At 33.5% G+C, this 55,696-nt stretch overlaps 4 protein-coding genes, 1 non-coding gene and 1 pseudogene across 12 annotated transcripts in view; 4 read left to right on the top strand and 2 right to left on the bottom strand.

The window, feature by feature from the left end:
- Window positions 1-2,064: 2,064 nt before the first annotated feature.
- On the bottom strand, window positions 2,065-7,543 carry LOC118046309 (uncharacterized). The gene is made up of 7 exons (XM_035055147.2): window positions 7,535-7,543; window positions 7,044-7,376; window positions 6,820-6,868; window positions 6,588-6,681; window positions 4,406-4,500; window positions 2,871-3,038; window positions 2,065-2,604 (listed from the first exon to the last, which is right to left on the bottom strand). Exons 1-7 carry the CDS (start codon window positions 7,541-7,543, stop codon window positions 2,444-2,446), a joined length of 909 nt encoding a protein of 302 aa, XP_034911038.1. The 3' UTR covers window positions 2,065-2,443.
- Window positions 7,544-9,263: 1,720 nt separating this feature from the next.
- LOC118046304 (uncharacterized) lies at window positions 9,264-14,609 on the top strand (annotated as a pseudogene).
- Window positions 14,610-21,268: 6,659 nt separating this feature from the next.
- Window positions 21,269-27,881, top strand: LOC118046259 (protection of telomeres protein 1b). 6 transcript variants are annotated; one of them, XM_035055084.2, is made up of 12 exons: window positions 21,271-21,510; window positions 21,611-21,679; window positions 21,795-21,931; window positions 22,679-22,757; window positions 22,827-22,865; window positions 23,513-23,577; window positions 23,703-23,791; window positions 24,239-24,523; window positions 24,645-24,721; window positions 24,843-24,901; window positions 25,752-25,901; window positions 27,472-27,881. In XM_035055084.2, exons 1-12 carry the CDS (start codon window positions 21,387-21,389, stop codon window positions 27,685-27,687), a joined length of 1,389 nt encoding a protein of 462 aa, XP_034910975.1. In that variant the 5' UTR covers window positions 21,271-21,386; the 3' UTR covers window positions 27,688-27,881. The 6 variants fall into 6 exon arrangements, with proteins under 6 accessions (XP_073269006.1, XP_034910975.1, XP_034910976.1 ...); XM_073412905.1 differs by having other exon boundaries at window positions 21,269-21,510; window positions 22,679-22,865; window positions 25,752-25,978; window positions 27,472-27,589; XM_035055085.2 differs by lacking the exon at window positions 22,827-22,865.
- LOC118046315 (small nucleolar RNA snoR113) lies at window positions 21,591-21,703 on the top strand. Its single transcript, XR_004687147.1, has one exon. It is a non-coding gene; the product is annotated as a small nucleolar RNA snoR113 (small nucleolar RNA).
- Window positions 27,882-28,113: 232 nt separating the features above from the next.
- Window positions 28,114-33,203, bottom strand: LOC118046258 (ERAD-associated E3 ubiquitin-protein ligase component HRD3A). Its single transcript, XM_035055080.2, has 6 exons — window positions 32,593-33,203; window positions 32,007-32,498; window positions 31,037-31,252; window positions 29,729-30,052; window positions 29,375-29,617; window positions 28,114-28,646 (listed from the first exon to the last, which is right to left on the bottom strand). Exons 1-6 carry the CDS (start codon window positions 33,151-33,153, stop codon window positions 28,434-28,436), a joined length of 2,049 nt encoding a protein of 682 aa, XP_034910971.1. The 5' UTR covers window positions 33,154-33,203; the 3' UTR covers window positions 28,114-28,433.
- A 20,161-nt stretch (window positions 33,204-53,364) lies between these two features.
- LOC118046308 (uncharacterized) overlaps window positions 53,365-55,696 on the top strand; it is a 4,815-nt gene continuing 2,483 nt past the window's right edge. Inside the window, exons 1-3 of one of the 3 annotated variants that reach the window (XM_035055145.2) lie at window positions 53,365-53,634; window positions 53,979-54,204; window positions 55,080-55,439. In XM_035055145.2, the coding sequence (XP_034911036.1) occupies window positions 53,403-53,634; window positions 53,979-54,202 (456 nt within the window). In that variant the 5' untranslated portion in view covers window positions 53,365-53,402 and the 3' untranslated portion in view covers window positions 54,203-54,204; window positions 55,080-55,439. Of the gene's footprint in view, window positions 53,635-53,978; window positions 54,205-55,047; window positions 55,440-55,696 lie in introns of those variants that run through there. The other 2 variants (XM_035055146.2, XM_073403547.1) reach the window with 2 other exon arrangements.

The raw sequence follows: 55,696 nt of genomic DNA, 5'->3' as shown, positions 1-55,696 counted from the left end.
CAATTCTAATTGTTGATGCAAAATGGGACGGAGATTGATATGAATTTAATTCTTCAATGGCCTGTCATGATTGGAAGTTGCACTTATAAAAGTTGAAGAGCAGAGGTGGAGCACACATTGAAAAGTAGAGGTGGAGAGCAAAGCTATTTTTTGATATTTCCTTATTTTTTCAAATTCAACTGTTTCACAATACAAACAATTTTAATTGCAATTGAAATAGTTAATGAATAATTACCTGTATTTAGAGGAGTTGTTGAAAGCTTTCCTAGTATATTTAATTCCACTAGTTGAGTTCGTATTATTATGGGAGATATTGTAACCATTGTGGCCTGTTTAGGCTCATTTATTTTATTAAATGAGGCATTGCAAATAATACAAACACTCTTCCAAGCCTTTGTTATGTTAAACTGCTTGTTGAAGGATTGCCAACATCACAAGGCCACAATGTGATCGTGGTTGTTGTTAATCGCCTTTCAAAGTATATGTATTTTATGCCATTAAAGCACCCTTGCACAACAACATCAGTAGCTAACAATTTTGTCAATAATATTTGTGTGTTTGCATGGTGTGTCTTTTTCCATTATCAACGATCACGACATAATATTTCTTAGTACTTTATGGAAATCTTTGTTCAAATTGTCACGGACATCATTGTGTTTTAGTTTCAATTCCAATTATCACCTACAATCTGAAGGCCAAACCGAGGTGGTGAATTGCACCCTTGAGCAATATTTATGTTGCTTTCACTTTTGACCAACCCAAAAGATGGATGGAATGGCTCTCGTGGGTGGAATATGGATACAATACTACCAACCATTCATCCACTAAATTGTCTACTTTTAAAGCTGTTTACGGTGTTCCTCTTCCCTCTCTGATATCTTACATTTCGAGAACAACAAAAGTCCAAGCATTGGACAGCTTGTTGCCCACAAGGGAGGTCATTCTTTATGAACTATAACATAATTTGTTAGAAGCACAAGTTCACATGAAGGCACATGCATACTTACATTGCCGCGAGGTCACTTTTGAGGTAGGTAACTACATATTCTTACAGTTGCAACCTTACTGCCAAAAATTAGTGGCTTTTCTGAAGATCTTTGAAATTGTCATCTAGTTTTTTTAGACCTTTCAAATTTCTTGCATGAATAGGAATGGTGGCGTGTAAACTAGCCCTTCCAACAGAGGCGCAAATACATGATGTTTTTTCACATCAGTTTGCTCAAGAAAAAATAAGGACTAATCTCTGATACCACTACAGTAACCCTTTCTCATGTCTCAACAAATGCATCCTTGCTATCAGAACCTGAATTCATTTTGGACTATCATGTTATTCAGAAGGAAAAATACCGTTTGAAAACAAAAATTTTGGTTCAATAAAAAGAAGCTTCCCTAGAAGATGCTACATGGAAAAACTTATCCAAAGTTCAGCCTTGAGGACAAGGCCCTTTTTAGAGGGATGAATTGATATGATTCTTCAATAGCATGTCATAATTGGAAGTCGCACACATTGAAGAGCAAAGATTGAGAGTAGAGCTTAGATATTTCTTTTTTGTTTTATTTAAATGCAATTAAAATAATCAATGAATAATTAGCTGTAATCAAGAAAGTTGTTAAACGCTCTTCTAGTATTCAATTTCACTAATTGAGTTTCTATTATCACGAGAGATATTGTAACATTGTAGCTTATTTAGGCTCTTATTCTATTGAACGACGCATTGCAGAATAATACAAACACAATCTTCCAAACCTCTGTTCTTCTTCTGATTCCTTTCCAAAAATTCTGTTCTTATCAGAGATGCATAGGGAATTATGCATGTAAAGGCAATCAAAAGGGACAAATCAGGACAAGGTATCCGATGCAGATTATACAGACGTAATTAAGCATCTCCCAAACAAGGGCAATGGAATTGAGCTTCAATTTGCTATTCAGTCTTCTTCTTTCTTTTTCCCAGTGCTGAACAGATAACAGATTAACCTTTATCAGGGACAAGCTCCAGCAGCAACTGAAATTAGCAGATTGTACACTCAATAATCCAGGCTAAAATATTAACTTGCATAACAAACGGAGGAATCAAAATAGCATTTTCACCAGGCAAGAAAAAATGGCCAATTCCAATAACATCCCATCCTCACACAGGAATTACAGTCCAGAGAAGTTTCTGTCGACCAATAGTCAAATTGAAATAATGGTAGCTGTGTAATGTACCAGTGGAACAAATATCACCATCCATGGGTAGTTTTACAATCCACACGTAAACTTTCTTTATTTTTTCACCATTTATACGTACAATAATCATTATTTTACCTCCTAAAAATGAGCTTCAATTTTGAATTCTTAAATCACAAAATTGTTCATATGATCAAATCGTTGTAAAATCTTTTGGTTCCTGTATTTCACAATACAGTGGTTGTGGAAGCTGGAAGCTAAATGAGTAAATCCACTCTAAGCCTTTATCCTTGCGGATTTCCCCACAGCGTTCTCCATTCTTGTATACCAATCTCCTATTCGAGTTTGCTCCACCATATCTCTACCAGACCTCAGATAGCGGATGGGTCTCAACACCCCAAAAACAGCAAGGTCAGCTAAATTAGGCTTTGACCCCCCTGTGGCATAAAAGAACACCCCATAAATATCTGTCACATGGCAACTTTGAAAGGTTGTGCAAAGCTAAAATCGGAATCTCAAGCTGAGTCATTTGTCACAACCATGTAATAAAATTTTATGCTTGAAATGGGTTTATGCATGGGTCATAAAGTGAACACATGCCACATTTATTAATCGAGTAGATCACAATACGAACAATCATATATATATATATATATATATATATATATATATATATAATATATATATAAAGAGAGATGCATACCAAGAAACTCTCGGCCATTCAGAGCATCCACCCATGTTTCCGCAGCTTCATACAGGGCAGCACGTTCATCAGTAATGTTATATTTCTTCTTCAATTTCTTTGACACAAAATACATTGCAGCAGCTCCAGCATACTTGACGGTGATTTTCTCTGTAAAGCTAAAATTACCTGCGTTTACAGGAGAAGTTTACAAGGAAATCAAGATAATTGGACAAAATATATGCCATCTCACAAACAACTTTGGACAGAATAATTATAACAGTGTGGTCCTTAAAAGCATAATTCTATGAACATTAACAACTTGGAATAAGTAACCTAGAACCTATATGAGATGAGTTCAGGATGATGAAGTAATCATGAAAGAAACGATAGCTGTGACTTAGAAACAAATGAAAGGGATGGCTATAAGAAATTATTGTGTAAATGTGATCCCTGGATGAAACAATTATATACAATTATGAATTTCCTGATCTTAAAAGGATCCTCGAAACAGCATACTCACGCTATTACATGAGAAGAGAGATGGTATATAGATAGTGAAACCAGAATAGCACAATTAAAGCTTGATGGAGTCATAGACCATTCCTAGAACATTAAAGGCAGGCCAATGGGATCAATTATCTGATGACCAGAAGTATAACAATGTAGAAATTCCCAATGAAACAGGGGTGTCAAGTCATTTTGTTTCTAATATCCTGACACAGTATTCTATACCAGCAACATCAATGTTGCCCTCAAAATAAGATTGCTCTCAAGAACCAAAAAAGTTCTCTCACTTTGCTCTTACTGGGAAAATGTCCTGAGAAACAAGTTTGACATTATCAATTGTTCTAAGACACAAATGAAGGCCAACTCTAACATCCTAAGGAATAGAAAATGAGGTGAAACTGCCCACGAGCTTGGTCACCTTATCATTAACATGATGAATGTCAACTCAGAAAAATTTGGTCACTATTAAAAGAACCAAAAACCTTAAATTATACACTTCCTATGAAATAAGGTGCATTTAGTACATGCAGGTGACGAGCTGTAACTCTTAACTGTCAAACTTTGCACGTCAGTCTTTTTGCAGGAGCAAATAACTTATATGATCATTGGTTTGCAATGTTTTATGGAAAATGTTAAGTTATCTTGTCCATCAATTTACATAGTGTCATATTCTCAAGCATATCATGCTTTTCACCATAATCATCAACGGAACAAAGTTAGAGTAATCTACAAACAATAGTTTTGCAAATGCACAAGAATAGGGACTAGGTACGTAATTAAGTACTATGTTTCCCAAAAATTGTCGAATATTTTTCCAAGGCATCACAAGTATATGAAGAGAATGCTATAAGAAGAAACATGCCAGACTTTCCTGGTTTAATGATTGAGACAAAACAGAATCATATACTAAGAGGTACATATTAATCATGGCACAGAGTCATAAATGGAAAAAAGCAGAAAGTGAACCAAAGAGATCGTTCCAATAAGAGTTAGCCATAGGAAAACTACAGTTTCATTCAGGTATTCTTATCCATGGATCATCTTACCATTGCTTGTGATATAGTCGAAGGATTCAAGAGCCTCAGAAGTATTGCGATATATGTTTGGAGACAAGACATGTACCAAGTGATTGTCAACCCACCTAAATAAGCAAAAAATAGTATGTTAAGATCAAGCATTGGCATGCCAGAATCAACTAGAAGTTAATTAGTATTGTGCTTACAAAGAAAGAAAAGAAACAAAAACATGACAAGTTGATAGCTGTTTTATGAGCATCAACAAAAAAATGGCATAAAAATGTCAGACCAAATTATCTAAGCATTGCAAGTGCAAGAGTATGAGAGTGTTGATTTTCTGATCACAAGCATGCATGTCGCCAAACACAATTCTACAAATGATACATAACTTTATCTATATGCATAAGCAAAATTAAAGGAAATAACTGAAATAGTTAGGCAGCTTTTTTAGAATTTTTCAGTGCTCTTTTTTTTTTTTTTTTTTTTTTTTTGTCAATCCAGCAAGTTTATTTGCACATTTAAAATCTTCAATTTAGGTCCAGAATGAGAAGTTTGTTAGGAAAAAAAACCTGATTTAGCTAGTAAACGGTGGCATAGATGTCAAGGTGTACAGAGTTACAGCAGGTGAGATGCACCAGTTAAGTAGGACAAACCATGAATTAGGGAGAATAAGAAAAGTATTGCTTTTCTATTTGAATTTAAAAACACATAAAATGACTAAAAAGATTTTGAAAGGAAAAGGAACAAAAAGAAAGAAACAATGTGGATCTCTGACCCAATGAATTGATGCCATAATCAGTGAGAGAATCTCTCCCTAGTCTTAGGAATTCAATGCTTGCAATTGGCTTATGGTCTGCATATGGGATGAGAATGTTTGAGCTACACAAATTTCTAACACCTATTTTAAGATGTCACAACTCAACAGATATTAATGAACTCATGGTTAAGTGAAAGAGTGTTGGTGGTTCAAACCAAACACAGAGAATTCAGTGAACAACCTACCCAATTGCAATCAATTTAACACATGGCTAAGTTTTCATCCAACAAGGCAGTCATAACTAAATCATCAAGATTGAGCAAGTTCTCACTCCATATCTTCTGCATGATTAGATTTCACAATAAGATACAATAATGAAGAACCATTGGAAAACTGATAGATTGCTGATTATGAAACTTTGAAAGGGAGATCCAAGGCTGAAATGTAAATGTGTAGGTTTTGACTCAAGGACAGAGGAACTGATACAGGGCACCCATATAAATCTAAGAGATAAATTGGATTCAAAAAGAAATTTGAGAAAGATATATAGACTCACATCGAAAAAGAGAAGATTTCCTAAGCTGGGTTCATGAAAATCATGGAAAACTAATCTTCATTACTAATTGGTCAGAAAACCATACGCATATAGATCTTTTCTTGCGACCATGTATGCATTTACAAATTGGCTGCCATGAAATGACCACAATATCATTCCCCTAACAAATACATGTTAAAGTTTTCAATTGTTCAGATACTTGATTGAAAAAAAAAAACAAAAGAAATAGGATTCCAAGGGAATTTTAAGAGTTAAGGCACCACTCCCTGCATCATATATCCTTTTTTGTTTATTTTATACAGCATAAAGTTTCTTATTTTCACATCCATGGATAAGTAGGTTACCGCTCATGTAGCTACATGTACAGTTAAATTCCATGGATTGTGACAAGAATAAGAAACTTTTTTTGACACTTTAGTATTACTAGACACTTAGATTATTAACTTTCCCATGGTAGATAGGTAACCTAATTAAGTACAAAGCCAACCAAAACTCATATTAGCAATCCATTTCTTCTCATGTGACAAGAGCTTAAGTCTAAGCATTACCAATTCATTCAAAACTCTTAAGAATATCCATCTGAGCACATTGAGCTCCTTAAAAGCTAAGGTTCAAAACTACTTTTTACGTGCTATTCCAAGAACACCAATCCAAAACATAAAGAATTTTATTTTATTTTTCCACCAAAAGAAAAGAAAAGGCTTACTGAGGTTAAGACATTGTCCAGGAAAATTAATTTGCACTCAATTTAAAACATTCCCATTTTTATATGATAATAATGAACAAAAATAATATTCCCTATTTATGACACCACTAATGCAACTGTCTCCATTGAAACCCCAGAAACCAAAATGAGCGAAAAAAGAAAACTAAGCCACAGAGCAAAAGAGAGGCCATACCTCCGCCACTTTATCTCTTCATCATCATCCTTATCAGAAGCAGATTCTACAATTTCCTTACCATGTATCTTGTTTGTCAACTTATCAATGATGGCTGCTCACATTCAATTCAAAAAAATCAATAATTAACATTTACACCACCAAAATAGAATCTGTCAACACAATTCAAAACCCAAACAATATAACTAACAAACCCTTTTAAAATAAAATCACAACAAAAAAAAAAAAAAACCTGAAGAGTCGACAAGCTGTTCTCCATCCACCACCAATATAGGAACCTTCTATAATCAGACCATTTGATCTCTTTCTTACTAATTGGATTCACTTCCACTACTTTGTATGGTATATCATAGTAATCCAAATACGCTGAAAATTTACCCCCCAAAAAAATCAGCAAAATTTAAATATAACACTAAAAAAGCTCTAAATTCATAAAATTATTTCATAATTGCATACAAAGACGAGACCTTTAACTTTATTGCAAAAAGGACAGGCCTCGTACTGATAAAGAACAACTTCCTTAGGCACGAGCTCGGCCAGTGGTGGCTCCTTGGCGAGGACGTCTTGAGAGAGAGATGCAGCGGCAGCGGCGGAGACTAAGGCCCGGCGACACCGAGAGACGAGGAGAATGGGTTGAAGATCCGGCGACTGTGGGAACTGCCGGTATTGCTGGTGGTGCTGTAGAGTGCAACAAGAAGGAAGCGGTGGTTGATGGTGGAGAGGGCACCGCCTTCGTGGAGGGTGGGGGTGAGGGTCCGAGAGAGGACGGAAGAGGCGAGAGTGGACGCTCTTCTCATGACCGTGAACAGAAAGGAGAGATCTGTGAAGAAGAGAGGAGGTTTATGTGGGGTTTTTTATTTTTTGAGATTTTTGTTTTAAGAAATGCGGGTTTCCCCGTTTGTGGGGATGATGGCGTTACTGGCTGGTGACCCAGAGCTGTATCGTACCTTCTTCATTGTTCCATTTTTTACTTTTCAAGTTTTGACTCCAAAAATACAAAAATAAAAAAAAAAAAAAAAAACAAATATATATATATATATATATATATATATATATATATATATATTGTTTTCTCTTCTTCTTCTTTTTGGTCATTTTGATCCCTTGATTTTTATTTTATTTTATTTGATCCTTTGAAGTTGCATTTATTTGAATTAAACTTGGTCATTAAAAAAAGACTTGTTGAAAAAAATTAAATTAAAGTTTTAATTTTTAATTTTTAAGTTAATACCTGGAGTTCTTAAATTTTATTTTAAGGTTCCATTTGCTTCAAACATAGAAAATAAACAATAAACTTTTTAAAAAACAAAACAGAGTAGATGTTTTGAGTTTATTAAGCATATCAGCTCAATGAGTTTTTTTATTTTGATCTAGTAAAGAGTTTAATAAATTTATTATAAAATTCAAATATGCAACATTTATTATTTAAAATAAAATTATGCCAACATAAAAATGGTTTTTTTTTATTGGATGCTAACAATTATTAAAAAAAAAAATTTAGTATGGGTGTCCACACAACTTAAATAAATAAGTATTTTTTTCAACTTAATGAGTAATAAATATGGTATAAAATATTATTAGACTCGACTGAAAATCTACATGGTCATAACCTAATATATATTTATATTATAAAAATATATTTTTAGAATATTTAAATTTTTTTAATACAATAATATATATATATATATATATATATAACACATACAATATTAGACAATAAATACACATTGAATACCTAAAACTTTATAAATAATTTTTAAAAAAAATTAATTGATAGGTAATAAATAGGACATGAATAACATGTGATATAATCTCTATCCATTATTATTATTATAGTTTTCAGATCCAACCCGGTCTGAAGCCCGGGTTCCTGATTTTGATTGGGTTACAGGTCGTTCGAGTCATTTTTTTAAATCAAAACGACGTTGTTTTAGTAAAAAAAAAAAAAAAAAGTTAATGGGTCATAACCAGGTTTTTGACCAGATCTTACTGGGTTATGCTAGATTTTTTTTTCTTCTATTTTTTTTCAATTTGACCAGATTTTAGTCTCAGTTCAATACGTTGGTCGGACTGAATTTTAAAACTATTGTTATATAGTGGATTCAAGGGTTTAAATCGTGAGATATAAATCGTGATTCTTTACATCATAATTACAATTGGCATGTTGGAGCACATGTTTCTTGTGTTTTTTACGCGTCAATAGGATTAATTAGAATTGAAAATTAAGCTTGGAGATCAAACGAGAGAACTGTTTATGCTCTTGTTTTAATGTCTAGAAAATCTGTAAATTTAAGGAGCAAAATGACGATGTTTGCTTTGAATATTCAAAAACATGTTCTTCCCTTTTCCATGTGAAACAATGTCGGTTTTTTCCTCGATTAGAATTAGATTTTCTCATTGATTTGGTTTATCTTCAAGACAGTACGCCTATTTTAGTGTATTTTGCAGTAAAATAAATTGCAGAGTTCCTCCCCATATTACCAGTGTTCTTCACCTAATTTCTTTTCTTTCAATTTAACTCTTAAATAAATAAAAAATTCACTTCTATTTGACTTAATGGTATAAAAAAAGTTTAAAAACAAAATTAAAATTTAAAGTGAAATATACTACAACAATAATAATAAAAAAAAAAGTCACAAAAAAGAGTCACACGCCTTGTAGGTTATCCCTATTACACAAGTATCAGCCGCGTGTGTACCGCAGGTCATCTTCATTCTTCAGTGCTTGCTTGCTACCATTTTGCCTATCCGAAAACTCTGCGAAACACCATTCTCCTTTTTCTATCTTCCACCAATGTCATCAGCGTCTAAATTCGTAAACTTCGGCACTTCGCTCTTCCTTCGTACAACTAATAATGCCATCCCCACAAAACCATTTCCTTGAAACCCCTCCCTTCCCTCCAATTCCACCTCTACTGTTCTTCCTCCGCTGCAGCCACAGCCACATCCACCACAGATGATGATATCATGGAAACCCTGAACTCCCTTCAACAAGAAAATAAACAAAAACAACATCCATGGCCTGAGTGGGTAACTTTTGTTGATAAATTGAAGACCAGGGGTTACTTCATGGAAACTTCAGAGGATGAAAATATTATTGCTTACACTGATATGAATCAGTTAAGGGATGGTTGTCTTAGCTTTGCTCGTGACAGATATGATGTTCTCAAGTAAGCTACCTTTTTTCTCCAGTTGGATTTGAAATTTGATTAGTGGTATGAAATGAAGGGAAGATTAAAGGATTGAGAATCTAGGTTCTCAGATATTTGAGAATCAAGAAATGCTTATTGGGTCTTGAATTTTTTTTTACTTATGCAGATCATTGTCTATACCTGATATTCAAACAGTTGTGGAGAGTGGATGTCCTAATATTCTTCGAAAAGTTGTAAATTCAGCTAAAAGAATGAGAGCTTACGTGCAAAAGGATGAAGAGGATGTATGTTTCTTTTGCTTGTCATTTTCATACTGTGTTCCTGAATTGTTTGTTATTGAAAAAAAATGCGTTCTTTAGAAATTTTCAAGTGTCAGAAGACCGTGTTTTGTATGCTGTTAAAAACTCTTGCTTGCTTGCAGGCTTGCAGTGCTTGTATTCATCGGGGTTGTTGTGATAGAGCTTTTGTGATACTAAAAAGTAAGGAAGCAGAGGGTCGTACCATAGACATAGTGCGGGTCTTAATGTTCCATGCACTGGATCCCCTTGTTATTTCAGAAGGAGAGAAATCTCCTGGCAGTGAGCTTATTGAAGCGTCTGCAAGGAAGCTGCTTTCTGAGTTGGTTGAATTGAGTGAGACACCCCATGATCCTGCACTACCAAAGCATACTCCCAAAACCCCCGATAAGAAGGAGCGAGTTGTGAATTTCACAGGTGGCAAACTGCGTGAAAATGTTGAAATGAAGAAAGGAGATTGGATATGTACCAAGTAAGTTACAATAGGAAAATATTTAAATTTAGCTCTTCAAGTTTTTTCCCATATAACTTGATAACTATGCATATTCTTGAATAATGTAATCAGAGGAGAATCTTTCCTTCATGCAAAAGTGGTCAAAGTTCGGATGACCAATCCAACTTGATGCTCCTTAATAGCTTATGTAGATGCATGACCTCATTAGGAATTGGATTTTTTTGGTGTGCACATTAGAATTCCATTATCTTTTCTTTTTCTTTTTCTTTTTTAATTTTCGTGGGATTTTTCATTAATACCATCAAAGAATTATGGAGACTGTTTTGGAATTCAGGTAAAGGTTCCTTTGTTCTCAGATCTTTTTTTTAACCCCAACCTTGACCAATTAGTTTGGTTTATAACAGTTTTTGGATGATATACTCATGCTGCATCCATTTTGGATAGCACTGCAGTTAAAACATGTAGATTATAGGGGTGGTGCATTCGTGCTCAAATGCGTGTGTGCTAGAGCTTTCTCCATTTGCACAAGGAAATACTTGCATGTGGATGGCAATATGTTTCTGAAGCCAGAACTTATTATATAAGTGTTGAAATGCAAAGAACATCACCAAAACATTAGTAACATGAATCAGAAGTTATGGCAAACTATTCCGTGTTTTCTTTTCTTGGTAAGGTGATTGGTGCTGGGAGAATAGATGTTGCACTTTATCAATGCCACGTTTTCTCTTGCTTGTAATTGAGTGTTTATATGCATCTATAGACACCAGACATGGTGTGACAATCCACTTTAAAAAAAATGCATTTTTTTATTGACATCCTTAATATGTTTTTGCAGATGCAACTTTATGAACTTCACTAAAAATAAAAGATGCCGAAAATGTGGTGAACAAACTGCAAAGAAGGATGGTGATGACTCTATTGAAGTTAAGAAAGGAGATTGGATATGCTCCGAGTAAGCTACCTGTAATCTTATTTTCTTTACCATGTGATAGATTGTTGCACTTCATCAATGCCACATTTTCTCTTGCTTTTAATTGAGTGTTTATATGCATCTACATACACCAGACATAGTGTGACAATCCACTTTTAAAAAATTGCATATTTTTATTTACATCCTTGATATGTTTTTGCAGATGCAACTTTATGAACTTCGCTAAAAATAAAAGGTGCCGAAAATGCAGTGAAAAAAAGTGCAAAGAAGGATGGTGATGACTCTATTGAAGTTAAGAAAGGAGATTGGATATGCTCCGAGTAAGCTACCTGTAATCTTATTTTCTTTACCATGTGATAGATTGTTGCACTTTCATCAATGCCACATTTTCTCTTGCTTTTAATTGAGTGTTTATATGCATCTACATACACCAGACATGGTGTGACAATCCACTTTAAAAAATTGCATATTTTTATTGACATCCTTGATATGTTTTTGCAGATGCAACTTTATGAACTTCGCTAAAAATACAAGATGCCGAAAATGTGGTGAACAAAGTGCAAAGAAGGATGGTGATGACTCTATTGAAGTTAAGAAAGGAGATTGGATATGCTCCGAGTAAGCTACCTTTAATCTCATTTTCTTTACCTTGTGATAGATATTTTTCAGTTTTTTTTTTTTTGCATTCTTGATAGTATCAGAGGAAATGAACTAATGTCTGAACCATGATTGATTTTACTATCATAGCCATTAAACGATTTGTGTTGTTCTTTGTTAGTCCAGTTTCATTATGCCTTTGGAGTTCCTTTACCATATTTAGGAACCCATTTATTCATCTAGAAGTTTTTTTGGTATGATTTTTGTCTCCATTAAAGCCATTTTCGGTTTAAATAATTTCAAGGGCATTTGGTTTTCTTGTAAATCTTCATGCGACTTTAATGATCTTTTGATTTTTTATGACTTTTCTGTTCTTTTTTTAATTATTTTGAGTAAAAAAATTGATTTGTTAATTCAGGAAGCTATAATGTTGTTCAATATGGATGAGTGTAAATCTCACAGTATCATGAGATCTAGGGGCCTCCTCTTAGTTCAACAATCTCAATGGCTATCCCATGTTTGAGTTGTAAAGATATAAGACTAAGAAGAGGCATGGTGTGGACCAAATGAAGCAATTTGTAAACCTACTTGTCAGGTTATAGAAACTAGAGGAGGGTATTTGTAATTATATTACACTGCAGGGAGGTCAATGGTAAACCAAATTTAAGGGGAAAAATTGCTAGGAGGCCAATGAAGTTAACCCTCTAGTTATTACATGTTTAGCATTTCTTACCTGTTGGTTGCATTTATGCGAATCACCCTCTTCGTTATATCCAATCCCCCAAGGAATTCCAATTGATGCTTTTATTTTGAATTGTAGCGTAATAATATATAAACTCCATTTTATGTAGTGGAGTCAATGTTACTATTGTCACAGATGATGGTCTAACATACTCTTCTCTACAGTGTCGTAAACCTATTGCGTCTCTTATCACATCCCTTGTCTAATTCAATCCATTAACTGGTATGTTCCACTTTGTTGCAGGTGTGAATTCTTGAATTTTTCTAGAAATATAAAATGCCTAAAGTGCAAAGCAGATGGCCCAGAGAGGGTTGCCGTAGATAATGTGGAAATGAAGAGGGGGGATTGGAATTGTACCAAGTAAGTTAGCCTTGTTCGTTGTCCTACTGATAAGTGCGATGCACATATATACAATTGACATTGTGATTCTAGCATATGAGGAGAAATTATTGTGTTCTTCACCCTAATGAGATTTTTTTAATACTTTTGAAAGCATGAAAAGCCTGGTACTTTTAAAGAGGTGGTTGTGAATGTTGTGGCAGGGCAGTTCTTTCTACCTTTTATCTTAAACACAAGATGTGTCTGTCTTTTATATTTGGTAGCATATTACTGCCCCAATGAAATTGTTTTTGTCTCCCGGTTGCGAGGCTTCTTGATTTATGACATACCAGCATAATTTCATAGATAGTTTTGTCATTAGTAATGCCAACTAAGTTTTTTTTTGTTTTTTTTTTAGTGGATGGTTAAAGAAAATTTATCTTATGAAAGAATGCACAAATACATTTAAAAAAAATTTAATAAATGGTATATTCTCCCTACAAACCACTACCATTTAAATCCCTTGTCTACAGTAACTGTTACGTAAATAAAAAAGATGCATGGAAAAATAAAAGAAAAACCTTTGAAAGATGTGTTCCAGCTTTAATATCATGAAAGTTATCAACTTTTCCTGGGATTTTAATTCGTTACTTTTTTTTTCCATTTTATTGTTTGTACTTCTGAAAATTCTTCTGTTCATGTCACTCGGTTTCTGTTTGCAGGTGTGGGTTCATGAATTTTGCTAGCAATAAGACATGCTTGCGTTGTCTAGATCCACGTCCTGAAAGAGACACTGGAGAGTGGAACTGCCCATCGTGAGTCTTGCTCTTTCATGATTGAGTTTGTTTTCCAGGATAAGATCTAACTCTCTGGTTTCTGTTTATGCAGATGTGACTTCTTAAATTTCACTAAGAATAAAGTCTGCCTAAAGTGCAATTGTGACCGCCCCAAAAGAATGGGTGGAGAGTGGCACTGCCCATCGTGAGTCTTCCCCGCTCTCATCATCGGGTGTCTTTCTGGAAAAGATCTTTTGAACTATTTTGCTTTCTGTTTCTGCAGGTGTGACTTCATGAATTTCAGTAGGAATGCAGTCTGCCTAAAGTGCGATTGTAAGCGCCCCAGAGAAGCGATAACCGAGTATGAAGAACAGATTTGGAAGAGCCCTTATTAAGTTATTAGTAGATAAGAGTCATTGCATGGTACAATAATTACTCAATCCCTGACATTCAGGGTGTCATGTTTTTTGCAAAATTCAATGTCTTTTGGAAGAGGAAGCAGCAGCAAGAGGAAGGATTTGGCAGTTGCCGCTGCTTTAGATTGTTTAACTTGGGAGGTTTTTATCATGTTAGCGTATTTAATGCATTTCATTTTGGTACCTTGGGTCCTTTTTCTTTTTCTCCCCTTCATAGAACATTCTGATATAACTTCACCTTTTGAGGATCATCTTCAAGTGTAGCTCAGTGTGTCGAAGTTGGAGTTTACTTGGAAGGAATTTAATGAGATGGTGGAAAAAGGATGACATGATGTTGAGTTTGATTCTGATTGTTTGGAACTTGATAAAGCAGATTAACCATGTCGGTCCTGTGGGATGGGGTATATTGGCTGCAGCGTGGCATCTTGCAACTCAGGCAGAGGAAACGCCCATAAAATCATCTAGGAATGGAATTTAATCTCGATTGATGTTCAAGTTGACTCAAGAATATATATCATTTGCTAAATTGTGAGATGTTATCATTGTTATTTCAAAATCTAAATCCTAATTTCTTTTCTAAAGTAGTTCAGAATCTTTACAATGCAACTTGAAATCCATACAATGAAATGTAGCAGTTTTGAGTTATTTTATTTTAGTGAAACTAATTGATGCCTTTATACAGTAATTAGCTGGTAGTAATAATAATAATAAGAAGAGGAAGAGGAAGAGGAAGAAGATGAAGAAAATATTGCAGCAATGAAAGGACTCTTGGCTTTTCATGGACTCTTTTCCTTCATTCATTTTTAGTGTTAAGCTCAAAATAATGTGAAGAAGAAGAGGAAGAGGAAGAGGAGGAGGAAGAAGAAGAAGAAGTGAATATTGCAGCACTTTCACGGGGAAAGGTCTCTTGGCTTTTCATGGACTCTTTTCCTTCATTCATTTTTACTGAATATGGGTGTATTCAGTGATAAAAAGAAGAAGAAGAAGAAGCTATTTTCCTTCATTTATTTTATTTTATTTTCTTATAATGGGACTTCACCGCTTGTTCAATCATCAACCACATTTGTCCTAGTGGGTATTAAAGGAGAATTTTCTCTCCTCTCAAACAATTTATAGTTTTACGTACGTCTTTTGTCTTCTATCCTTAATTTGAAATGACATATTTAACTCATATTTTTTTTTACTTATATTTAAAATAGTTTTTCACGCAATAATTTCTTAATAATAATAATCATATGAAAAGATTCATTTGACGCAAATATTATTAAGATAAGTTGAAACTCTTAAATTTAAATCCAATCATCTTGAAATTAAAAAAATTATAGACTAGGAATTGTTTTCACGTCACCATCTTCAACCTTATATTTTTATCCAAAGTTTTTTATAATGCTTTTATGTTAAAGATTAAACTATATATATTATAAACCATTTCACAGGTGATCCAATAATAAAAAATTAGGACTAAAAAATTTGATTTCTTTGTGATCTCAAGTTCAAGCTTTATGGTTGCTAATGTGATAGTCATTGAAGTTTTACATAATCATTAACTTTAGGATCCGCGAAATTAGTCAAAGTATAAACAAATTAGCCTGAACAACCACATTAATAATAATAATAATAATAATAAACTATATATATTATAGTTCAGTTTTGCACTTAAAATTAATATGCTTTTATACATTGATTAATTTTTTTAATAACAATAAAAAATACTTTAATTACTTTTAGTTTAATACGTGTAAACAAATATATTAATTCAATAAAAAATATATATTGCATGCAACAAAGCAATTAATATGGATATTAGCTTGAGATTGTTGTTCAAATTAATTGTTTGGTGTAATACAATATTTGCATAATAACAAAATCACTACACACCTGTGGAGTTTTTGTTTTTTTTTTTTTAATGGGAGTTGCGAATTTAAAGTATTATTGCAATTATTGTCAATATCGCAACCTTAACTCATTAATAGCCACGACTGTGATTCTTCATTGCATATGTGAAAAAGATTGTGTTTTTTTAGCCACACCTTTTTAATTAATATTGTTTGTAACTCTTAAATTTTTATTTTTAAAAGAAAACTCATGTTTTGTTATATTAAATAAAATAAATTATACATAAATTCAATCTTTAGATCTAGTGATTAAGATAATAATATATCCTTACAAGGATGAAAATACAAATTCGATCTTCAAAAAAATGTATTTATTGAGAAAAGCAACCACAAACCCCGTATAAAATTAATTTTATCCTTGGAGAATACCCAAATTAAAAAAAAAAAAATACAATTTAACGTTTTTATGTTGTATTGTGAACAATCATGCTTCTTGCATCAAAATGCAACTTACTTTTTCATTAGAATTACAAGTATAAACTGCTTCAACAATTCTCAAATATTACAACTCTACTCCACTAATAATCACCACTTTCACCCTTACTGCGCAATTACAAAGATTTCATCTTCAAATCTCATCTTTTAAATTAATTAATTATAAATTATTTCCTTTTCATTTTTTTATTATAAACATTTGCTTTTTATTATATTAATACTTAATGAATATTTTCATCATTTTTCATGGTAAGTTTGATTTGATTTAATATTATAAAGCCCTAGTTATATAATTATTTTGAGGCTTATAAAAGTTTTTTCAATTAGTATATTACTAGCTTACATGTGTTTTGCTATGGGCTGGATAATTTTTTTCGGCAGAAAAAAAAAATAGGCCTTTTCAATGTATTTTTTTTACAAAAAAACATTCATAATCATAAATAAAAAAAACCTATGTGTATATTTAATTCAATAAATCAAGAACTATTATGCCAATAAATGTAAAAAATAGTTTTAAAGAGTTATTCAACTCGTCTAGCTATGGGCAAAAAAAATTCTTTTCTAACACAAAAAAATAAAAAGTGTAAATGTTATTAATATATTTTTTGATATCGAGTAAAATTTATAATTATAAATAAAAAAATCCGATGCTTATATATAATAAAATAAAATGAAGATAATACACATTAATAAAGATATGTAAGATCTTAAGTTAATTTCGAATCTAGTAAAAACATTAGATAATGTTGTAATTGCTTTAGTGAAACACCATTCTCTTTAGTTTTTTTTTACAATAATTGTTAAAAAAAGTATAAGGAAAAAAAAAGAAAAAATTACAAAATAATAAAAATAAAAATAAAAATAAAAATAAAATGATATAAATAGACAAAGTGTAAAGTGATAAATATTTTAAGTATAAATAATAATAAAAAAAATTCTCTAAAAAAATGTAAGGAAAAAAAAACTATTTTTCTTTACAAAAAAATGAAGATAAAAAAAAAGTGATGCACCCGTTACAATAAAAAAATAAATAGGCAAAATATAAAGTAATAAATACAGTGTGTGTGTGTGTCTATATATATAAGCAATTGTTTTTCCGAAAAAAAAACCCAAAACATTATAGATTTATCACTATTTGTGTACTTGCAATAAAAAGATTGAAAAGAATTACAATTATATCATTTGTTCTAAAAAAACACAACTGTTTAGTTTATGTACATTAATAATATAGAAAATAAATAGATGGATCTGATAACAATGAACAATTGATTGGAAAACAATTGAAATTCTATTATAAAAAAAAAATTAAATTAATAATTTTAAACATTTTTAATGATTTTTTATTTTGAAAACAACTTAAACCAAAATGTCAGAACAATGAATATAAGTTGACTAGACACTTGACCCGCGCGATGCCGCGGGTCATTTTTTTTGCATAAAAAATATTAAAACAAATAAAAATTTAAAAATTTTAGGTTTTTCTGCAAAGTTATATCCAAGAAACTTGGGTTTGGCTGCAACGTTTGACCTAAAAGTAATATTTATAATACTAATAATAAAATAAACTTGCATGACCCAAGTTTAAGTGAGTCTGGCTGCAACACTGGACCCAAGAATACTGGATATGAGTCTAAATATAAGGTCGTGTCATAAAAGTGTGATAATTAAATAGATTGATTAAAAAAAAACAAAGAAAAAAAATCATTAGAAAGGAAAAAACTAATGAAGAAAAAGAAAAAAAAATGAATTAATTGGGTTGACCCTTTAAACCAGGTTATCCCATAAAACCTGAGATTCACATCATGAAAGTTTGATAACTAAATAGAAAAACAAATGACGGGTTTACCTAAAATTAACTGGGTTAACCTATCAAACCAAGTTAACCCGTTAAGCCCAGGACACGTGTCATGAAAGTATGAAAGTCTGATAATTAAATAGAAAGAAAATTAACTTTAACAAACTAAACTAAATGAAAAAAATAATTTGTCAAATCAGGCTAACCCATCAAACCCGAGATCCGTATCATGAAAATCTGATAACTAAATAAATAAATAAAATTAACATTAACAAACTAAATCAAACAAAAAAAATTCATTAAAAAAAAAATTAAAAAGGAAAAAAAATAGTTATATAATATAATATAATACAATACAATACAATATAATAATATTTATATTTATAATTATAATATAATTATTAATAAGTAAATATATTAGTAAAAGGCGTGACATGCCCGCGCGATGCCGCGGGCTCGTGGCATGCTTGTGCATTATTGTGGATTTGTGAAAAAAATCATATAAAAAAAATGTTACCATCCACAATATTTTAAAGGAAAAAACTACAAAGCTATATTCTTAACCAGCTCAATATTAAAAAAAAAATCGACAAAAAAAATTATAAAAAAAACACAAAAAATGAAAAAAAAGAAGATGACAATTTTGGAAGAAAAAAAAGCAAAAAACAAATAATAAAAAAATGAAAAAAAAAACATGTGGGGAAAGTTAAAGCTAAATTTTCAACCAGCTAAATATTAAAATCATTTAAGAAAACACTGTAGCAATCTATAGTGTTTTGTGAGGAAATATACAACTATAATTCTCAACCAGCTCAATATTAAAAAAAAAAATCAATAAAGATAATTTTGACAAATATAAAAAAAAAACGAAAGGAAAAAAAAAAATCCATGGAAACACTATAACAATCTAAAGTGTTTCATGAGAAAATCTACAGTTTTAATTTTTAACCAGCTCAATATCAAAAAAAATAAAAACGACAAAGACCATTTAAAAAAAAACATAACAAAAAAAAAGCATATGGGAAAACACTGTAGCAATCAATGATGTTTTGAGGGAAAAAAAGCTAAATTGTTAGCCTGTTCAGTATGAAAAAAATAAATTTGACAAAAACATATTTGGAAAAAAAACATTGACAAAAAAAATATGTGGGGAAACACCATAGCAAGACAAAAATCATGTGGGAAAACACTATAGTAATCTACAAGTGTTTTAAATAACTACAAAGCTAAATTTTCAATCAGCTTAATATAAAAAAAATAAAATCGACAAAGATAATTCTGAAAAAAAAAATTATTTAATAAAAAACCATGTAGAGAAACACTGCAGCAATCTAGTGTTTTAAAGAAAAAAAATTAAAAAACTAAATTATCAATCAGCTCAATAGTAAAAAAATAAAATCAACAAAAATAATTATGAAAAAAAAAATATAAAGAAGAAAGACAATTTTGGGAAAAATTTAAAAAAACAAAAAAAAACGTGGGGAAAACTAAAGCTAAAGCTAAATTCTCAACCAACTCAATATTGAAAAAATAAATTCGACAAAGATAATTTTAAAAAAAAAAACATGTGGGGGAACACTGCAGACAAACAAAAACCATGTAAGGAAAACACTGTAGCAATCCATAGTGTTTTTTTTTTTTTTTTTTGAAAAAAGCTACAAAGCTAAGTTCTCAACCAGCTCAATATAAAAAAAAAACTGAACAAAGACTATTTTTTTTTAAAAAATTCAATTTGGGTAAAAAAATGAAAAAAAAAACATGTAAAAAAAAAGAAACAAAAGCAAGAAAAAAAAACACGCAGGGAAAGCTACAGTGTTTTAAAGAAAAAACCAAAAAAACTAAAATTTCAACCAGCTCAATAGCAAAAAAAAATAAAATCAACAAAAATAATTCTAAAAAAACAAAACAAAAAAAGAAAAATATGTAAAAAATGAAAATTTTTGAAAAAAAGAAAAATAAATAAAAAAATAAAAAAAAACATGTGGGGAAAGCTAAAGCTATATTATCAGCCAACTCAATATTGAAAAAATAAATTCGATAAAGATAATTTTTTTAAAAAAATATGTGGGAAACACTGCAGCAAAACAAAAAACAATGCAGGGGAAACACTGTAGCAATCCATATTGTTTTTTTTTTTAAAAAAAAAAACCTACAAAGCTAAATTCTCAACCAACTTAATATATAAAAAAAATAAAATCTACAAAGATCATTTTGAAAAAGAAAAGAATAAATAAATCATAAAAATGAAAAAAAAAACAATGTATGAAAATATTATAGCAATCCACAATGTTTTAAAGAAAAAAGCTACATAGTTAAATTTTCAACCAGCTCAATATTTAAAAAAATTAGTAAAGATAATTTTGAAAAAAAATTAAAAAAAAAAAAAGAAGTCAATTTTGGGTAAAAAAAAAAACATGTAAAAAAAATGAAGAAGAAACAAAAGTGGGAAAAAACAAAAGCTCCAGAAAAAAAAAAACGAATGAAAAAAAAAGAGAAAAAAAAGGCTACAGAAAAAAAAAAAAAGAAAAAAAAACAGAAAAAAAAAATGCTATAGAAGAGAAAAAAAAAATATAATAATATAATTATAATAATAATTATTATTATATATAATAATAATAATAATTATATTAAGTATAATTAAAAGGCGTGGAGAAGCTTTTCCCACGCCTTTTAGAGTTCTTTAATAAGTTAGTGTTATACGAGAAAACAAAACACCCTTCGTTAGAATAATAATAAAAAATAATTTTATAAATAATTTATAAAATAAATTTTAATCATTTTATAACAAACGAATGACATGTATCCTCCTCTATCTCCAATTTTTTTTTTTTTTTTTTTTTTGTTCAAACGGACTCTTAAAGAGGATAAAAATGTAAAACACCCTTCAAATTGAATCCTCATAAAAAAATTGCGTCTCCCTCCATCCACAAAACCCTAAAAATATAGAGGGAGCACATAACAAGCACGATAGGGAGTGTTAGAGAGAGGAAGAAATGGGAGAGAGAGACGACTACAAGTTTCTGAAAATAAAAGACGCCATTTCTGCAATCAACCAGAAAGTCAATCTAATCGGCGTCGTTATCGAGCTCGGTTTCCCCAAAACCACCAGAGGAACCGGTACGGCTACCTTTTTTTTTTCTTTACAAAATCTCCTAATTCAGTTTTTCTTCATTCAATAAAAAAAAACTGATTTTGAGTGGCGATGATGATAACAAAGGCCGGACTTACGGCCGCTACCAGAAAATTAATTTTTTCATGGTTGGCGGGAGATTGATGAACTTCTCAAGTTAAGGTGTCTGTTCCGAGCCACTTTTTTTTTCTTACAATTTCACAAATTCTTGTTCATATTATGGACTTTTTATTTCCAGCACACATGTTTACAAATTGGTCACTGCTTGCAGATTATTTTTGTTCAGTGAAAATAGTTGATGAATCATACCCGAAGCCTGGAATTCCGGTCAACTTTTTCATGGCACATATGGAAAATCTGCCTACTGTTGGGTCACCTGGAGATATAATTCAACTTTCTCGTGTCGTGGTAGACATATATGATCTTATGTAGTATAAAAATACTCCAATGTTATTTTTTTTTATTTGCACTAGGATTACGGATATGCCTAAGTCTTTCCGCAGCCGATCTACGACCACGGAAAGCTTAGAGGAAAAACCTTTACCATCTCGTTTCCCACCCTAATGCTTTCTTCTCTTCTTCGCCTGTTTCCAGTAGTTGTTTTTCTTTGTTGCGTGCACTAGAACATTTGTGAAATTCGATGGAATAGGGAATGTGGGAAGGAGAGTGTGACTTTTATTTGCTTCTTTGTAGATCTCTTGTTTCTTGGTGAATTGTGATATTCAGTAGTTCAACAATTGCATTAAGATGGTTATAATTCGGGTTATTCTTGGGATTTAGTTTGTGCCAAGGTTGACATTGTTGATTAAATTGTCAACTCTAATAGCTAAGTGAACCTGCAGATCTGGCATGGAATTTCTTGTGAAGTGTTACATTATAGATTTGGTTTGGTCAAGAATATTTAGTTGAATTTGTTTTTAGGGAATTGAAGCTGCTTTTGTTTTATTTTTTGATAGATGCTCCATGTTGGAATAGGGTGAACGCCTATCATTTGGCTTTGGTTTCTGATAATTTAAATGAAAATTTTCTCTTGTTCTAAATATTTGTTGTCTTTTAGGTTAAAACTGGTGTTATTCATACTAGTAGGACCTCTTATGAACTTAATGGTGTTTAACTTCTAGCATGCTGAAATCTATGGCATTTTTTTTTTGGCAGATGAAAACTCACAACGATGGTGTCTATGCTCTTTTCAATAAAAAATTTTCTTCTTTTGCGTTATATGAAGGAAAAAATGGTGAAGACTTCCTACCTTATCAATGTTCATTATTTCGTCCAAGAGACCATGACTCAAAGTTTATAGCAGGCATGAGAAAATGGTTGGTTGACTTTCATGTTGATGAAGGTACACTCGAGAGTACACTTAACTGATGAGGAAAAAAATCATTTTTGGAATATCCATATTCGCATCAATAAATTGCAGTTAACTGGTATCTTGTGTTTTGTTGAGAACCAAAATTAAGCCTGCTGATTCTGATTAAGATTAAATGTTTGTAATCATGAGATTATTGGAAAAGATGTGGTTTTGGATTTTGAGGATTTCTAAACAAGTAAAAGTGCATGTTCTATGATTCATGAAAGAAATGAGGTCAAGGAGTAAATCATTGAGGGTTGATGTTCATGTGCATGCCAGCCCTCTAATTCCAATGAGTAAGGTGATGTATAAGGTCACAATCATTCACCAAAATTTTGTGGACTGGGCATGAGTCTAACCTTAATTTGATATGACAAACTCTTGGGTCACTGTTTTATTTGCATTCTGATGTCAGCATTGTCTTTCTACATATCCCAGCATCTTTTTAATTGGAATCATAACTGAGATGCTTGACTTGGAAGCACCGATGTCTTTAGTGTGTGTGTGTGTGTGGGGGGGGGTGTTGAATATGTTGAGTATTCATGCATATGGAAGCCATCCATCCTTCTGCCAGAATGCTTTGCTTCAAATCATGCCTGTTATCATTGTAAAAAGCTGTTTTAATGTTTTTTTTATAGGAGTAAATACTTTCTCCTTCCTGAGAGAGATGCGGGAAGGACAGCATGCTAATTTGGTTTGCAAGGTGAGCCTAGGATTTTTTGTATTGTATCCTTTTAGTACGTATGAGTAACTAGAGTGGGCCTTAATTTTTCTCCGCAATCCTTTTCATTATTCCTACTGCTGATAAATGGTTCTCACCTTGTTAAGATACTCCATGTTTGTGAGATTGCCAAGAATGAGTGGATGGCGCTTGTTTGGGATGGAACAGATTCTCCACCAATCAGCATTAATACAAAGTGAGTTGATATGAACCAACATGTTAGAGCTGTGGATATTTACTTTATTTATTAGTTATTTCAGAGCACAGCTATTGCCATTGGATTCTTTATTCCATCTGGGTTTTGTTAAATTATGATTATAATAAAAAAAACATGGGTTTGTTCACTGTTTGTTCTCCAACTCTATTTACATTTTTTCTTTCTCTTTCATGCCCTTTGATCATTTTGGGCTTGATTTTGAGTCTGAACTTTGGATTTTGGGGGTTTTTGGACTTTGGGTTTTGGACTTTGAGATTTTTTTATTTTTCACTTGGGCTTTTCTGTTTGTGTTCTGTTATTTTAATATACTCATATGGTTCTTATCCAGATATGATTATTTTTTCATGTTCATTTTGTATATTTGTCATTATTCCCTGATAGTCATTATAAGAATTACTGATGTAGTTATTCTGAATTGAATCACAGTCCAGAGCACAAAATGGATGAACAACTTCCTTTACAGTTGGAACCCTCGCCTCCATTGTCTAGAGATTTATTATGTACGTTTCCTACTGTTGGAACAATATTACGGGTAATCATCGACAAAGTCAATCAGAAGCATGTTCTCCACCTGCTCAATACTGGTGAATGGGTAAAGTTCATCAGCATACTCTGTGAAGTGCATGCAGGACTGTGGTGTGGTGTGTTGACACCTTTCACAAAGCTTAGATATTTGTCAAATGAGGACCATTTCGTCTTAGCATGCCAGAGGTATTTATATGTTTGTGTATATAATACATATTTCAAATATAAGTGCAATTGAACATTGCATGTTTTTAATGGAGAATTCAAAATTGATATTGCTTCTCCTTTATATATCCATGTAAGTAAGGTCATACAATGAGCGTGTGTCGCTGAAATTAGGACGCATCCCATATTGGTGCTTTCCATGGTGTTCACAAATTACAGGTTTGACATTGTTGACTTCTTATATGATTCCTGCGTTTGCTTCATTTCCTCATTTTCTCTATGCTTAGAAGCGCTATGATGGTGATGATTTATTCACACATGTCCTTCCCCCCCTATTCAGAGGTTGACTATGACCACATGCCATTTGTTACGTTAATGGATGTTCTCACCTATTCAGAGGTAGGATATTTGTCTGCATGCTAACCAGTTCATTTTCATGTTTTCAGATGTCTATTAGTGTTAACTTTCACAAACAATAGTATCCCTCCCCACTGTTTGTTGGACTGTTCTTCCTCAGCCAGGGGATTGTTTTGTGGTCACTCTCCTGTAAGAGAATTAGTGCCTTAATAAAATAGAAAATAATCACCAATAGCAACAGTAATTGCATTTTTAAACTGTTCATAGCAGGGGCCATGACCATGGCCATGGTCCTGTGCAATGTTGAAACTTCCAGCCGTTATAGTCTCACGTGAAAAAAAGAGGAAGGTATGTTACTGAGGTTCTCCCCCTCCATCCTTCTGGCCTAAAACGGGATGTTTTGGGGAGTTTTAATTGAAGTCTCGTCTGTACTACATGAACTATGGTGCCCTGGCCTTGTTTTGTTCTGTTGTTCTTTTTCCTTTCAGGATAATATTTACTAGAATTAAAATTAGCCTGCAAAAGTTGGCACTTCAGATTTCTGTGTTGAAATATTAATCCTACAAACCAAAGTGATTCTAGAAATTTTTGGAGATGCCCCTGGCTCTTGGTTTTTAAGGCAGTGGCAAGAGTGTTATCTGTTTGTATTTTTCATGTTTAGGCTGTCAGCTGTTGCAATTTTGTCAAGCATTAGGCTGGCATCTCAACACATTAGAAAACACTTCTAGCACAAGATAGTTCTTTTGGGCGATGACAGTGAGCCAACCATACATTCATGTAAATGATAAATTCCATTTTGATGGAAAATAGAAGCTGGCTTAGGGAACACAAAAAAGGGAATATGTGGGATACAGACAGCTTGACACCACTTGCCTGACTTTAAACCTTGCAGGCAACTGCTAGATTCAAGTGCATAATTAGAGTAGTGGCTGCATTTCCATGGCGTGCTGAGGACTTCTCTCATCATGGGACGTACAGAATTAGACTAACCATAGAGGATCCAACTGCCAGAATTCATGCTTTCATCTATGCTGAAGATGGGGTACAGACATTCTCTTACTACTACTCAACCTGCTATTATCTTGATAATATTGGCATATTATTCATGTAATCATGCATGTGAGTATAATACCTTGACATATCATTTATATTTCTCAGTTGATATATGATGCACCACCCATTTTAGCTGTCTGTTAATCTAAACAATACAAGTTTTAATTTATCTTTTAAATTAAATGAATATAAAATTAAGCACTCATTGAAAATAATTAATCTAAAACTTTAACATAAAACTTTTAATGTTCTGCAATTTAGAAAAAAAGATCAAAATTCTGGTTGTTTTGCATAATGGACAAAAAGTATGAGATTGGGTCTATTGTAGTGAATTTTTCTTTTTGTGCACATTGATCAGGATAAATTACCGGGTCAGATTGTCCGGGGACATGTTGGTTAGCCCCCTTTATTTGATAGGATAAAGCACCTTTTATATATAAGATCTGTGGGTAGAAAGAATATGTGCATTCCAACTAGTAACTTTTGGACTAATGCATTTTGGTCCCACTATTGTGTATTCTCTCTCCAGTTTCTCTCTTGTTTTACATGTCTTCTCAGTCTCGATTAAGTTAAACCTCTACCGTGACACAAGCAGCAGGCTTTGATTTCAGAATGGCCTGCAAGGTCATCTTCAGGCCATTTTGTCATGGAGGCAAAAATGCTCTCACAATCTAGATCCTGATCATGTTGGTATTTCTTTGCCAACAAAGGTACCTACTGTAACACAAGTAGCAGGCTTTGATTTCAGAATGGTCTGCAAACTAACTTTCAGGCCATTTTGTGATGTATAGAAAAATGCTTTCAGAATCTAGATCCTGATTATGTTGGTATTTCTTTGTGAACAGTGTTATGCAAAATTCCCATTTTTCTTTTAAGGTTTAGAGGTGAATCTTCGTAAGGGAAGTCCTTTAGCCTCATTTATTTTTGGTCCATTTATGTACCATTGAGGAAGACTGCAAGAATGACCGACTGAAGTTTCAAGGGTGAGAAGAGAGTGGAGTAGCTGACTTGAAATAGAAAAAACCCGAGTGGAAGTGATAGAGTGATTCAACGTCATAACAACTTATAAAGTGTTTAACTTCTAACAAAACTGGAGGAATGATCCATGTAGCTGACTCTAATTGGTTTAGGATGGGGGCATGGGTAAGGTTTTTTCTTTTTGTTCTTTTTTCTGCATGTGATTGTGCGTAAGTTAAGTTGAGCTGGAGTCGAGAACTGAGTTTCTTTCCTTGTAAAGGCTATAGGTCTACCTTAATTTGTTTTGGTAGAAACTACAGCTTATTGCTAAATGCAAATATTTCTTGATTGAAACATGTGAAAGTAATGTGTTTGTTAAAAAATGGGTAAACGAAGATTCCTTTAAGAGCCTCAACGATATATGTTCTTGTATCATCTGTTCCTCTTTTCATCCCACCGAGCATGCATATGACTATTTTCTAATGAATTGTTTAAAATTCTTTAATGTGCTGGTCAAAACTGGTTTAATGTTCTATAATCTACAGTGGTTTTTGCTCCTCATGTGACCAAGCTTTATATTTTGCCATCTTCATCTTTGGCAGGAGAAATTTTTTGATGGTAACCCGTCGATTGATGTGTTGACAAGGAAGCGAGACAAATTGCTTGGAGTGGCTGCAAATAATGATGTCAAGGGAACCAATCCTGCGTCCAGAAATCCACCATGGGTGCAGTGTTGCTTGAAATCTTATTACCTAGACAAAAATGACATTTGGGGAAGTAGGCAATATAGAATTTTCGGTACCAAGCTTGCGGATTGAGGAGCTTAACAGAGGGCATTTTTTAATGTATTGTGTACTTATAATTTTAACACTGTATTGAGCAATCTGTATTTGTAAATAGTTTGGTAGCCTTACCATCACATACTCTGCTAAGGGTTTGTAGGAGCTCCTCCGAGCCAGTGAAGTTTTATGTATAATATAATATTTCCTTGTAATAGAGTGGTGTTATTATATTCATGGTTTTGCAAGGGAGGTTCAAAATCACTATAGGGAAAGCTTGCTGATGAAATAACAAAGAGAAAGGGGAAACTGGTCAGCTTGTTATTCATTTTGCGGCCAGGAGAAAAAGGACACTAAGATCAGTTTTGGCTATTCGTTGCACAACATTACCCCGAAATCCTTGCTCATCACAAGCAGATTTCTTGTATGAAACAATGTATCTGTTGTGTAAACGAATGCTGCACGTAGCACAACAAACATACCTGCCTGCCTATTAAATATGGCGTCAGATAATCCTGTGTTGAATACAACGTTGCCTGAAACAAAACATGTCTTTCCACATGCGAGACAAAGCATGTCTTATTTCTGCCTCTTCCGTCTCTGTATGGTACAATGTTGCCTGAAACAAGGCATCTTTGATAGAGATCTAAACCCCTGTACATAACATTGCAATGTGAATTTTGGCCTCTCCCCAGATGACAACACAACTGCAATATGAACTTTAGCTTTCCACAGATGAGCACTAACAAAACCTTGCATTTCTGAAGATCATGGTGAGCTGCCTACTAATTGAGTGCGGCAGGTGCATGATGGATATGTTGGCCTTGTATGCCATCCTCAACAGCAGCATTCCTTCGTTGCCGTTCACGAAAATAGAGAACCGTAAGCAGACAGGCAAAAAGAGTAAGTATTGCTGCATTTCCTTCTTCCAGGATAATATTCTCCACCCATGCTTTGATTTTTGGATAGACTCCAGGCAATGAATCAATTACATGTACCTAATACAGAGACAAAGAATCCTTGGATCAGTTAGTCAAAGTATTATAACAAAATTCCAAAACTCAACCCTGACAACCAAACTAATTATGATCGACTACAAGGATCATCTTCTGCCCATGCCCTATTGTTCAGCTAAACATATGAAGAGAACAAACTGATTGCATTGGTTGGGAGAGCTTCACATGAGATAAAGGCAGTTTCTAGCAAGAAGGATCACCAAAAATAGGCAAAAGTTCACCAAATTTCATTGGAATCTGAGAAACTAAGAGGAAGAAAAAAAAGAACATGCATCCTTGTGATGATATGATTCTTGCATCAACATTCTTATTTTCTGCCACAGAAAACCACAAGAGACCCAAGGGGTGGGGAGTTTCTGATCAGCAACAAAAACATGCTATTTCAAGCAGTAAACTACATGATTTTAACGATTGAATAAAAATGCATATCAGGTCCTCATTATTCATTTCTTAACTTTTGTGAAGATGCATGCCCCCAACAAGTTTTAGCAAGTTAGGACTAGATTTTCCAGTGGTTATAATGCTCAGAACATCGAAACAATCACTGGCTGAAACATTTAATAGGGCAATAGTGGAGGAACATGACCAGCTCATGTATACAAAGGAATTCTGATCAAGTGATAGAAGCAGATGTCTAATTTGCACCATCATCTAATTTTCACTTCTATGCTTGAAGAAGACAAGCATGAAAAGCAGATAAATAAACTGACCATGAAACTGTCTGCATGGTTCTTTCTTATCCACAAGCTTGCAAGGGCTAGGGTGACAGGTAACTTTGCTGCAGGATCGATCTCAAGAGCTTGGTCATAGTAACGCTTGGCAAGATGAAGGTCAAGTGGAAGTCCTTGACCATGTTCATGCATGTAACCAAGATTGAACATAGCTTGCGCATTAGATTGCGATTTGGCATGCATGTAAGCCTCCGCCGCTCGTTCATAATCCCTCTCAGTACCCTAAGAAAGGAGGAAAGAGTTGAGGAAAGTTTTAGGATGAAAAAACTATTCAGAAAATGAACCAAAAATTCAACAAAAAAACTTTAAAATTGTGAAAGACGGGACACGTACCCTACCATAGTAATATGCATCACCAATAAGCAAAGCAGCATGTTCATTGCCCTGTTCTGAAGCTTGCCACCACAAAGAATGGGCACGCTGGTGTCTTTCTGACTCTGTACAAAACCCAGATTCCCCCATACACATGCTACCCTCTGCATATTTGTCAAGAATCCATGCAGCATTACTTTGTGCAATTTCATAGCCCAGCTCAGCCATCCTTGAATACAACAGGAATGCTTTGCCCACATCACCTTTTAGGTATGACTCCAATGCCCATCTAGACAAGGAGTTCCACGGGCCCCGTTCTGCTACTAGTTTGTATAACGCAGTGGCCTGGAAAAAAGTAAAGCTTTCTTGTAAAATGAATGGATACAAGTGTTGGCACATTTCAAAACTGTTTGCAACATACACCAATAGATAGAAGTGCAGGGTCAAAAGGCATACATACATTTCACAAAGATATAAAATATCTGATCCCACAATCTCACTTCATCCGTAGGAAGGTGGTGGGATAGCATGCAAATTGACATCAAATTAAAAGGAGCTGAGAAACATAAAAGAATTCAATGAACAGAAACCAATGACCTACTGTTCAAATTGTATCGGGGAGCTTCCCAAGTTACACAAGTGAGATGATTTAGAGATTAAAGCTTAAAAAAACTCATCCACTCTAGAATTCAAAAGAACAGAAACCAACAACCTACTGTTCAAATTGTATTGGGGAGCTTCCCAAGTTACACAAGTGAGATTATTTAGAGATTAAAGCTTAAAACAAACTCATCCACTTTTGACAGTTCTCCAAAATACTAGATCCCATAGGTCCCAAAAAAACTACCTTGGCAATATACATTATATACTTCGATTGAACTTTTAGGTATTCAATATCTTCAGAATGTGGCTCCAACACAGATTTATGGGGGATCTGCAAGGAATATGATCAATAACCTGACCTATTAACAAATTAGCAACTAGACTCGCAATAGCTTGGGTGGAGATATTGTTTTGAACTTGGTATTATGTCACTAAATTTTCCTAATATAAGTGCTTTAATAAACCTAACAATTAATGACAAAGACAATGTCCATCAGACGCAAGGATTCTGAAAGCAGTGAGAAAATAACTGAACAGACACTAAAGCAATCTGGTTGATCCTTCACTAATTGACAGTGGAAGTCTGACACCAACACAAAAATTTATTAATAAGATAAGGAATCATGGAGGCAAAAGGAAAACGAGAAAGCACACAAAAAGTTCATACGCATTGTAATAAGGAGCTTGGGTAGGAAGAAAATTGAAAGGTAAAGAAACTGAATTTACCATAGGAAGATTCTTTTTAAGCCCCACCCCCATATGAAACATCTTTGCCAGCTGGTAAAATGCCTTTGGTTGACCTGCGTTAGCAGCTACTATAAAATACTGGCATGCCAGCCTTACATCTCTCTTTACGCCAATCCCTTTAAGATGCATTACTCCAAGGTTATAGTGCCCACCAGCATCTTCATGGTCAGCAGCCCTCTCAAAGTATTCTTTAGCCTGTAACAAAAAAAAAGAGAGAAAAAAAGAATAGGTTTGATGCATATTCTGAAACTATCCAATAAAAGAACATTTACCATGCAGGCAATTACAAAGAAGATACATTAGCGATTTGAGATGAGCATACAGTACACATACACACTGCATTGATACAAAATGTTCAGAGGCTACTCAATCATCACCCCAAAAGAGAATTTGGGAACAGGGAACAGATCATTCAGCATTTTTTCTTACAGTGACTCCTCTCAAAACTCAAACTTGCACCCTTATGGTTGCAAGGTCAAGACTTTAATCATTGCATGGAAAAAATGGCCACTTAAGGTACAAAAGCTCCCATGCATGAATATAAAAACACAGCTAAAGAAAACCACATCAGGCCCCTAACCTCAACAAATTCTTGATGTAATTGGTGCCAAAATATATCTAGTCAACTAAATCTTAACACAATTATTTAGATATCAAAGGAAGCCAAGCCAAGCCAAGCTATATTAAACACATTGAGGATTTAAATAAAAAAATTTCAATGTAAGAGGGGAAGAATAAATTCGCAACTTAATTAGCTGGATCAAACTGCAAGCTTGGCCTAACAACCAAATTCAATTGACTAAGGGAATGACCATATCAAAGAGGAAACCATGCATGACACGAGTAGACCAAATCAGGCAAGCATGCAATCCAGTCTTCTATTCACAAAATATTAACAAAGAAAGCTACATTCAGCACTATGATGAAAAGGGAAACAGAATTAACTTACTTTACTGTAATTCTTCTTTTGCACTCCATAACCCTTGACATACAAATACCCCATGCCATTATAAGCCGAATAAAGCTGCTGTTTTGCAGCAAGTGTAAGCCATTCAAGCGCTTTAGTATAGTTCCTCTCAACTCCAGCTCCCCGGGCATATATTTCACCAAGAAGTTCCATTGACCTGGGTTCCCCTTTCTCTACAGCCTTTGAAAACCATGCCAAAGCTTTGGCATGATCACGCCTCAATCCTCTCAATCCAAAGTAGTGAAAATACCCAATTTTAAACATTGCTCCCGCATTCCCTTTTTGAGCTTGATATTCCAAAATCTGGAACACATCGTCATCCTCCCCTCGTGATTTCCTCAAAGCCTCTTTATTCTCCTCGGCCCCATGATGTATCCTAACCGGTTCAATCACCGGAGAATCCTTCGAAATCAAAAAACTATTTACTGCTACTTCTGCTAATTCCGCATATAATTTAACCGCCTTTTCATGCATCTGAAAACCAAACAACAATACAAAGCATTATAAAAAAAAAACAAATAAACAGTAAATAATCCATTATCAAATCAAGCAAGTTAAATTAGCTCACCTGCTGCCGGTAATACGTGTAGGCAAGAGCTGATTTAGACTGCAAACTGCCTCCATCGGCTGCAAAGTGATGATACAAAAAAGCCTTAGCTTTATCCCTCTCTTTAATTTGCCCTAATCCATACAAAAACCCTAAAACCGATTGGGCATGGGAATTCCCCTTCACCGTCGCCAATTCCTCAATTTCCGCCACTGCTTCCTCCACAACCCTAACTTCACTGTCACTCACAGCCGAAAACATCTTCTCCACGGCGGAGTAGTACTGCTCCATCTCCGGATCGAGTTCCGATGCAGAGGTGGAGGATCTGGTGGCGTCGGGTTCGAAGATCGGGCGCCAGGAGCCAGGGTCGAGTTCGTGTTCGGGTTTGGAGTCAGAGTCGCCGAACTCGTCCCACTCGGGTGGAGACTCATTGGGGTCCACATCGGAGGAGGTAGTGGTTGGCGAGGAAGGGATGTCTTTGAGGTCTTCTTGAGAGAGGATGAGAAAGTACGGGCGGGCGAGGAGAGAGAGTGGGAGGAGAGAGAAAATTAGAAGAGAGAGTGTTAGTTTGTGTCTCTGCATTTTTATTTTATTTTCTATTTCGATTTTTGATTCACAGAGAGACACAGAGGGAGATAAGAAGGTGTTTCTCGCTATGTATAGTTTTGCTTGGCAGTTGCCACGTCAACTCTTGTTGGATAGCCAATGACTACATGCCACGTTAGCAGTATGCTCTTGCTAATATATGAATTACTTAGAGTGAGTTTGGAAAACTGTTGTGGTTGTGGTTTAAAAAAGGTTGTTTTATAAAAAGTACTTTTAGTTGAGTTTGGTTTGAAAAAATAGGTGTTTGGTTAAAACTGTAGTTGAAATTGAAGTTGAAGAAAAAGTAGTTTAATGTGTTTGGTTAAAAATAATTTTAAAATTGAGGTTATAAAATAATTTTAAAAAATATATATTAGTACTTATAATTTTTAATTTAAATATTGTAGATTTAACTATTGCTATTTTATCATGAAAATAAATCATACTTTATATAAAATATTTTTTATTATTCCATAAAACCATTTATAATTTCATTACATACGAAATACATCAAACAAAAACTATATTTTTTATAATATTTTTAGCATGTAATAAAATTAGATAAAATATTATCAGGTATAAATTTCACTCTAAACTAATTTATTTTTTTTAAAATGTTAAAAAAATAACACACTAAAAAAAATAACACACACTTATTAAAAAAAAAAAAAAAAAAGATGCAGGCAAGTGAACAGTGCAAGAGAATTGCACTGTTCACTGGTTTTTGAGTGAACAGTGCAGTTCTCCTGCACTGTTCACATGAACAGTATACACTATATACTGTTCATGTTAATTGCACTGTTCATTGAACAGTGCAATTAACATGTACAGTAAAAAAAACATAAAATTCCTGCTTTCCGTTTCCTGCGTTAAAAACGCAAAATTCAAGTGGGGCCCAGTGAACAGTGTCGCACCCGACATCGCGGCGGCCCTAAAAAATAATTTTCTTGAATTATGGAAAAAGAACAGATTTCTGGCATTCGGTTCTTTTAGGGAAAAATGTCTTGTTTAAGGAGTCGCCACCTAGTATTATGGTCACTAGGAACCCTAACTGGTCAACAGAGATTCTATGGCTCGGGATTGGTTACGTAAAAGGGAAGATATTATCACCCCTTAAATGTTCTGCCTGAGGCAGACTGCATTGTTGGTTTTGTCTTAAATTGCTAAATGTTTATTAGTTTATGTTCTGATGATTTATTCACAATATTCCTGACTCTGGCGTCAGTGAATATTCAACTACGGATAATTCCAACTCTGGCGCTGGTAATTATTACGTAGTTAAAAAAAATTAAATCTAGATGTTTTTTTTTTGTTTTTTTTTTATGTAGTAAAAAATAATAATAATAATTAAATCAGTGTCTTTATTCCTGACTCTGGCGTCAGTGAATAAATAAATAAATAAATTCATTTTTCATACATGCACATATATTTTTCTTGCCAAATAAAAAAATATAATGAATAAAAATAATATAAACTTAGACCAGTATTTTATTCCCGACTCTGGCATTGGTGAATAAACCGATAAATTTATATTATTTTTTTCCATGCATACACATATTTTTTTCATTTTTTTATTTCTACTATTTTTATTTATTTTTTTAAATTTTTTATTATCTATTTATATTTTTTGGGGCCGGGCCCAGTTCAGCCCAAAAGAGGCTGGACTGGGCCCCGCCAGCCCGGCCACTGGCCCAAGCCAGTGGCCTGGCAGAGTTTAATTAAATTTCAACTAAACTGCACGCGTGAAGCAATTTCACGCGTGCAGCAACTGTGCGAAGGTAATTAAATTACCTTCGCACAGTTCTTTCATTATGCTCAATTTCAAACAAGAATGAAGAGAAGAATGGGATTGGTTTACCTGCTTCTGGAAATCGCGAGGAGGCTTGCAGCACAGTGATTTCGTGCTCGTCTGCGTATGACTGTCCCCTTCTGTTTTCCTTTTGCTTTGGTGATGATGAAGGTCACGGCTGGCTTCTTGGGTTCTTTCTATTATTCTGGACTTTCTCTCTGGGTTTCTTCCTTTGCTTCTGTTTCTGTGGTTTTATTCCCTTGCCTCTAGTTCCAAAGGTCAAGGGACAGCAACGATGGAGGCTGGTAGCCGTTGGTTTTTTTTTGCTTCTGTTCGTCTGCTCCTCTGTTATCGTCTCCCTATGCCTCCCAGTTCTTTTTCTCTTAGTCCGTGGTTCCCCCTTTTTTTTTTCCTTTCGTTTCTGTGATCCCCCTTTTCGGTTCTGTCATTCAACCCCCCCCCAGTTTTTTTTTCTTTGTTCTGTGATTTCTCCCCTTGTGACCTTTCATTCTCTGGCTTTTATAGCCAGAGAACAAATCCGTTTCTTCCAAACATTGATTGCAGGTGTAATGGCAGAGGCGGGTGTCCGTTTGAAGAAGATGAACAGCGTATCCACAGACGGCACCGTTTTGAAGTTTAATGATTATTTGCGTTTTGGCCCTTGAATTTTTAAAAGGTTTGCGATTAAGCCCCTAGTTCAAACTGTAATTGGCCCCCTGCATTTGCGCGCCATTTTCAATTGAATCCTTGGATTTTAATTTTGCAATTTGGACCCTAAATGTTAATATTTCTTCAATTAAGTCCCTGATTTCATTAATTCAATTCAATCCAAGTCCAATTAAGTCTCAAAACTTATCAATTCCCCAATTAAACCCTTAATTGGATTAATTAAATCAATTCCAAGCTTAATTAAATCTCAAAACTTATTAATTCTCCAATTAAATCCTTGATTGGATGAATTAAATCAATTCCAAGCTTAATTAAGTCTCCCAACTTATCAATTCTCCAATTAAACCCTTAATTGGATTAAATAAATTAATTCCAAGCTTAATTAATTTCAAAGTTTAATTAAACCCCAAAACTTCCATTCATATTGCCCTTAACCCAAAATTTAATTCATTCTTCATTTTATTTCATTTTTACTTTTTTTTCATCATCATTATTATTTTTTCATCAAATTTTTTATCCTTTTCAATAAATAAAATAATAATAATAATAAAAATAAAATGGTCAAAAATTGGGTTATGACAGTTGCCCCCTCTTTTATAATATTTACTATGCAAAGATATTGGAAAATTTCATTTTCTTTTATCTTTGTGTAGTAAATTTATAAAGAAAAGTAGATAGAGAAAGAACCATTTTTTTCTTTTTCTTTTTTCCTTGAAAACTTAAAAAACAGTAGATTGACACACGACCTTTAGAGAGAGATGTAGAAAACAAGAAACAAGTCATTTGGAAGACGACCCACTTTTTTTGTATTTTGTTTTTTTTTGCTTTTTGTTTTTTTTGTTTTTTTTTTTTTAGAAGTGGTCTCATTATGATGGGTGACCTACCCAAGTAAAAAAAGAAAATGAGGGCTCGAAGGCGCACTCAAAAGAATGTGAGGGCTCAAAGGCACTCGAAAAGGAAAACGAGTGCTCAAAGGCAACTCAAAGAGGAAAGGGAGGGCTGAAAGGCGCTCCCAGAAGAAAGGGAGGGCTGAAAGGTGCTCCCAGAAGAAAGCGAGTGCTCAAAGGCACTCAAAGAGAAAAACGAGTGCTCAAAGGCACTCAAAAAGGAAAGCAAGCGCTCAAAGGTGCTCGAAAAAGGAAAGCGAGTGCTCAAAGGCACTTCGAGAAGAAAATGAGTGCTCAAAGGCGCCAAGAAGAAAATGAGTGCTCAAAGGCACTTGAAGGGGAAAACGAGTGCTCAAAGGCACTCGAGGAGGAAGGTGAGTGCTCAAAGGCACTTGAAAAGGAAAGCGGGTGCTCAAAGGCACTCAAAGAGGAAGCGAGTGCTCAGAGGCACTAGTGCTCAAAGGCACTTGAAGGGTAAAGCGAGTGCTCAGAGGCACTAGTGCTCAAAGGCACTTGAAGGGGAAAACGAGTGCTCAGAGGCACTTGAAGGGGAAAGCGAGTACTCAGAGGCACTAGTGCTCAAAGGCACTTGAAGGGTAAAGTGAGTGCTCAGAGGCACTAGTGCTCAAAGGCACTTAAAGGGGAAGTGAGTGCTCAGAGGCACTGGTGCTCAAAGGCACTTAAAGGGGAAGCGAGTGCTCAGAGGCACTTGAAGGGAAAGGGAGTGCTCAGAGGCACTGGTGCTCAGAGGCACTTGAAGGGAAAAGGAGTGCTCAGAGGCACTTGAAGGGAAAAGCGAGTGCTCAGAGGCACTGGTGCTCAGAGGCACTTGAAGGGAAAAACGAGTGCTCAGAGGCACTGGTGCTCAGAGGCACTTAAAGGGGAACCGTGTGCTCAGAGGCATTGGTGCTCAAAGGCACTTGAAGGGAAAATCGAGTGCTCAGAGGCACTGGTGCTCAAAGGCACTTGAAAGGGAAAGCGAGTGCTCAGAGGCACTGGTGCTCAAAGGCACTTGAAGGGAAAAGCGAGTGCTCAGAGGCACTGGAAGAGGAAAGCGAAGGCTCGGAGGCCTTCGAGGAGGAAGGCAACTGCTCAAAGGCACTCGAGGAGAAGCGAAAAGCGCTCAAAGGCGCTCTAAGAGGAGGGCGAGGGCTCAGAGACGCTCAAAGAGGAAAGCTAGTGCTCAAAGGCACTCAAAGAGGAAAACGAGGGCTCAGAGGCGCTCAAGAAGGAAGACGAGTGCTCAAAGGCACTCGAAAGGAAGGCAAGTGCTCAAAGGCACTCGAGGAGGATGGTGAGTGCTCAAAGGCATTCGAAGGGGGAAGTGAGGGCTCAAAGGCGCTCAAGAGAGGTGGAAAAGCATGAAGATTTTTCAGATGGCCTATTTCTTATGGGCGGCCTTCCCATGTTGAAAAATTCTCAAAAGTGAAAAAATTTCAACAACAATTTCGATCTTTGGCCATTTCAAGTTGGCCTTCCACTTGATGGATTCAACTGGAATTTTCTCTAATGAGATTTGCAAAACTCATTGTCCAATGTCTCAAAGTTTAGATGATATGCATGCATCTTTACCTGATTTGAAATATAGGCCCCCATTTCTTCTTAGTCTTCTCGTTGCTTGACTGATGAGGACTTGCCAATTCTGATTTGGGTCATCTTTGTCACTTGGCTTCTAGCCCACTTGAGTTGGCCCATGTAAGTCTATTTCCATATTTGTTCCCATAACTCAGCCTTTGTGGCGCCCATCGTGACCCACTTGCATGCTAAAGATTTTCTGACTTGTCAAATATTTTAAAAGGATCATTCATTACTCCTCGTCTCACTGATAAAAACATTCGGTGTCACTTGTTGAAAGGATTAAATTGTCTTTCGTAAACCAAAATGCCCCCTTGTCTTGATGTAGGAAATATTCCTCTCTTTTTTCTAGAAGAGAAAATACAATGTTGCCCCCTTGTACTGGTCATTGCCCCTAAGTGTGCTTTGCCAGCGACTTAGATAAATAATGGTTTTGAAAGACCATTCTCTCATTTCTCTTTTTGTTCATTTTGGTGAAGGAATGTGGGTCTAGAATGAATCTTGAAATCTTGATCTTGCATTTTGAAAACAAAAATTATTTCGATGTGAATCCAAAACAATTTGCTTTTGAAATCTTACAACTCCTTGGCTATTTTCTTTCTTGGAAAAGAGGTTATTTGCTCTTGTGTTTGGCAATGAGATCTTCAGTGAAAATACATCATGAGATGATCTTTTGTTTCAAAAGTGAGGGCTCGAGAAAAAGCTCGAGGTTTTGTATGAGAAAAATTTGTCTCTTTTTGAATCATTCATTTTTATCAGCATGAATAATAATGAGTAGTTTTATTCTTGATGTCATGAATCTTATGAAAAAATTATTCTTTGCATTTGGAGAGCATTGTTTATTATTCTCGGTTGCTTGCTTGCTTGATTAGAAAGGACTTTTACAGGGACGTAACGTAGGCTGTGGTTGTTGGCTATGAAAGAAAATGATTCATAAGGCTCAAAGAGTGTTTCAGGGTTTCAAAGACTAAGGATCACTATCAACAGTTTGACTCTTGACGTCATTCATATTTTCTTTTGTCGCACTTCTTTGATTTGTTGCTTCTTCTTTTTTATTGCTTTGCTAGGGCATACTCACTTTATCTTGGATGTCATGTTTTCTAGTGATTTGGGCATGCCCCCTAGCATTTGAGTTTCTTGAGCTCTTATGCTTTTTTTTTTTTTTTTTTGCTTTCTTGTAGCTTTTTCACTTTTCTCATTGAAATTTTCTCTTGCCCCCAGTGTGGGGTGTGATCCTAGTCGGGATTTTTTCATGAAAGAAAAATTATTCAGGCTAAAAAAGGGATAGCAAGGGATGTACTTATTTCAGAATGTGAAAGAAATAACAAAGATGGCCTTTCCTCGTTTCAAGCGCAAGCAGTTAAGATCAATAAACTTTGACCTCATCCAGTGTGATGGTTTGGTCTTTACAAAGATGCATTTCATGGATCATGAGCAACAAGTGTACTACATACCATTATTCATACATTTAAAAACAAATGATTCAAGAGTCGTGGGTAAGGGTGTTCATTCATTTGTTTTTTTTCTTTTTTTTTTTGGTTTATAATTTAGTCACCTCAATGATGGAGTTGCTTGATTCAATTGTCATTCTACAAGTAGAATGTTAAAAATATCATTTTTGAAAGAACATCAAATTATTTTTGAAATCAAAATACCAGATCAATTTTTCAAAACTCCAATAGGGAAATGAATTTTGGTACAAGAGATGAATTGCGTCTATAAGATCACGCGAGGCTTAAAAGGTGTATTCGTGAGTTCTTATAACAAAACTCTCTTAAGAAGATGAATAATGATTGGTCGCAAACACGATTGAATGACAAACTCATTATTTCATTGAAGCTTAGGAAAAAAAGTTCAACAACAAAGATCTTATGCCAACATGAATACTGGCATGATAACACAAAAGGGGTTAAACATTTAGTGATCATTCATTGGAATTGTTGAAATCTTTCAATCATTCATTATCCTCGACAAGGGCATCTTTTCAACACTTAGTTGCAGTCGCATGCAGACCATTCTCGACCTACTATCACCATAGCTTTATCTTCAAAACAGTTGATATCTGAGAGTCGGTGCGAAGAAATTAACTATAGGAACGGTAAGTGCCTTGGCAACCCCCTTCATTGTCCTTTCCTTTTTCGATGAAACCGTTCTTTTCAGTCGGATCATCAGTTTTACCTAACCCAATAGCTTGTTCAATCCTCTCAGCTATAATAACCAGGTCAGTAAAATGTTGTGCAGAGTTTCTAACCAGGTACTCAAAGTGTGGAGTTTTAAAGGTATTGGAAAATAAACTGATCATCTCTTTTTCCAACATGGAAGGATTAACTTGTGCAGCTACCTCACTCCATCTTCGGGCGTATTCCCTTATGGACTCTTTGTTGTCCTTCTCCATAGCTTGCAAGCTTAACCGATCAGGGCCCACGTCTATATTGAACTTATATTGCCTCATGAAGGCATCAACTAAGTCTTTCCATTTTTTAACCTTGGTATTGTCCAACCGCATATACCAAGTGAGGGCAGTGTCACTCAAACTGTCTTGGAAGAAATGAATCAGCAGTTTCTCATCATCAACCACCTCAGCCATTTTGTTGCAGTATGCTTTGAGATGAGTCATAGGGCATTGAGTTCCCGTATATTTGACAAATTCTGGCACTCTAAACTTTTTGGGAATGACAACGTTGGGCACCAAACACATATTGACAGCTTTCACCAGGTCACACAAATGGTTTCCTTCAACTGCCCTTATCCTCTTCTCTAGGGTAGTCCATTTTTCCCAATCCTCTTCTTTCACCATCTCGCCCTTTTGAGATTCTTTCTCGGTGGAATCAGTGGTAGATAAAATTCTTGAAGGGTATGCTGGCTGGAAATGCATAGCTTGTTGAAATTCAGATGACATCCTACTTGCCCCCAGATTATGTGGATCGAAATGAGTTACATGCATATCTTCAGGTTGAGCTATAAGTGTTCCTTTTCTGGATTTATCTCTCAAGGCTTGCTCGAGTAGACTAGTAAGCCTTGTGACTTCTTCTTTAAGATTATCCACCTCTTTTTGATGTTGGGCTTCCAACTAGGCTCTTTCTTCGTTTTCCATTTGTCTTTTTCTCGAACGAGTGTTATAAATGAGTTTCAATGGGGGACCTATATTTCAACCTACTAAATGTAAATCATGCAGTTATGCAAAAATGCTAAAGCAATAATAAAAAATAATAATAAAAAAAATGCGTATGAAATGTGAACTTGCCCTTCACGGGGTGACAACCTAATTGGAAGATCCTAATTACTGAGTGCATCAAGGGATTGGTCATTATCTAGTTTCAAAGGGTCTCTCGCATGCTCAGTGATCGTCCATGAAAGGTCGATATGAGGCTTACAAGTAGTGTGAAGATAGAGGCCCTGAGTAATATCAGTTTGGCATATCAACCACTTCCAAGTAAACAATCAAGCGAGAGTTGGATGGTTTCACGAGTCTTACCCAGGCTAAAGCCATTGGGGTACCGTTACTTTCCCACTTATCCTAGGTTGCAAAGTGTGTGCTCTCAAAGTGATGGATGGCAACATAAACAAGGATGCATGCTAAAGCAGTAAATGCAGGAAAAATAAACAAATAAACACAACAAAAAACAAATAAATAAAAAAATAGCAATAATAAGACAAAAGACAAAGCTTAATCCTAAGTCCCCAGTGGAGTCGCCATTCTGTCGCACCCGACATCGCGGCGGCCCTAAAAAATAATTTTCTTGAATTATGGAAAAAGAACAGATTTCTGGCATTCGGTTCTTTTAGGGAAAAATGTCTTGTTTAAGGAGTCGCCACCTAGTATTATGGTCACTAGGAACCCTAACTGGTCAACAGAGATTCTATGGCTCGGGATTGGTTACGTAAAAGGGAAGATATTATCACCCCTTAAATGTTCTGCCTGAGGCAGACTGCATTGTTGGTTTTGTCTTAAATTGCTAAATGTTTATTAGTTTATGTTCTGATGATTTATTCACAATATTCCTGACTCTGGCGTCAGTGAATATTCAACTACGGATAATTCCAACTCTGGGCGCTGGTAATTATTACGTAGTTAAAAAAAATTAAATCTAGATGTTTTTTTTTGTTTTTTTTTTATGTAGTAAAAAATAATAATAATAATTAAATCAGTGTCTTTATTCCTGACTCTGGCGTCAGTGAATAAATAAATAAATAAATTCATTTTTCATACATGCACATATATTTTTCTTGCCAAATAAAAAAAATATAATGAATAAAAATAATATAAACTTAGACCGGTATTTTATTCCCGACTCTGGCGTTGGTGAATAAACCGATAAATTTATATTATTTTTTTCCATGCATACACATATTTTTTCATTTTTTTATTTCTACTATTTTTATTTATTTTTTTTAAATTTTTTATTATCTATTTATATTTTTTGGGGTCGGGCCCAGTTCAGCCCAAAAGAGGCTGGACTGGGCCCAGCCAGCCCGGCCAGTGGCCGAAGCCAGTGGCCTGGCAGAGTTTAATTAAATTTCAACTAAACTGCACGCGTGAAGCAATTTCACGCGTGCAACAACTGTGCGAAGGTAATTAAATTACCTTCGCACAGTTCTTTCATTATGCTCAATTTCAAACAAGAATGAAGAGAAGAATGGGATTGGTTTACCTGCTTCTGGAAATCGCGAGGAGGCTTGCAGCACAGTGATTTCGTGCTCGTTTGCGTATGACTGTCCCCTTCTGTTTTCCTTTTGCTTTGGTGATGATGAAGGTCACGGCTGGCTTCTTGGGTTCTTTCTATTATTCTGGACTTTCTCTCTGGGTTTCTTCCTTTGCTTCTGTTTCTGTGGTTTTATTCCCTTGCCTCTAGTTCCAAAGGTCAAGGGACAGCAACGATGGAGGCTGGTAGCCGTTGGTTTTTTTTTTGCTTCTGTTCGTCTGCTCCTCTGTTATCGTCTCCCTATGCCTCCCAGTTCTTTTTCTCTTAGTCCGTGGTTCCCCCTTTTTTTTTTTCCTTTCGTTTCTGTGATCCCCCTTTTCGGTTTTGTCATTCAACCCCCCCCCAGTTTTTTTTTCTTTGTTCTGTGATTTCTCCCCTTGTGACCTTTCATTCTCTGGCTTTTATAGCCAGAGAACAAATCCATTTCTTCCAAACATTGATTGCAGGTGTAATGGCAGAGGCGGGCGTCCGTTTGAAGAAGATGAACAGCGTATCCACAGACAGCACCGTTTTGAAGTTTAATGATTATTTGCGTTTTGGCCTTTGAATTTTTAAAAGGTTTGTGATTAAGCCCCTAGTTCAAACTGTAATTGGCCCCCTGCATTTGCGCGCCATTTTCAATTGAATCCTTGGATTTTAATTTTGCAATTTGGACCCTAAATGTTAATATTTCTTCAATTAAGTCCCTGATTCCATTAATTCAATTCAATCCAAGTCCAATTAAGTCTCAAAACTTATCAATTCCCCAATTAAACCCTTAATTGGATTAATTAAATCAATTCCAAGCTTAATTAAGTCTCAAAACTTATTAATTCTCCAATTAAATCCTTGATTGGATGAATTAAATCAATTCCAAGCTTAATTAAGTCTCCCAACTTATCAATTCTCCAATTAAACCCTTAATTGGATTAAATAAATTAATTCCAAGCTTAATTAATTTCAAAGTTTAATTAAACCCCAAAACTTCCATTCATATTGCCCTTAACCCAAAATTTAATTCATTCTTCATTTATTTCATTTTACTTTTTTTTCATCATCATTATTATTTTTTCATCAAATTTTTTATCCTTTTCAATAAATAAAATAATAATAATAATAAAAATAAAATGGTCAAAAATTGGGTTATGACAAACAGTAAAAGTGCTTTTTTCTTTAACCAAACGGCTGCGCGCTGCGTTTTCCATGAAACGCAGCCGCAGCCGCAGAGCCAAACGGGCTCTTAGTTATAAGACAATGCGTGTATCACAAGCCACAGCCCCTATTCGGCAAGTTGATAAAAATAATATTATTTTTAAAATATTTTTTAAAGTTATAATGATTTTATTTTAATTTTTTTAAAATTAAACTAGATTTTTTTAAAAAATAATTAATACAAAGTAGGATAAATTAAAGCCAACAATTTAATGGAGTGCATCAATTTACATTAAGGCTCCGTTTATTTGCTGGAAAATAGTTTTTTTTTTTGGAAAATGAATTATGAGAAAATGAATTATTTTTCGATGTTTGGTAGTGTAATGAAAAATAAATTGAAAAAATACTTTCTAGTGGTTGGTTATGTCATGGAAAATAAGCTGAAAAATAACTTATTAATGTTTTATTTTTCTCAAGTTTATTAAAATATTAAGGAACAAATCTTACAAATTAAAAAGTTGAATGAGAATGAAATTGAAAAAAAAATATAATTTCATAAATTATCTGAAATAAAATAAATAATGATCAAAAATAATAGAGATCAATCTAAAAAAAAAATGAAAGATGAAGAAATTAAAATAATAATAATTAAAATTTCATAAATTATTTCAAAATAAGTAACAATTAAAAGAATGAGGACCAAATTTGATAGATAAAAAATTTCAATAAAAAATGATAAGAAAAAAACAAATAACAATTATAAAAATGAGGACCAGAGTTAATATAAAAATTAAATTGTAAGAGATGAAATTGAAAAATAAATATTCAAAACAAAATATATATAACAATCAAAAGTTTGAGGATCAAATTTGATATAATCAGTAAATAATATAACATTTCTAAATTTTTCATAACTTCTAGAAAGTGTTTTTTGTATAAATTTTTTAGAAAAACACTTTCCTAGAAACCAAGCCAAATTTTCTTTTGACTGGAAAATGTTTTTTTGTTGATCAATTTTTCTAATAACAAACAAACACAGAAAAGTTTGGAAAGTAGTTTTTCAGAAATCATTTTTCAGGAAACAAACATGGTCAGTTTAATATAAAAGACTCAACTCAAATTAAAAAAAAAAACTAAAAGAACTTAGGTTTTTTTTTTAGCATAAATTAACTTGAATGTGCTGTCTTGAGGAGAAATACTATATATTTAGGTAATGTGTTGTGTTGACTATTTTGTCTTTCAATGCTCTAAATAATTGCCTTGACTGCAATGGTGTAATTGTCTTTTTAGAAAATTAAAATATTATTTGTCAATTAATTAGAATAATTTAATAAATTTATGTTTTATATATATATATATATATATATATATTGAAATTACTTTATCACCCTTAAAAGTTGAGAAAATAGGCCTTTTATCCAGGGACATTTGTGTATTTTCAATTTTATTTGCACAGTTAAATGATGATGATACTCTTCAAAGCTAAAAAATTTAAGACTTGCAGCGAAGTTTTTTTTTCTTTATGTATTTTTTCTACAGTAAATGACTTGTATAACCTTTAACTTTTAAAAATATAAGGCTGGCAAGAAAGAGCGTTTTTATTTTTACCACATTTTTTTTGTAATATTAGGATGCCCCCTGGATTTTTTTAGTAATAACACGGGTTGCCTCAAGTTTTTTTTCTTTTTTGGATCTACCTTTTTTAAAATTATTTTTTAAAATTAGATTAAATTAATTTATTTTATCTTTCAACATTAAATTGATCTAGTATTTCCTTTGTTTTTTTTGGTGCTTTTTGTTATATCTTAATCATTTAACAATAACTTTTTTATTAAATTAATTTATCTCACCCTTTAATATTGAATTTGTTTTATATTGAGCTTGTTAGTTGAGCCTGAGTTTGAAAATTAACGGTTAGCAACTTTAAGAGATTAACTTGGGCTTAGAATATTCATCAATATTTGCTTGGTTTTTTCCCTTTCTTATTGCTTATTTTTTCAGTTTTATAATCGGATTTTTTTTCATACTTTTTTTTCAATTCCTATAGGATTTTTCATTTTTTTTTTGAAAAAAATACAAGTTACCTAGAGCCTTTTTTTTTTTTCAAGCTTTCTTCAATTTTTTTTTTTTTTTTTATATATATTTTATTTTTATGGGGATTATTGCTTTTGAATTAAATATAAACATCAAAAGTTTTTTGTGCCTTATTGCAATTGCTTTTAAGACCCATGATAGCCTAAGCCCTGGCCCCGTGGATCACAAGTGAACATGTCAGGTCGAACATTTTGAGTATCAAATGGTGTATTTTAATTTTAATTTTAATTTTTTTAAAAAATTTGGTTCTCACTCACTTGATTTTTATTTTTGTTTTGGATTTTTTTGTCAATTTGTGGTCTTAGAAATTTTTAACTTGGCCATTCAATTCAATATTTGATGGTATTTTAGGTTTTGACCCTCAATATTTTGGTTTTAAATTTTTATTCTTGGCACTTTTATCAAATTTTAATTTGTTTTCGATTTCATCATTTAATCCATAATCTTGATTTTTTATAATTTCATAACTTGGGTTTGTTGGTATTTTTTCAAATCAGCCCTTTAATTTACGTGTTTTTTCCATTTTGGTCCTTGGTTTTGAATTTTGTCAATCAAGTCCCTATTTGGCCATCAAAATTCAATATTTATGCAATTAAGCCCCTGATTTGACTAAATCAACTCTAAAAAATTATAACTTGACCCCAGAACTTTAATTTCTTCCAAAACCCAAATTGATTGAAAAATATTTTTTTTCTTGCAAACAAACCCTCCATAAACTCAATTAAATCTTCAATAAAATTTAATTGAGTCCATAAACATTTGATTTTGAACTGTTCTTCCTCAAATTGATTTTGCTTTGTCAACAAGGCCCTCATCAGTAAAAAAATATATTGTCAAATTTCAATCTTTATATTTTCAAACCTCCTCAACCAATTTCCAGTCATTTTTCGAGCACTCTGGAATCCTTTTTTCACTGCTATTATTTTTTTGGTTTTCTTCCGAATATATTTTTGACTTTGTTTTTGTAATTTTGTATTTTTTATGTGGGGACCTAAAAATAGATAACAACACATGGTATCAATACTATCCATTTTTGTCTTCTCTTTTCCTGCTATTATTCTCTCAGAAACCTTCAGACAAATTTTCTTGCCCCCACCTACCTTTAGTCTTGAGTCCATTGTCTTTGAATCTCCTGGCAGAGCATTCTATACTGGTGTTAGTGATAGTCACATTTTAAAATATCAACCGCTTACTGGGTGGATAGTTTTTTCCATTACCTCTCCAAACCAGTACACTCCCACATCAAATACACCTAATTAATTGGTCACAAGTCTGAAATTTTATTGATCAATCTTTCTTGAATATTATAGCACTAATATTGATTTTATTTTAAAAAAAAATCTTGGAACAATTGCTTATTAAATGCTATTTAATTCTGCAAGTTTATAGCGTTTTGTGATGGCACGACTGATCCCAATAAAAGACCTATCTGCGGAAGGCTTTTCGGTCTGGAATACAATAGTATCACAAGATTGCTCTCCATAGTTAATGCATATTATGGACTCCTAGTTGCTGATTCAAATGGAAGGCTTGTTAGACAAATTGCCACTAGTGCTGAAAGGCAACCCTTTGTCTTTCTAAATACCATAGATATCAACCTAGTAATAGGATGTTGAGGATTATCTAGAGCCCAAAGGATAAGCATCCTTTGCAAATAAACCAGCTCATTGCATATCTCATTCTTTGTGGAGTCTCAGTTGACATACTTGCAATTGAAACAAATCTTCCAGTCTTTGTATTTGTGTTAAATGTAACCTGTACTTTACTTATAAAAGAGTTCACGATAATAAAGATATTATGTTCAATAAAATTCTATATGGAACTCTTTCTCCAACAAGACTTCTTGATATGGCCTTAGTTACATATAATTTCACCATAAATCCTGAGTTCATGGCCATGGTGATACTCATCTCATTGCCTTCAATGCTAGTTCTCAACTCCCCTTGAAGCTAACACCCTCAAATTTTCCTTCCTTATGTGCTCAATTAATGTCCTTGCTCATAGGCTATAACCTCCAAGGATACATTGATGGAACCATTGTTTGTCCATCATAAACATTACATGATCAAACTATTGAATCGTCCTCTACAGGTATTACAAATCCTGGATTCTGGTGTTGGTTCCGGCAAGATAACTTGCTCCTTCATGCAATCCTTGCATCGGTTTTTGAACCAATTCTGCCACTAATTGCTACTTCCTCTACTACTCGCGATGCATGGTTAAAAATACAACGATTGTTTGCAAATCAATCACAAACCCATGTCATGCAACTTGAGGAAGAATTGACACTTATACAACGAGGAATCCAGCCAGTTTCGGACCATCTCAACAATATCAAAAGACTAGTTGATGAACTCATTGTCATTGATACTCCCATCTGTATAGATTACATCACTCTATACATACTCAATGAGATATGAGCTGAATTTCATGATATAACAACCATAATAAGAACTAGAGAGACATCCCTTATATTTGACGAACTTCATAATGTATTAATCAGTCATGAAAACTACCTAAAACGCATTGATGCTTCAAACTCCAGTATGATTGCCACAATCAATGCTGTTCAACGCAGTCGCTACTTCAAACCAGCGAGATCTCTAAACTCACCTGTCGGTCATTATAAATTCAACCAACGACGATATGTTCCTTAAAACAAATCCAATCATCCTCCATTGATTTGTTAGCTATGCGACATCAAATGGCACTCAGCTAAGACATGTCGTAAGGTACCCAAACCAAAATATGCAAATTGTGCAGCTACGAATGGAACACAAGACAAAAAGTGGCTTACGGATTCTGCAGCCTCTCATCACATCACTTCTAATCTTACAAACCTTTCAATCTACTCTCAGTATAATGGAACAAATGAAGTAGTCATTGGTGATGGCTCAGGTTTGCAAGTAACGCATGTCGGATCTATGTCATTGAATTCACTGTCAAAAATCCTTTCTTTTGCATAACACTCTCTGTGGTCCCAATATTTATAAGAATTTAGTTTTTGTTTATCACTTTACTCGTTCCAACAATGTTTACATTGAATTTCATCCCTTTTATTTTCTTGTGAGGGATCGGAACACGGGGACAACAATTCTTCGTGGTGACTGCCAGGATGGTGTATATCCACTACCACATCTATCACAAATCAAGAAACCTCCAACACTTGCACTTATCGGTGAAAGAACCTCTACTGACCTTTGGCACACACGTCTTGGTCACCCCTCCAACAAAATTTTTCGCTTTATAATTAATCATTTCTCTCTTCCTGTGTTACGTTCCAGATAATCTTTATCGCCTATTTGTTAAGCTTGTCAATGCAATAAAAGTCATCAATTGTCTTTTTCAAAAACATCTCTTATAAGCACTCATCCTCTAGAGTATATCTATACATATATATGGGCCAGCAACATCAAATTCTATTAATGGTTTTCAATACTATGCTTTATTTACGGATCATTTCACAAAGTACTACTGGCTATTTCCGAATCATCATAAAAATGATGTTCAATCCATATTCATTTAGTTAAAAGGATTTGTTTAAAAACAATTTGGTTTTCAAATTAAGAATTTATACTCTGATAATAGGGGTGAAATTAGAATCTTCATCCTATACCCCTGCGCGCGCGTAAGGGCAAGAGAAAAGGGTGAAACAATTTAACTTTGTAAAAATCTATCATAAAACAGAAGAAACACAACTCTACTTCAGAAACGAAAAGAGAATAACAGCATGAAGATGTTTGAAAAATATTAATTAGAGATCGACCAAAGGGAATTAACAATGGCTGCCTTCTAATGTAATTAAATATTTAAATAGGCTTCTTCTAGTTTTATATTTCATACATCAAGAAGTATAATCAAAGAAATTATATGATGCTGTTATTGCTTATCATCAGAAAGCTGCTTTGCTTTCTACAGGAAATCATAATGTTGGAAATTGGAAACAACAAATAAAAAAATTCACATGACACAATCCCATAAGATCGACGTTATTTCATCAGGAGTTAGTTAGCTTCCCTTACTCATCGGAAAGTAGTCTGAAGCACAACATTCCGTTCACCCAAGACATTCCGATCCCCTCACCGGCTTGAATATCTCTCGGCAAAGCAACCTGATCCCAGTCCTCCAGTCTGTATCGCCCGTTTTTCTTTCTTACAAGCTCCATGTTATACCTATGTTCCTTCTCAACATCATACACATCAATGGCAGTCCTTCCACAGTGCCTGCTTAGTCTGTCACTCTTATCGGCCGGCAGTCTTGGCATGATGTAGCTCTCAACATCATGAACAGACAAGATGAGTCGTCCGCTGTTGACATCCTCAGCTGCTAGTTGTTTCTTGATGGGCCAATTATGCAAGGCGTTCAAATCCAGCAATTCATCAAAGCGACTTACGTAATTCATTGTTCAAGAATAATTTAAGTTAATTTGGAGAGGATGCAACAGAAGCAAGGATGATGAGTTTATTTGTGGGGAAACATTTCTCACTTTGTGATTATATTTATACGCTAGGTTTTTTTTGTTTGTTTTTATATTTTAAATTAATATTTTTTAATAGTTTTAGATTATTATGATATACTAATATTAAAATTATTTTTTTTAAAAATAAAAAAAATATTATTTTAATATATTTTTAAATAAAAAATACTTTAAAATATAATTATAACCGCATTGCTAAACAGGATTTTGATTTCAGAATATTTTTTTTTTCTCGTTAGGCTTCAAGTTTTTTTCTATTGAGTTTGTATTTGTGGAAAATTTGTCTACATAGATTATTTCATTTATTTATTTATTTATTTATTTCTCTTTTTGGCTTCAATTTTTTTCCTATTGAGTTAATTATTGTGGAAAAAGTTGTCTACGTAGATTATTTCATTCATTTTTTTCCCTCTAGTGGGACGCTCATTTCTGACCTTCCTATTTTAATAAATATTATTCAAAATAGAATTCTTACGTGACATCCTATACTTAATGTTGTGCGTGTAAATAATTGAATAAATAATCATCTTGAGTGGGTCCACGATAAATTCTAGTCAGCAATAAATTAATAAAGATTCTAGCATATATAGAAGAGAAAAATAATTACTTTTTAGATCTAATAATTAATAAAACCTCACCAACTATATATTTTTCTTCATTATAACTTTCATTTTTATTTTATTATTATTCCTTGTCATTAATTAATATAATCCAATAATAATTAATAAAAAAATTTTATATAATAATCATATGTTTTTTCTATATTTATGATGAGAGTTTAAAACTAGGCCATAGGTTATTAACTCCTAAACAACCCTACAAGATTGCCTTATGGATGCTTTTGGCATTTAGGGCTCGCGGATCGACCATAAAACCCTATTCAATAAGTAAACGTATTAATTATTCACTCATAGATTGATTAGTAAGGATCGGATTAAGGGTAATCACTCATTCTTAAAATTAGTATTTTTAAGACTAAAAAGTGGGGCGGAAGCGGGGAAGCTCCCCGTTACGGTTTATTAATTGAGAATTAAACTTTATAATTTATTTTAATTTGTTTACTATGAGGTTATCTCAGCTTCATGATTTAAGTTAAAGGTTTGATATGTTAACCTTGGTTGACTAAGGGTTTTTTTGTTATTTTTTTTAATATTTTTTTTTCAATTTTATTATTGGGTTGGTCAGGAAATAGGCTTTATAAATTATTTTAATTTGTTTTTTATTGCGTTATCCCGGTTTCATTATCCAAGTTTACTAGGTTAATCTGAATTGACTCATGTCTTTTTTTAGTTAATATTTTTTATTTTGTTTTCAATTTAATTCTTTAAAATTGGATTAATTGTTTCTAGGTTGATTTAATATGTTGTCGTTTCAATATTATTTTTTTAAATATCATCTTGAAATTATTTTTAGTCAAGTTATGTTTTTCTCCGGTTGTCTAAGTTGTCTTTAAACTTGTCAAGTCGATTGATTATATTGAGTCAGTTCATATACAATTTACTTTTTTTTTCATGAAAACATGTTAGTAATGCATATAATTTTTTTTTAAAAAGTTTCAAAATATTAGATTTGATCTGTAGCATAACATAGATAAATAATCTAATCTAATCTAATCTAATCCATACCTTATACCTCAATCAAGGAAAATATTTACTATTTCAAAAGCAAGTAGATAGTACAAGAAATTCCATTTGCACAATAAGAAAATTTATTATCACCAATGAAATATTTTTTTGGCATTTAAGCTATGTTTCCACACACATATAAGCATGTCATTTGTGAGTGTCTTATCAGGGATTTCATGTCCATCAATAATTTAATTAATAATTTAAATGTTGATAAAAACACCAATAAAATATTTACATAAAAAATAGTCGTTGATCATTTTTCTGTTGGCCATTACATTGGCATATATTACTAATGGATCACTAATAAATCAACAATGGATTAACTACCGATAATAAATTATATATCACCAATAGATTAATTGATAAAATCATTGACACACAAGTTTTGTTGGTGAATCCGCCGGTCTATATTATAATATTTATATAATTTTCTAATAAAAATAAATTTATATTATCAAAAGAATCAACAATAATTTTGTTGGTATTTAATTTTGAGAGAAGCAAAGAATAGAGAAGAAGAAATAAAGATTAAAAGTTCCGTTAATCTTACTCGATGCACATTATGTTATTTATATACAAGCAATCACCCACCAATTAACAATTTCAACGAACTCGTTGATTGGCTTTAACTTATGCTTATAAACTTAATATTTATTTTTAAAAATTTATTTTTAGTAACAGAATATATTAAAACAATTTAAAAATATAAAATAATTAATTAAAAAAAAAACTCAAAACTTTTAAAACAGGCCATTTGAGGCACAAGAACAAACATGTACTTATTCACCTGTTAAGCAAGCTTCCCAACTCCAGCTAACTCTAAGAAGCTTCTTCCAATATTAGCCATCCTATTCTGCATTACCCCTTCTTGATTGATGAACTGCAACACTTTATTTGCCCTATATTTCTCTTTTTAATTTTATATCAAAATATTCTTTATAAACGCAATTTTCAAAGCATTGATCATTTATTTAAGACCAGATAATACTTTCACCATTAGTAAAAAAGAAAGATTAAATGAAGTTTTGATTCATGCCCCTACTCGGTTGAAAAATGCTATAATAATAATAATAATAATACAAAAAAAAAAAAAACATAGAGAGAAGAAGATATAATGTTATTTGTGTGAGGCCGGGCTATTATAACTATTGGGCTTTCATGTCTAGTTCTCACGTAGCTTTGTGAAGTATAAGACCCAAAGTTTTAAGACCCACAATACTAGAGTCATATATTTTCAAAACCCCCTAAATTAGCCTGAAAGCCCTAATTTATTTTGGCTCCAAAATACCCACCATGAAGAGAGCTCTGCTGACAAATCTCTCTGTCTGCACTCGAAGGCTCCTTCTATCTCCTACCAGATTAAACCCTAACCCTAGCCTATCACTTGCTCAACTCACTGTCCCCACTCTTTCTAGACTCAGCAGGTTCTACTCTTCCGAGTCTGACTCATCCTGTGAAGCAAGATTTACCCAGACCCAGAAGTCGAATGGCTCCACTGAAGATGCTGATGAGCTCAGCACTCAAGGTAGGGTAAAATTGAAAATGGGTTTTGCTTTTTGTGGAAAAATGCTGGAGAAGGGAAAAAAAATTGGACTGTAATTGTACGTGCTTGAAAATATCTCCTTGTTTTAGTTTCAAAAATATAAAGATTAGACTTTTAGGCTGAATTTTGTTAGCTTTGTAATCTTGTGTTTTTGCATTTTCAGTTCAATTTTCATCGATGATTTGGAAAAAAGAATGACTCTTTTGTGTGTTAAATGCTGCAAATTTGTGACCTTTTGAGAATGGAATGCATGGCCATTTGTTTTGGGTTTGTGGATTGAAAGTCATGTTGTCAAAAACTGAAGTGTGAGATTATATGGGTTGCAGAGATAAAAAAGCTGGTGGAGAAGTACTACGAAGGTGAAGATGAGTCACTACCATTGATTTTCGAAGCAATTATAAATAGGAAGCTGGCAGGGATCCCGGATGACAAGTTGATAGAACAACTTAATCTAGAATCTCCTCCAAATGGTTTTGAGGACAAAGAGTTCGATTTTGATTTTGAAGATAAATGGAGTGAAACTGATGAGGATGGTGATGACTTAGATTGATGGTATGTTGATGCTGTTATTACGAGAATTATAAGTAATGAATGACTGATGTGCCTATTTCAGGGAATCTTGTGGTTGAAAATTTGTAGTTTCTTGTTGTGCAATGCCTACAACTGCAGGAGCATAAGAGCATATTCATAGTGATCTAGGAGGTTATAAGGAAAAATATTTTTCTTTAATAAATTTTTTTTTTCTATTTAGTTTAGGAAATTAAATATTATGTTTAATAATTTTGTTTTTATTTAATTTAAGTATAGGAATCTTTATAATTATAATAACTTTATAATTATTTATTAGTTTTTTTTGTTGTCTTTAAGTTAGACCAAGGTTTGGTATAAATATGGTTGTTTAATTTGTATCTCAGCAAACTACTCAAAGAGAAAATATTTAGTATTAAAATTTTAAATTAGGATTTTTGTGTGGTGATCTTATTTGGTAGAATTTTGTGTTGATTGTGTTTGCCTTTTTTTTGTCATTTTTTTCATTGGTTGGTATTAAAATCCAACGATTCTTGGCGGTGCAGTTTATGTTGTGTGTTGAAATAATCATGGCTGAATTTTGTATAATAACTTCATAATTATTTATTAGGATCTTTTTTCCTCTTTAAGGTAGACCTAGAACTAGTATAAATATAGCTGTTTAGCTTGTATTTCAGCAGATAACTCAAAGAGAAAATCTACAATATTAAAATTTTGAATTAGGTTTTTGCGTGGTGATCTTATTTGGTAGGGTTCTATGTTGCTTGTGTTTGCTGTTTTTGTTGTGTCGTTTTTGTCTATGTTGGTATTAAAACCCAATGACTTGTAGTGGTTTGTGTTGTGTGTTGAAATAATCATGGCTGGAAGATGACGCAAAACAAGAAGTGCTTGTGTTGTAGGGATGAGGAGGTTTCCCCTAGGGAAAGGCATTCAAGAACTGGTGATAAAAGATATGCGGATATAGATTGTAAAATTAACCCATCAATTGGTGGAAGTGATGAACCTGAGGGATCATGTGGAGAGTAATCACGGATCCATGTTCAGCTTTGAAAACTATTTGAGAGGCGAGAGCAGAGGTATACTACACTGATAGGTTCAAATCATGGGATTTCTTATAATGGATTTTGATCTCTGGTTGTTGCTTTTGGTCTCTATTTTGATATTTGGAATTGGACCAATAATGAAGATTTTGGTGATCCCATTTATAATGAGATAGATGTGGATTGATGTTCTCTAATAATTTATGATGTTTATTTTAATGGTGATTATGATAGCATAATAAACAATAAGAGTAATGGGATTGATGATGTCATTAATAATATTCTTATTGATAAGTTAAAGGTTGAGTGCGGAGCTTAACAAAATAAATAGAATTGTATTTTTTTATTAGGCATCCAACAGATCTAGACAACAGTAATTTAAACTGGAGAGTGAGCTTTTTCAACTTGATGACGCTGATGTAGGAGGTTTCAAGGAAAATTATTTTTTCTTGGTTATTTTTATTTAGTTTATAAAA

Source organism: Populus alba, chromosome 12 (genome assembly GCF_005239225.2).
Source record: "Populus alba chromosome 12, ASM523922v2, whole genome shotgun sequence".
Classification (NCBI taxonomy): Eukaryota; Viridiplantae; Streptophyta; class Magnoliopsida; order Malpighiales; family Salicaceae; genus Populus; species Populus alba.
Note: the sequence above shows the minus strand (reverse complement) of the source record. Positions and strands in the feature narration are given on the sequence as shown.

What these genes read in the sequence shown, in the direction of transcription:
- LOC118046259 (XM_035055082.2), top strand. Translation starts at nt 21,387, where the DNA reads ATGGGAGAGAGAGACGACTACAAGTTTCTGAAAATAAAAGACGCCATT. An exon ending in TTCAACTTTCTCGTGTCGTG is followed by an intron (nt 21,932 to 22,678) that starts GTAGACATATAT and finishes TTTTTTTGGCAG; the next exon opens with ATGAAAACTCACAACGATGG. An exon ending in TCATCTATGCTGAAGATGGG is followed by an intron (nt 25,902 to 27,471) that starts GTACAGACATTC and finishes CATCTTTGGCAG; the next exon opens with GAGAAATTTTTTGATGGTAA.
- LOC118046258 (XM_035055080.2), bottom strand. Translation starts at nt 33,153, where the DNA reads ATGCAGAGACACAAACTAACACTCTCTCTTCTAATTTTCTCTCTCCTC. An exon ending in AAAAGAAGAATTACAGTAAA is followed by an intron (nt 31,253 to 32,006) that starts GTAAGTTAATTC and finishes TTTTTGTTACAG; the next exon opens with GCTAAAGAATACTTTGAGAG. An exon ending in ACCATGCAGACAGTTTCATG is followed by an intron (nt 28,647 to 29,374) that starts GTCAGTTTATTT and finishes TCTCTGTATTAG; the next exon opens with GTACATGTAATTGATTCATT.
- LOC118046309 (XM_035055147.2), bottom strand. An exon ending in AAGTTAAAGGTCTCGTCTTT is followed by an intron (nt 6,869 to 7,043) that starts GTATGCAATTAT and finishes GTCTGATTATAG; the next exon opens with AAGGTTCCTATATTGGTGGT. An exon ending in CGACTATATCACAAGCAATG is followed by an intron (nt 3,039 to 4,405) that starts GTAAGATGATCC and finishes CTGTAAACGCAG; the next exon opens with GTAATTTTAGCTTTACAGAG.